Source organism: Bos javanicus, unplaced genomic scaffold (assembly GCF_032452875.1).
Source record: "Bos javanicus breed banteng unplaced genomic scaffold, ARS-OSU_banteng_1.0 tig00003446_1, whole genome shotgun sequence".
Classification (NCBI taxonomy): domain Eukaryota; kingdom Metazoa; phylum Chordata; class Mammalia; order Artiodactyla; family Bovidae; genus Bos; species Bos javanicus.
Window position 1 is genome coordinate 164,109 of NW_026893797.1, and position 72,089 is coordinate 236,197.

The window sequence follows — 72,089 nt, forward strand, 5'->3', positions numbered from 1 at the left end:
TCCATGCTCAGTCACGGTATCAGTGCATGATCAGCCACGTGATCAGTGCATGATCAGCCACGTGATCAGTTCATGATAGCCATGTGATCAGTGCATGATCAGTCACGTGATCAGTGCATGATCAGTCACGTGATCAGTGCATGATCAGCCACGTGATCAGTGCATGATCAGTCACCTGATGGGTGTATGATCAGTCACGTGACCTGTACATGGTAGCTACATGATCATTGCATGATCAGCCACGTGAGTAGTGCATGATAGCCACGTGATCAGTGCATGATCAGTCACGTGATCAGTGCATGATCAGTCATGTGATCAGTGCATGATCAGCCACGTGATCAGTGCATGATCAGCCACGTGATCAGTGCATGATAGCCACGTGATCAGTGCATGATCAGTCACGTGATCAGTGCATGATCAGTCACGTGATCAGTGCATGATCAGCCACGTGATCAGTGCATGATCAGTCACGTGATCAGTGCATGATCAGCCACGTGATCAGTGCATGATCAGCCACGTGATCAGTGCATGATCAATTACGTGATCAGTGCATGATCAGTCACGTGATCAGTACATGGTAGCTACGTGATCAGTGCATGATCAGCCACGTGATCAGTGCATGATAGCCACGTGATCAGTGCATGATCAGTCACGTGATCAGTGCATGATAGCTACGTGATCAGTGCATGATCAGCCACGTGATCAGTGCATGATAGCCACGTGATCAGTGCATGATAGCCACGTGATCAGTGCATGATAGCCACGTGATCAGTGCATGATCAGTCACGTGATCATGTGTGATCAGCCACGTGATCAGTGCATGATCAGCCACGTGATCAGTGCATGATCAATTACGTGATCAGTGCATGATCAGTCACGTGACCAGTACATGGTTGCTACGTGATCATTGCATGATCAGCCACGTGAGCAGTGCATGATAGCCACGTGATCAGTGCATGATCAGTCACGTGATCAGTGCATGATCAGTCACGTGATCAGTGCATGATCATTCACGTGATCAGTGCATGATCAGTCACGTGACCAGTATATGGTAGCTACGTGATCATTGCATGACAGCCACGTGATCAGTGCATGATAGCCACGTGATGTGCATGATCAGTCACGTGATCAGTGCATGATCAGCCACGTGATCAGTGCATGATCAGTCACGTGATCAGTGTATGATCAGCCACGTGATCAGTGCATGGTCAGACACGTGAACAGTGTATGATCAGCCACGTGATCAGTGCATGATATCCAAGTGATCAGTGCATGATCAATCACGTGATCAGTGTATGATCAGCCACGTGAACAGTGCATGCTCAGTCACGTGATCAGGGCCTGCTGAGCTGCGTGATTACTGTCTGCTCATCTGCTTGACAATTGCCAGCTGAGCTGCACGATTCCTGCCTGTCATCTGCTTGACAATTGCCAGCTGTGCTGCGTAATTCCTGCCTGCTCAGCTGCTTGATTATTGCCAGCTGAGCAGCATGATTCCTCACAGCTGAGTTCCATGATTATTGCCTGCTGACTGTTTGATTCGTGCCTACTCAGCTCTTTGTTTATTGCCTCCAGAGGCACATGATCAGTGTATGATAGCAAACATGATCAGCGCATGATCAGTCACATGATCAGCGCCATTAAGTCACGTGATCACTACATGATAGTCATGTGATCAGTCCATGCTCAGTCACGGTATCAGTGCATGATCAGCCACGTGATCAGTGCATGATCTGTCACATGATTAGTGTATGATCATCCACGTGATCAGTGCATGGGCAGTCATGTGATCAGTGCATGATATAGACGTGATCAGTGCATGATCAGTCACGTGATCAGTGCATGATAGCCACGTGATCAGTGCATGATCAGTCACCTGATGGGTGTATGATCATTCACGTGACCTGTACATGGTAGCTACATGATCATTGCATGATCAGCCACGTGAGTAGTGCATGATAGCCACGTGATCAGTGCATGATCAGTCACGTGATCAGTGCATGATCAGTCATGTGATCAGTGCATGATAGCCACGTGATCAGTGCATGATCAGCCACGTGATCAGTGCATGATCAGCCACGTGATCAGTGCATGATCAGACGTGATCAGTGCATGATCAGTCACGTGATCAGTGCATGATCAGCCACGTGATCAGTGCATGATCAGTCACGTGATCAGTGCATGATCAGTCACGTGATCAGTGCATGATAGCTACGTGATCAGTGCATGATCAGCCACGTGATCAGTGCATGATAGCCACGTGATCAGTGCATGATCAGTCACGTGATCAGTGCATGATCAGTCACGTGATCAGTGCATGATCAGCCACGTGATCAGTGCATGATCAGCCACGTGATCAGTGCATGATCAGCCACGTGATCAGTGCATGATAGCCACGTGATCAGTGCATGATCAGTCACGTGATCAGTGCATGATCAGTCACGTGATCAGTGCATGATCAGCCACGTGATCAGTGCATGATCAGTCACGTGATCAGTGCATGATCAGCCACGTGATCAGTGCATGATAGCCACGTGATCAGTGCATGATCAGTCACGTGATCAGTGCATGATCAGTCACGTGATCAGTGCATGATCAGTCACGTGATCAGTGCATGATCAGCCACGTGATCAGTGCATGATAGCCACGTGATCAGTGCATGATCAGTCACGTGATCAGTGCATGATCAGTCACGTGATCAGTGCATGATCAGCCACGTGATCAGTGCATGATCAGCCACGTGATCAGTGCATGATCAGCCACGTGATCAGTGCATGATCAGTCACGTGATCAGTGCATGATCAGTCACGTGATCAGTGCATGATCAGCCACGTGATCAGTGCATGATCAGTCACGTGATCAGTGCATGATCAGTCACGTGATCAGTGCATGATCAGTCACGTGATCAGTGCATGATCAGTCACGTGATCAGTGCATGATCAGTCACGTGATCAGTGCATGAAGCTACGTGATCAGTGCATGATCAGCCACGTGATCAGTGCATGATAGCCACGTGATCAGTGCATGATCAGTCACGTGATCAGTGCATGATCAGTCACGTGATCAGTGCATGATAGCTGTGTGATCATGCATGATCAGCCACGTGATCAGTGCATGATAGCCACGTGATCAGTGCATGATCAGTCACGTGATCAGTGCATGATCAGTCACGTGATCAGTGCATGATCAGCCACGTGATCAGTGCATGATCAGCCACGTGATCAGTGCATGATAGCCACGTGATCAGTGCATGATCAGTCACGTGATCAGTGCATGATCAGTCACGTGATCAGTGCATGATCAGCCACGTGATCAGTGCATGATCAGCCACGTGATCAGTGCATGATCAGCCACGTGATCAGTGCATGATCAGTCACGTGATCAGTGCATGATCATTCACGTGACCTGTACATGAAGCTACATGATCATTGCATGATCAGCCACGTGATAGTGCATGATAGCCACGTGATCAGTGCATGATCAGTCACGTGATCAGTGCATGATCAGTCATGTGACCAGTGCATGGTAGCTGCGTGATCATGCATGATCAGCCACGTGAGCAGTGCATGATAGCCACGTGATCAGTGCATGATCAGTCACGTGATCAGTGCATGATCAGTCACGTGATCAGTGCATGATCAGCCACGTGATCAGTGCATGATCAGCCACGTGATCAGTGCATGATCAGCCACGTGATCAGTGCATGATAGCCACGTGATCAGTGCATGATCAGTCACGTGATCAGTGCATGATCAGTCACGTGATAGTGTGTGATCAGCCACGTGAACAGTGCATGCTCAGTCACGTGATCAGGGCCTGCTGAGCTGCGTGATTACTGTCTGCTCATCTGCTTGACAATTGCCAGCTGAGCTGCACGATTCCTGCCTGTCATCTGCTTGACAATTGCCACCTGTGCTGCGTAATTCCTGCCTGCTCATCTACTTGATTATTGCCAGCTGAGCAGCATGATTTCTCAGAGCTGAGTTCCATGATTATAGCCTGCTGACTGATTCCTGCCTACTCAGCTCTATGTTCATTGCCTCCAGAGGCACATGATCAGTGTGTGACACCAAACATGATCAGCACATGATCAGTGCATGATAAGCCACGTGATCAGTGCATGATCAATTATGTGATCAGTGCATGATCAGTCATGTGATCAGTGCATGGTAGCTGCGTGATCAGTGCATGATCAGCCACGTGATCAGTGCATGATAGCCACGTGATCAGTGCATGATCAGTCACGTGATCAGTGCATGATCAGTCACGTGATCAGTGCATGATCAGTCACGTGATCAGTGCATGATCAATTACGTGATCAGTGCATGATCAGTCACGTGACAGTGCATGGTAGCTACGTGATCAGTGCATGATCAGCCACGTGATCAGTGCATGATAGCCACGTGATCAGTGCATGATAGCCACGTGATCAGTGCATGATCAGTCACGTGATCGTGTGTGATCAGCCACGTGATCAGTGCATGATATCCACGTGATCAGTGCATGATAGCCACGTGATCAGTGCATGATCAGTCACGTGATCAGTGCATGATCAGTCACGTGATCAGTGCATGATCAGCCACGTGATCAGTGCATGATCAGCCACGTGATCAGTGCATGATCAATTACGTGATCAGTGCATGATCAGTCACGTGATCAGTGCATGGTAGCTACGTGATCATTGCATGATCAGCCACGTGATCAGTGCATGATAGCCACGTGATCAGTGCATGATCAGCCACGTGATCAGTGCATGATCAGCCACGTGATCAGTGCATGATCAGTCACGTGATCATGTGTGATCAGCCACGTGATCAGTGCATGATCAGCCACGTGATCAGTGCATGATCAGTCACGTGATCAGTGCATGATCAGTCACGTGATCAGTGCATGATAGCTACGTGATCAGTGCATGATCAGCCACGTGATCAGTGCATGATAGCCACGTGATCAGTGCATGATCAGTCACGTGATCAGTGCATGATAGCCACGTGATCAGTGCATGATCAGTCACGTGATCAGTGCATGATCAGTCACGTGATCAGTGCATGATCATTCACGTGATCAGTGCATGATCAGTCACGTGACCAGTATATGGTAGCTACGTGATCATTGCATGACAGCCACGTGATCAGTGCATGATAGCCACGTGATCAGTGCATGATCAGTCACGTGATCAGTGTATGATCAGCCACGTGATCAGTGCATGAGTGCCACGTGATCAGTGCATGATAGTCACGTGACAGTGTGTGATCAGCCACGTGATCAGTGCATGATCAGCCACGTGATCAGTGCATGATAGCCACGTGATCAGTGCATGATCAGTCACGTGATCAGTGCATGATCAGCCACGTGATCAGTGCATGATCAGCCACGTGATCAGTGTATGATCAGCCACGTGATCAGTGCATGGTCAGACACGTGAACAGTGTATGATCAGCCACGTGATCAGTGCATGATATCCAAGTGATCAGTGCATGATCAATCACGTGATCAGTGTATGATCAGCCACGTGAACAGTGCATGCTCAGTCACGTGATCAGGGCCTGCTGAGCTGCGTGATTACTGTCTGCTCATCTGCTTGACAATTGCCAGCTGAGCTGCACGATTCCTGCCTGTCATCTGCTTGACAATTGCCAGCTGTGCTGCGTAATTCCTGCCTGCTCAGCTGCTTGATTATTGCCAGCTGAGCAGCATGATTCCTCACAGCTGAGTTCCATGATTATTGCCTGCTGACTGTTTGATTCGTGCCTACTCAGCTCTTTGTTTATTGCCTCCAGAGGCACATGATCAGTGTATGATAGCAAACATGATCAGCGCATGATCAGTCACATGATCAGCGCCATTAAGTCACGTGATCACTACATGATAGTCATGTGATCAGTCCATGCTCAGTCACGGTATCAGTGCATGATCAGCCACGTGATCAGTGCATGATCTGTCACATGATTAGTGTATGATCATCCACGTGATCAGTGCATGGGCAGTCATGTGATCAGTGCATGATATAGACGTGATCAGTGCATGATCAGTCACGTGATCAGTGCATGATAGCCACGTGATCAGTGCATGATCAGTCACCTGATGGGTGTATGATCATTCACGTGACCTGTACATGGTAGCTACATGATCATTGCATGATCAGCCACGTGAGTAGTGCATGATAGCCACGTGATCAGTGCATGATCAGTCACGTGATCAGTGCATGATCAGTCATGTGATCAGTGCATGATAGCCACGTGATCAGTGCATGATCAGCCACGTGATCAGTGCATGATCAGCCACGTGATCAGTGCATGATCAGACGTGATCAGTGCATGATCAGTCACGTGATCAGTGCATGATCAGCCACGTGATCAGTGCATGATCAGTCACGTGATCAGTGCATGATCAGTCACGTGATCAGTGCATGATAGCTGCGTGATCAGTGCATGATCAGCCACGTGATCAGTGCATGATAGCCACGTGATCAGTGCATGATCAGTCACGTGATCAGTGCATGATCAGTCACGTGATCAGTGCATGATCAGCCACGTGATCAGTGCATGATCAGCACGTGATCAGTGCATGATCAGCCACGTGATCAGTGCATGATAGCCACGTGATCAGTGCATGATCAGTCACGTGATCAGTGCATGATCAGTCACGTGATCAGTGCATGATCAGCCACGTGATCAGTGCATGATCAGTCACGTGATCAGTGCATGATCAGCCACGTGATCAGTGCATGATAGCCACGTGATCAGTGCATGATCAGTCACGTGATCAGTGCATGATCAGTCACGTGATCAGTGCATGATCAGCCACGTGATCAGTGCATGATCAGCCACGTGATCAGTGCATGATAGCCACGTGATCAGTGCATGATCAGTCACGTGATCAGTGCATGATCAGTCACGTGATCAGTGCATGATCAGCCACGTGATCAGTGCATGATCAGTCACGTGATCAGTGCATGATCAGTCACGTGATCAGTGCATGATCAGTCACGTGATCAGTGCATGATCAGTCACGTGATCAGTGCATGATCAGTCACGTGATCTGTACATGAAGCTACGTGATCATTGCATGATCAGCCACGTGATAGTGCATGATAGCCACGTGATCAGTGCATGATCAGTCACGTGATCAGTGCATGATCAGTCATGTGACCAGTGCATGGTAGCTGTGTGATCATGCATGATCAGCCACGTGATCAGTGCATGATAGCCACGTGATCAGTGCATGATCAGTCACGTGATCAGTGCATGATCAGTCACGTGATCAGTGCATGATCAGTACGTGATCAGTGCATGATCAGCCACGTGATCAGTGCATGATAGCCACGTGATCAGTGCATGATCAGTCACGTGATCAGTGCATGATCAGTCACGTGATCAGTGCATGATCAGCCACGTGATCAGTGCATGATCAGCCACGTGATCAGTGCATGATCAGCCACGTGATCAGTGCATGATCAGTCACGTGATCAGTGTATGATCATTCACGTGACCAGTACATGAAGCTACATGATCATTGCATGATCAGCCACGTGATAGTGCATGATAGCCACGTGATCAGTGCATGATCAGTCACGTGATCAGTGCATGATCAGTCATGTGACCAGTACATGGTAGCTGCGTGATCATGCATGATCAGCCACGTGATCAGTGCATGATAGCCACGTGATCAGTGCATGATCAGTCACGTGATCAGTGCATGATCAGTCACGTGATCAGTGCATGATCAGCCACGTGATCAGTGCATGATCAGCCACGTGATCAGTGCATGATCAGCCACGTGATCAGTGCATGATAGCCACGTGATCAGTGCATGATCAGTCACGTGATCAGTGCATGATCAGTCACGTGATCAGTGTGTGATCAGCCACGTGAACAGTGCATGCTCAGTCACGTGATCAGGGCCTGCTGAGCTGCGTGATTACTGTCTGCTCATCTGCTTGACAATTGCCAGCTGAGCTGCACGATTCCTGCCTGTCATCTGCTTGACAATTGCCACCTGTGCTGCGTAATTCCTGCCTGCTCATCTGCTTGATTATTGCCAGCTGAGCAGCATGATTTCTCAGAGCTGAGTTCCATGATTATAGCCTGCTGACTGATTCCTGCCTACTCAGCTCTATGTTCATTGCCTCCAGAGGCACATGATCAGTGTGTGACACCAAACATGATCAGCACATGATCAGTGCATGATAAGCCACGTGATCAGTGCATGATCAATCATGTGATCAGTGCATGATCAGTCATGTGATCAGTGCATGGTAGCTGCGTGATCAGTGCATGATCAGCCACGTGATCAGTGCATGATAGCCACGTGATCAGTGCATGATCAGTCACGTGATCAGTGCATGATCAGTCACGTGATCAGTGCATGATCAGTCACGTGATCAGTGCATGATCAATTACGTGATCAGTGCATGATCAGTCACGTGACAGTGCATGGTAGCTACGTGATCATTGCATGATCAGCCACGTGATCAGTGCATGATAGCCACGTGATCAGTGCATGATAGCCACGTGATCAGTGCATGATCAGTCACGTGATCGTGTGTGATCAGCCACGTGATCAGTGCATGATATCCACGTGATCAGTGCATGATAGCCACGTGATCAGTGCATGATCAGTCACGTGATCAGTGCATGATCAGTCACGTGATCAGTGCATGATCAGCCACGTGATCAGTGCATGATCAGCCACGTGATCAGTGCATGATCAATTACGTGATCAGTGCATGATCAGTCACGTGATCAGTGCATGGTAGCTACGTGATCATTGCATGATCAGCCACGTGATCAGTGCATGATAGCCACGTGATCAGTGCATGATCAGCCACGTGATCAGTGCATGATAGCCACGTGATCAGTGCATGATCAGTCACGTGATCATGTGTGATCAGCCACGTGATCAGTGCATGATGAGCCACGTGATCAGTGCATGATCAATTACGTGATCAGTGCATGATCAGTCACGTGATCAGTGCATGGTTGCTACGTGATCAGTGCATGATCAGCCACGTGATCAGTGCATGATAGCCACGTGATCAGTGCATGATCAGTCACGTGATCAGTGCATGATAGCCACGTGATCAGTGCATGATCAGTCACGTGATCAGTGCATGATCAGTCACGTGATCAGTGCATGATCATTTACGTGATCAGTGCATGATCAGTCACGTGACCAGTATATGGTAGCTACGTGATCATTCCATGACGAGCCACGTGAGCAGTGCATGATAGCCACGTGATGTGTGCATGATCAGTTACGTGAGCAGAGTATGATCAGCCACGTGATCAGTGCATGAGTGCCACGTGATCAGTGCATGATATGTCACGTGACAGTGTGTGATCAGCCACGTGAACAGTGCATGTTCAGCCACGTGATCAGTGCATGATAGCCACGTGATCAGTGCATGATCAGTTACGTGAGCAGTGTATGATCAGCCACGTGATCAGTGCATGGTCAGACACGTGAACAGTGTATGATCAGCCACGTGATCAGTGCATGATATCCAAGTGATCAGTGCATGATCATCACGTGATCAGTGTATGATCAGCCACGTGAACAGTGCATGCTCAGTCACGTGATCAGGGCCTGCTGAGCTGCGTGATTACTGTCTGCTCATCTGCTTGACAATTGCCAGCTGAGCTGCACGATTCCTGCCTGTCATCTGCTTGACAATTGCCAGCTGTGCTGCGTAATTCCTGCCTGCTCAGCTGCTTGATTATTGCCAGCTGAGCAGCATGATTCCTCACAGCTGAGTTCCATGATTATTGCCTGCTGACTGTTTGATTCGTGCCTACTCAGCTCTTTGTTTATTGCCTCCAGAGGCACATGATCAGTGTATGATAGCAAACATGATCAGCGCATGATCAGTCACATGATCAGCGCCATTAAGTCACGTGATCACTACATGATAGTCATGTGATCAGTCCATGCTCAGTCACGGTATCAGTGCATGATCAGCCACGTGATCAGTGCATGATCAGCCAGGTGATCAGTGCATGATAGCTATGTGATCAGTGCATGATCAGTCACGTGATCAGTGCATGATCAGGCAGGTGATCAGTGCATGATCAGCCACGTGATCAGTGCATGATCAGTCACCTGATGGGTGTATGATCAGTCACGTGACTGTACATGGTAGCTACATGATCATTGCATGATCAGCCACGTGAGTAGTGCATGATAGCCACGTGATCAGTGCATGATCAGTCACGTGATCAGTGCATGATCAGTCATGTGATCAGTGCATGATCAGGCACGTGATCAGTGCATGATCAGCCACGTGATCAGTGCATGATAGCCACGTGATCAGTGCATGATCAGTCACGTGATCAGTGCATGATCAGCCACGTGATCAGTGCATGATCAGCCACGTGATCAGTGCATGATCAGTCACGTGATCAGTGCATGATCAGTCACGTGACCAGTACATGGTAGCTACGTGATCAGTGCATGATCAGCCACGTGATCAGTGCATGATAGCCACGTGATCAGTGCATGATCAGTCACGTGATCAGTGCATGATCAGTCACGTGATCAGTACATGGTAGCTACGTGATCATGCATGATCAGCCACGTGATCAGTGCATGATAGCCACGTGATCAGTGCATGATCAGCCACGTGATCAGTGCATGATCAGTCACGTGATCAGTGCATGATCAGCCACGTGATCAGTGCATGATAGTCACGTGATCAGTGCATGTCAGCCACGTGATCAGTGCATGATAGCCACGTGATCAGTGCATGATCAGCCACGTGATCAGTGCATGATCAGTCACGTGATCAGTGCATGATCAGTCACGTGATCAGTGCATGATCAGCCACGTGATCAGTGCATGTCAGTCATGTGTCAGTGCATGATAGTGCACGTGATCAGTGCATGATCAGTCCCGTGATCAGTGCATGATCAGCCACGTGATCAGTGCATGATAGCCACGTGATCAGTGCATGATCAGTCACGTGATCAGTGCATGATCAGTCACGTGATCAGTGTATGATCAGCCACGTGAACAGTGCATGCTCAGTCACGTGATCAGGGCCTGCTGAGCTGCGTGATTACTGTCTGCTCATCTGCTTGACAATTGCCAGCTGAGCTGCATGATTCCTGCCTGTCATCTGCTTGACAATTGCCAGCTGTGCTGCGTAATTCCTGCCTGCTCAGCTGCTTGATTATTGCCAGCTGAGCAGCATGATTCCTCACAGCTGAGTTCCATGATTATTGCCTGCTGACTGTTTGATTCGTGCCTACTCAGCTCTTTGTTTATTGCCTCCAGAGGCACATGATCAGTGTATGATAGCAAACATGATCAGCGCATGATCAGTCACATGATCAGCGCCATTAAGTCACGTGATCACTACATGATAGTCATGTGATCAGTCCATGCTCAGTCACGGTATCAGTGCATGATCAGCCACGTGATCAGTGCATGATAGCCATGTGATCAGTGCATGATCAGTCACGTGATCAGTGCATGATCAGGCAGGTGATCAGTGCATGATCAGCCACGTGATCAGTGCATGATCAGTCACCTGATGGGTGTATGATCAGTCACGTGACCAGTACATGGTAGCTACATGATCATTGCATGATCAGCCACGTGAGTAGTGCATGATAGCCACGTGATCAGTGCATGATCAGTCACGTGATCAGTGCATGATCAGTCATGTGACCAGTACATGGTAGCTGCGTGATCATGCATGATCAGCCACGTGAGCAGTGCATGATAGCCACGTGATCAGTGCATGATCAGCCACGTGATCAGTGCATGATCAGTCACGTGATCAGTGCATGATCAGCCACGTGATCAGTGCATGATAGCCACGTGATCAGTGCATGATCAGCCACGTGATCAGTGCATGATCAGTCACGTGATCAGTGCATGATCAGTCACGTGATCAGTGCATGATCAGCCACGTGATCAGTGCATGATCAGTCATGTATCAGTGCATGATAGCCCGTGATCAGTGCATGATCAGTCCCGTGATCAGTGCATGATCAGCCACGTGATCAGTGCATGATAGCCACGTGATCAGTGCATGATCAGTCACGTGATCAGTGCATGATCAGTCACGTGATCAGTGCATGATAGCCACGTGATCAGTGCATGATCAGCCACGTGATCAGTGCATGATAGCCACGTGATCAGTGCATGATCAGTCACGTGATCAGTGTGTGATCAGCCACGTGATCAGTGCATGATAGCCACGTGATCAGTGCATGATAGCCACGTGATCAGTGCATGATCAGTCACGTGATCAGTGCATGATCAGTCACGTGATCAGTGCATGATCAGTCACGTGATCAGTGCATGATCAGCCACGTGATCAGTGCATGATAGCCACGTGATCAGTGCATGATCAGTCACGTGATCAGTGCATGATCAGTCACGTGATCAGTGCATGATCAGCCACGTGATCAGTGCATGATCAGCCACGTGATCAGTGCATGATCAATTACGTGATCAGTGCATGATCAGCCACGTGATCAGTGCATGATCTGTCACGTGATCAGTGCATGATCAGTCACGTGATCAGTGCATGATCATTTACGTGATCAGTGCATGATCAGTCACGTGACCAGTATATGGTAGCTACGTGATCATTCCATGACAGCCACGTGATCAGTGCATGATAGCCACGTGATAGTGCATGATCAGTTACGTGATCAGTGTATGATCAGCCACGTGATCAGTGCATGATAGTCATGTGACAGTGTGTGATCAGCCACGTGACAGTGCATGATCAGCCACGTGATCAGTGCATGATAGCCACGTGATCAGTGCATGATCAGTCACGTGATCAGTGCATGATCAGCCACGTGATCAGTGCATGATCAGACACGTGATCAGTGCATGATCAGCCACGTGATCAGTGCATGATAGCCAAGTGATCAGTGCATGATCAGTCACGTGATCAGTGCATGATAGCCACGTGATCAGTGCATGATCAGTCACGTGATGGGTGCATGATCATTCACGTGACCTGTACATGGTAGCTGCGTGATCATGCATGATCAGCCACGTGATCAGTGCATGATAGCCACGTGATCAGTGCATGATCAGCCACGTGATCAGTGCATGATCAGTCACGTGATCAGTGCATGATCAGCCACGTGATCAGTGCATGATCAGTCACGTGATCAGTGCATGATCAGCCACGTGATCAGTGCATGATAGCCACGTGATCAGTGCATGATCAGTCACGTGATCAGTGCATGATCAGTCACGTGATCAGTGCATGATCAGCCACGTGATCAGTGCATGATCAGTCACGTGATCAGTGCATGATCAGCCACGTGATCAGTGCATGATAGCCACGTGATCAGTGCATGATCAGCCACGTGATCAGTGCATGATCAGTCACGTGATCAGTGCATGATCAGCCACGTGATCAGTGCATGATCAGCCACGTGATCAGTGCATGATAGCCACGTGATCAGTGCATGATCAGCCACGTGATCAGTGCATGATCAGTCACGTGATCAGTGCATGATCAGCCACGTGATCAGTGCATGCTCAGTCACGTGATCTGGACTTGATCAGCCACGTGATCAGTGCCTGCAGAGTCACGTGATCAGGGCCTGCTGAGCTGCGTGATTCCTGCCGGCTCATCTGCATGACAATTGCCAGCTGAGCTGCGTGATTCCTGTCGGCTCATCTGCTTGACAATTGCCAGCTGAGCTGCGTGATTCCTGCCTGGTCACGTGCTTGATTATTGCCAGTTGAGCAGCATGATTCGTCACTGCTGAGCTCCATGCTTATTGCCTGCTGATTGCGTGGTTCGTGTCTGCTCAGCTCTTTGAGTATTGCCTCCTGAGGTCCCTGTTCGGTCGCCACCTGCCGGGACCAGCCCCAACTGATCCAGGGTATTCGAAGGAGAGATGGCCTAGGCGACTATTTATATGCTAATCAGAGATGTCAAGAATAATAGTATGAGGAGAGCTCAGTAGGAAAATTCGGTGGAGAAAAGAGACTGAGTAGCTTGGTTTACGCGGAAGACCAATCAAACTTCAAGACAAGAAGTTTGCACCACTTACGTAGGCCGCAGGCGCCCTCTCGAATAGCGAAAGGTGCCTCACCCTAGACACCTTCTCGAGTGGGTCTTAGCAGCCCAGGCATAATTAGTAAGCGTGGTGGGTTCCGCGCTCCAGATGGAGACTCAGCTGGAAGTTAAAGGGAAGAATGACAAGGAACTTTATGAATTGGAGCTGTAAGTTAACTCTTTGACAGAGAGAGCGAGATGGTGGTGGGGGACAGCCCCCAGTGAAATCAGAGGTGAGAGCACAAAGCAATACAGTAGGCAGACTCTGGTTTTTTGGGGGAGATGCTCGAGAATATCCGGGTGGACTCCTGAGGCTCGATCCCGCATTTGCGTATGCCGAGCCTCCTTCCTCATGACCTTTGTCCAGAGTGGAATGCCTCCCCGGCTCCCGGCACATGATCAGTGCATGCTCAGTCACGATATCAGTGCCTGCTCAGCCACGTGATCACTGACGGCACAGTCACGTGATCAGCGCCTCTCAGTCACGTGATCACCGTATGATAAACACGTGATCAGTGAACGACCAGCCACGTGATCACTGCATGCGCAGTCAGGTGGTCAGTTCCTGATCAGCCACCTGATCAGTGCGTGCACAGTCCCTGATCAGCGCCTGTCAGTCACTGATCACTGCCTGATAAACACGTGATCAGTGCCCGAACAGCCACGTCATCAGTGCATGCGCAGTCACGTGATCAGTGCATGATAGCCACGTGATCAGTGCGTGCACAGTCCCATGATCAGCGCCTGTCAGTCACTGATCATTGCCTGATAAACACGTGATCAGTGCATGATGAGCCATGTGATCAGTGCATGATCAGCCACGTGATCAGTGCATGCGCAGTCACGTGATCAGTGCATGATAGCCACGTGATCAGTGCATGATCAGTCACGTGATCAGGCTGATCAGCCACGTGATCAGTGCATGACAGTCATGATCAGTGCATGTCAGTCACGTGATCAGTGCATGATCACGTGATCAGTGCATGATAGCCACGTGATCAGTGCATGCTCAGTCACGTGATCTGTACTTGATCAGCCACGTGATCAGTGCCTGCAGAGTCACGTGATCAGGGCCTGCTGAGCTGCGTGATTCCTGCCGGCTCATCTGCATGACAATTGCCAGCTGAGCTGCGTGATTCCTGTCGGCTCATCTGCTTGACAATTGCCAGCTGAGCTGCGTGATTCCTGCCTGGTCACGTGCTTGATTATTGCCAGTTGAGCAGCATGATTCGTCACTGCTGAGCTCCATGCTTATTGCCTGCTGATTGCGTGGTTCGTGTCTGCTCAGCTCTTTGAGTATTGCCTCCTGAGGTCCCTGTTCGGTCGCCACCTGCCGGGGACCAGCCCCAACTGATCCAGGGTATTCGAAGGAGAGATGGCCTAGGCGACTATTTATATGCTAATCAGAGATGTCAAGAATAATAGTATGAGGAGAGCTCAGTAGGAAAATTCGGTGGAGAAAAGAGACTGAGTAGCTTGGTTTACGCGGAAGACCAATCAAACTTCAAGACAAGAAGTTTGCACCACTTACGTAGGCCGCAGGCGCCCTCTCGAATAGCGAAAGGTGCCTCACCCTAGACACCTTCTCGAGTGGGTCTTAGCAGCCCAGGCATAATTAGTAAGCGTGGTGGGTTCCGCGCTCCAGATGGAGACTCAGCTGGAAGTTAAAGGGAAGAATGACAAGGAACTTTATGAATTGGAGCTGTAAGTTAACTCTTTGACAGAGAGAGCGAGATGGTGGTGGGGGACAGCCCCCAGTGAAATCAGAGGTGAGAGCACAAAGCAATACAGTAGGCAGACTCTGGTTTTTTGGGGGAGAGATGCTCGAGAATATCCGGGTGGACTCCTGAGGCTCGATCCCGCATTTGCGTATGCCGAGCCTCCTTCCTCATGACCTTTGTCCAGAGTGGAATGCCTCCCCGGCTCCCGGCACATGATCAGTGCATGCTCAGTCACGATATCAGTGCCTGCTCAGCCACGTGATCACTGACGGCACAGTCACGTGATCAGCGCCTCTCAGTCACGTGATCACCGTATGATAAACACGTGATCAGTGAACGACCAGCCACGTGATCACTGCATGCGCGGTCAGGTGGTCAGTTCCTGATCAGCCACCTGATCAGTGCATGCACAGTCCCCTGATCAGCGCCTGTCAGTCACTGATCACTGCCTGATAAACACGTGATCAGTGCCCGAACAGCCACGTCATCAGTGCATGCGCAGTCACGTGATCAGTGCATGATAGCCACGTGATCAGTGCATGCACAGTCCCATGATCAGCGCCTGTCAGTCACTGATCATTGCCTGATAAACACGTGATCAGTGCATGATGAGCCATGTGATCAGTGCCTGATCAGCCACGTCATCAGTGCATGCGCAGTCACGTCATCAGTGCATGATAGCCACGTGATCAGTGCATGCTCAGTCACGTGATCTGGACTTGATCAGCCACGTGATCAGTGCCTGCAGAGTCACGTGATCAGGGCCTGCTGAGCTGCGTGATTCCTGCCGGCTCATCTGCATGACAATTGCCAGCTGAGCTGCGTGATTCCTGTCGGCTCATCTGCTTGACAATTGCCAGCTGAGCTGCGTGATTCCTGCCTGGTCACGTGCTTGATTATTGCCAGTTGAGCAGCATGATTCGTCACTGCTGAGCTCCATGCTTATTGCCTGCTGATTGCGTGGTTCGTGTCTGCTCAGCTCTTTGAGTATTGCCTCCTGAGGTCCCTGTTCGGTCGCCACCTGCCGGGGACCAGCCCCAACTGATCCAGGGTATTCGAAGGAGAGATGGCCTAGGCGACTATTTATATGCTAATCAGAGATGTCAAGAATAATAGTATGAGGAGAGCTCAGTAGGAAAATTCGGTGGAGAAAAGAGACTGAGTAGCTTGGTTTACGCGGAAGACCAATCAAACTTCAAGACAAGAAGTTTGCACCACTTACGTAGGCCGCAGGCGCCCTCTCGAATAGCGAAAGGTGCCTCACCCTAGACACCTTCTCGAGTGGGTCTTAGCAGCCCAGGCATAATTAGTAAGCGTGGTGGGTTCCGCGCTCCAGATGGAGACTCAGCTGGAAGTTAAAGGGAAGAATGACAAGGAACTTTATGAATTGGAGCTGTAAGTTAACTCTTTGACAGAGAGAGCGAGATGGTGGTGGGGGACAGCCCCCAGTGAAATCAGAGGTGAGAGCACAAAGCAATACAGTAGGCAGACTCTGGTTTTTTTGGGGGAGATGCTCGAGAATATCCGGGTGGACTCCTGAGGCTCGATCCCGCATTTGCGTATGCCGAGCCTCCTTCCTCATGACCTTTGTCCAGAGTGGAATGCCTCCCCGGCTCCCGGCACATGATCAGTGCATGCTCAGTCACGATATCAGTGCCTGCTCAGCCACGTGATCACTGACGGCACAGGCACGTGATCAGCGCCTCTCAGTCATGTGATCACCGTATGATAAACACGTGATCAGTGAACGACCAGCCACGTGATCACTGCATGCGCAGTCAGGTGGTCAGTTCCTGATCAGCCACCTGATCAGTGCGTGCACAGTCCCCTGATCAGCGCCTGTCAGTCACTGATCACTGCCTGATAAACACGTGATCAGTGCATGATCAGCCACGTCATCAGTGCATGCGCAGTCACGTGATCAGTGCATGATAGCCACGTGATCAGTGCATGCTCAGTCACGTGATCTGTACTTGATCAGCCAGGTGATCAGTGCCTGCAGAATCACGTGATCAGGGCCTGCTGAGCTGCGTGATTCCTGCCGGCTCATCTGCATGACAATTGCCAGCTGAGCTGCGTGATTCCTGACTGGTCACGTGCTTGATTATTGCCAGTTGAGCAGCATGATTCGTCACTGCTGAGCTCCATGCTTATTGCCTGCTGATTGCGTGGTTCGTGTCTGCTCAGCTCTTTGAGTATCGCCTCCTGAGGTCCCTGTTCGGTCGCCACCTGCCGGGGACCAGCCCCAACTGATCCAGGGTATTCGAAGGAGAGATGGCCTAGGCGACTATTTATATGCTAATCAGAGATGTCAAGAATAATAGTATGAGGAGAGCTCAGTAGGAAAATTCGGTGGAGAAAAGAGACTGAGTAGCTTGGTTTACGCGGAAGACCAATCAAACTTCAAGACAAGAAGTTTGCACCACTTACGTAGGCCCCAGGCGCCCTCTCGAATAGCGAAAGGTGCCTCACCCTAGACACCTTCTCGAGTGGGTCTTAGCAGCCCAGGCATAATTAGTGAGCGTGGTGGGTTCCGCGCTCCAGATGGAGACTCAGCTGGAAGTTAAAGGGAAGAATGACAAGGAACTTTATGAATTGGAGCTGTAAGTTAACTCTTTGACAGAGAGAGCGAGATGGTGGTGGGGGACAGCCCCCAGTGAAATCAGAGGTGAGAGCACAAAGCAATACAGTAGGCAGACTCTGGTTTTTTTGGGGGAGATGCTCGAGAATATCCGGGTGGACTCCTGAGGCTCGATCCCGCATTTGCGTATGCCGAGCCTCCTTCCTCATGACCTTTGTCCAGAGTGGAATGCCTCCCCGGCTCCCGGCACATGATCAGTGCATGCTCAGTCACGATATCAGTGCCTGCTCAGCCACGTGATCACTGACGGCACAGTCACGTGATCAGCGCCTCTCAGTCACGTGATCACCGTATGATAAACACGTGATCAGTGAACGACCAGCCACGTGATCACTGCATGCGCAGTCAGGTGGTCAGTTCCTGATCAGCCACCTGATCAGTGCGTGCACAGTCCCCTGATCAGCGCCTGTCAGTCACTGATCACTGCCTGATAAACACGTGATCAGTGCAAGAACAGCCACGTCATCAGTGCATGAGCAGACACGTCATCAGTGCATGATAGCCACGTGATCAGTGCATGCTCAGTCACGTGATCTGGACTTGATCAGCCACGTGATCAGTGCCTGCAGAGTCACGTGATCAGGGCCTGCTGAGCTGCGTGATTCCTGCCGGCTCATCTGCATGACAATTGCCAGCTGAGCTGCGTGATTCCTGTCGGCTCATCTGCTTGACAATTGCCAGCTGAGCTGCGTGATTCCTGCCTGGTCACGTGCTTGATTATTGCCAGTTGAGCAGCATGATTCGTCACTGCTGAGCTCCATGCTTATTGCCTGCTGATTGCGTGGTTCGTGTCTGCTCAGCTCTTTGAGTATTGCCTCCTGAGGTCCCTGTTCGGTCGCCACCTGCCGGGGACCAGCCCCAACTGATCCAGGGTATTCGAAGGAGAGATGGCCTAGGCGACTATTTATATGCTAATCAGAGATGTCAAGAATAATAGTATGAGGAGAGCTCAGTAGGAAAATTCGGTGGAGAAAAGAGACTGAGTAGCTTGGTTTACGCGGAAGACCAATCAAACTTCAAGACAAGAAGTTTGCACCACTTACGTAGGCCGCAGGCGCCCTCTCGAATAGCGAAAGGTGCCTCACCCTAGACACCTTCTCGAGTGGGTCTTAGCAGCCCAGGCATAATTAGTAAGCGTGGTGGGTTCCGCGCTCCAGATGGAGACTCAGCTGGAAGTTAAAGGGAAGAATGACAAGGAACTTTATGAATTGGAGCTGTAAGTTAACTCTTTGACAGAGAGAGCGAGATGGTGGTGGGGGACAGCCCCCAGTGAAATCAGAGGTGAGAGCACAAAGCAATACAGTAGGCAGACTCTGGTTTTTTTGGGGCGAGATGCTCGAGAATATCCGGGTGGACTCCTGAGGCTCGATCCCGCATTTGCGTATGCCGAGCCTCCTTCCTCATGACCTTCGTCCAGAGTGGAATGCCTCCCCGGCTCCCGGCACATGATCAGTGCATGCTCAGTCACGATATCAGTGCCTGCTCAGCCACGTGATCACTGACGGCACAGTCACGTGATCAGCGCCTCTCAGTCACGTGATCACCGTATGATAAACACGTGATCAGTGAACGACCAGCCACGTGATCACTGCATGCGCAGTCAGGTGGTCAGTTCCTGATCAGCCACCTGATCAGTGCGTGCACAGTCCCCTGATCAGCGCCTGTCAGTCACTGATCACTGCCTGATAAACACGTGATCAGTGCATGATCAGCCACGTCATCAGTGCATGAGCAGTCACGTGATCAGTGCATGATAGCCACGTGATCAGTGCATGCTCAGTCACGTGATCTGGACTTGATCAGCCACGTGATCAGTGCCTGCAGAGTCACGTGATCAGGGCCTGCTGAGCTGCGTGATTCCTGCTGGCTCATCTGCATGACAATTGCCAGCTGAGCTGCGTGATTCCTGTCGGCTCATCTGCTTGACAATTGCCAGCGGAGCTGCGTGATTCCTGCCTGGTCACGTGCTTGATTATTGCCAGTTGAGCAGCATGATTCGTCACTGCTGAGCTCCATGCTTATTGCCTGCTGATTGCGTGGTTCGTGTCTGCTCAGCTCTTTGAGTATTGCCTCCTGAGGTCCCTGTTCGGTCGCCACCTGCCGGGGACCAGCCCCAACTGATCCAGGGTATTCGAAGGAGAGATGGCCTAGGCGACTATTTATATGCTAATCAGAGATGTCAAGAATAATAGTATGAGGAGAGCTCAGTAGGAAAATTCGGTGGAGAAAAGAGACTGAGTAGCTTGGTTTACGCGGAAGACCAATCAAACTTCAAGACAAGAAGTTTGCACCACTTACGTAGGCCGCAGGCGCCCTCTCGAATAGCGAAAGGTGCCTCACCCTAGACACCTTCTCGAGTGGGTCTTAGCAGCCCAGGCATAATTAGTAAGCGTGGTGGGTTCCGCGCTCCAGATGGAGACTCAGCTGGAAGTTAAAGGGAAGAATGACAAGGAACTTTATGAATTGGAGCTGTAAGTTAACTCTTTGACAGAGAGAGCGAGATGGTGGTGGGGGACAGCCCCCAGTGAAATCAGAGGTGAGAGCACAAAGCAATACAGTAGGCAGACTCTGGTTTTTTTGGGGGAGATGCTCGAGAATATCCGGGTGGACTCCTGAGGCTCGATCCCGCATTTGCGTATGCCGAGCCTCCTTCCTCATGACCTTTGTCCAGAGTGGAATGCCTCCCCGGCTCCCGGCACATGATCAGTGCATGCTCAGTCACGATATCAGTGCCTGCTCAGCCACGTGATCACTGACGGCACAGTCACGTGATCAGCGCCTCTCAGTCACGTGATCACCGTATGATAAACACGTGATCAGTGAACGACCAGCCACGTGATCACTGCATGCGCAGTCAGGTGGTCAGTTCCTGATCAGCCACCTGATCAGTGCGTGCACAGTCCCCTGATCAGCGCCTGTCAGTCACTGATCACTGCCTGATAAACACGTGATCAGTGCCCGAACAGCCACGTCATCAGTGCATGCGCAGTCACGTGATCAGTGCATGATAGCCACGTGATCAGTGCGTGCACAGTCCCATGATCAGCGCCTGTCAGTCACTGATCATTGCCTGATAAACACGTGATCAGTGCATGATCAGCCACGTGATCAGTGCATGCGCAGTCACGTCATCAGTGCATGATAGCCACGTGATCAGTGCATGCTCAGTCACGTGATCTGGACTTGATCAGCCACGTGATCAGTGCCTGCAGAGTCACGTGATCAGGGCCTGCTGAGCTGCGTGATTCCTGCCGGCTCATCTGCATGACAATTGCCAGCTGAGCTGCGTGATTCCTGTCGGCTCATCTGCTTGACAATTGCCAGCTGAGCTGCGTGATTCCTGCCTGGTCACGTGCTTGATTATTGCCAGTTGAGCAGCATGATTCGTCACTGCTGAGCTCCATGCTTATTGCCTGCTGATTGCGTGGTTCGTGTCTGCTCAGCTCTTTGAGTATTGCCTCCTGAGGTCCCTGTTCGGTCGCCACCTGCCGGGGACCAGCCCCAACTGATCCAGGGTATTCGAAGGAGAGATGGCCTAGGCGACTATTTATATGCTAATCAGAGATGTCAAGAATAATAGTATGAGGAGAGCTCAGTAGGAAAATTCGGTGGAGAAAACAGACTGAGTAGCTTGGTTTACGCGGAAGACCAATCAAACTTCAAGACAAGAAGTTTGCACCACTTACGTAGGCCGCAGGCGCCCTCTCGAATAGCGAAAGGTGCCTCACCCTAGACACCTTCTCGAGTGGGTCTTAGCAGCCCAGGCATAATTAGTAAGCGTGGTGGGTTCCGCGCTCCAGATGGAGACTCAGCTGGAAGTTAAAGGGAAGAATGACAAGGAACTTTATGAATTGGAGCTGTAAGTTAACTCTTTGACAGAGAGAGCGAGATGGTGGTGGGGGACAGCCCCCAGTGAAATCAGAGGTGAGAGCACAAAGCAATACAGTAGGCAGACTCTGGTTTTTTTGGGGAGAGATGCTCGAGAATATCCGGGTGGACTCCTGAGGCTCGATCCCGCATTTGCGTATGCCGAGCCTCCTTCCTCATGACCTTTGTCCAGAGTGGAATGCCTCCCCGGCTCCCGGCACATGATCAGTGCATGCTCAGTCACGATATCAGTGCCTGCTCAGCCACGTGATCACTGACGGCACAGTCACGTGATCAGCGCCTCTCAGTCACGTGATCACCGTATGATAAACACGTGATCAGTGAACGACCAGCCACGTGATCACTGCATGCGCAGTCAGGTGGTCAGTTCCTGATCAGCCACCTGATCAGTGCGTGCACAGTCCCCTGATCAGCGCCTGTCAGTCACTGATCACTGCCTGATAAACACGTGATCAGTGCATGATCAGCCACGTCATCAGTGCATGCGCAGTCACGTGATCAGTGCATGATAGCCACGTGATCAGTGCATGATCAGTCACGTGATCAGTGCATGATCAGCCACGTGATCAGTGCATGATCAGACACGTGATCAGTGCATGATCAGCCACGTGATCAGTGCATGATCAGCCACGTGATCAGTGCATGATCAGTCACGTGATCAGTGCATGATAGCCACGTGATCAGTGCATGATCAGCCACGTGATCAGTGCATGATAGCCACGTGATCAGTGCATGATCAGTCACGTGATCGTGTGTGATCAGCCACGTGATCAGTGCATGATATCCATGTGATCAGTGATGATAGCCACGTGATCAGTGCATGATAGCCACGTGATCAGTGCATGATCAGTCACGTGATCGTGTGTGATCAGCCACGTGATCAGTGCATGATGAGTCACGTGATCAGTGCATGATCAATTACGTGATCAGTGCATGATCAGTCACGTGACCAGTACATGATTGCTACGTGATCATTGCATGATCAGCCACGTGATCAGTGCATGATCAGTCACGTGATCAGTGCATGATCAGTCACTGATCAGTGCATGATCATTTACGTGATCAGTGCATGATCAGTCACGTGACCAGTATATGGTAGCTACGTGATCATTGCATGATCAGCCACGTGAGAAGTGCATGATAGCCACGTGATCAGTGCATGATTATTTACGTGAGCAGAGTATGATCACCCACGTGATCAGTGCATGAGTGCCACGTGATCAGTGCATGATCAGCCACGTGATCAGTGCATGATCAGTCACGTGATCAGTGCATGATCAGCCACGTGATCAGTGCATGATCAGTCACGTGATCAGTGCATGATCAGCCACGTGATCAGTGCATGATCAGGCACGTGATCAGTATGATCAGCCACGTGATCAGTGCATGATAGCCACGTGATCAGTGCATGATCAGTCACGTGATCAGTGCATGATCAGTCACGTGATCAGTGCATGATCAGCCACGTGATCAGTGCATGATCAGCCACGTGATCAGTGCATGATCAATCACGTGATCAGTGCATGATCAGTCACGTGATCAGTGCATGGTAGCTACGTGATCAGTGCATGATCAGCCACGTGATCAGTGCATGACAGCCACGTGATCAGTGCATGATCAGCCACGTGATCAGTGCATGATCAGTCACGTGATCAGTGCATGATCAGTCACGTGATCAGTGCATGATCATCCACGTGATCAGTGCATGTCAGTCATGTGTCAGTGCATGATAGTGTCGTGATCAGTGCATGATCAGTCCCGTGATCAGTGCATGATCAGCCACGTGATCAGTGCATGATAGCCACGTGATCAGTGCATGATCAGTCACGTGATCAGTGCATGATCAGCCACGTGATCAGTGCATGATAGCCACGTGATCAGTGCATGACAATTCGTGATCAGTGCATGCGCAGTCACGTGATCAGTGCATGATAGCCACGTGATCAGTGCATGATCAGTCACGTGATCAGTGTGTGATCAGCCACGTGATCAGTGCATGCTCAGTCACGTGATCAGGGCCTGCTGAGCTGCGTGATTACTGTCTGCTCATCTGCTTGACAATTGCCAGCTGAGCTACGATTCCTGTCTGTCATCTGCTTGACAATTGCCAGCTGTGCTGCATAATTCCTGCCTGCTCATCTGCTTGATTATTGCCAGCTGAGCAGCATGATTTCTCAGAGCTGAGTTCCATGATTATTGCCTGCTGACTGATTCGTGCCTACTCAGCTCTTTGTTCATTGCCTCCAGAGGCACATGATCAGTGTATGACACCAAACATGATCAGCACATGATCAGTCACATGATCAATGCATGATAAGCCACGTGATCAGTGCATGATCAATTACGTGATCAGTGCATGATCAGTCATGTGACCAGTACATGGTAGCTGCGTGATCAGTGCATGATCAGCCACGTGATCAGTGCATGATAGCCACGTGATCAGTGCATGATCAGTCACGTGATCAGTGCATGATCAGTCACGTGATCAGTGCATGATCAGCCACGTGATCAGTGCATGATCAGCCACGTGATCAGTGCATGATCAGCTACGTGAGCAGTGTATGATCAGCCACGTGATCAGTGCATGGTCAGACACGTGATCAGTGCATGATCAGCCACGTGATCAGTGCATGATATCCAAGTGATCAGTGCATGATCATCACGTGATCAGTGTATGATCAGCCACGTGAACAGTGCATGCTCAGTCACGTGATCAGGGCCTGCTGAGCTGCGTGATTACTGTCTGCTCATCTGCTTGACAATTGCCAGCTGAGCTGCATGATTCCTGCCTGTCATCTGCTTGACAATTGCCAGCTGTGCTGTGTAATTCCTGCCTGCTCAGCTGCTTGATTATTGCCAGCTGAGCAGCATGATTCCTCACAGCTGAGTTCCATGATTATTGCCTGCTGACTGTTTGATTCGTGCCTACTCAGCTCTTTGTTTATTGCCTCCAGAGGCACATGATCAGTGTATGATAGCAAACATGATCAGCGCATGATCAGTCACATGATCAGCGCCATTAAGTCACGTGATCACTACATGATAGTCATGTGATCAGTCCATGCTCAGTCACGGTATCAGTGCATGATCAGCCACGTGATCAGTGCATGATAGCCACGTGATCAGTGCATGATAGCCACGTGATCAGTGCATGATCAGCCACGTGATCAGTGCATGATCACCACGTGATCAGTGCATGATCAGTCACGTGATCAGTGCATGATCAGGCACGTGATCAGTGCATGATCAGCCACGTGATCAGTGCATGATAGCCACGTGATCAGTGCATGATCAGTCACGTGATCAGTGCATGATCAGTCACGTGACCAGTACATGGTAGCTACGTGATCATTGCATGATCAGCCACGTGATAGTGCATGATAGCCACGTGATCAGTGCATGATCAGTCACGTGATCAGTGCATGATCAGTCACGTGATCAGTGCATGATCAGCCACGTGATCAGTGCATGATCAGCCACGTGATCAGTGCATGATCAGTCACGTGATCAGTGCATGATCAGTCACGTGATCAGTGCATGATCAGTCACGTGATCAGTGCATGATCAGTCACGTGATCAGTGCATGATAGCTACGTGATCAGTGCATGATCAGCCACGTGATCAGTGCATGATAGCCACGTGATCAGTGCATGATCAGTCACGTGATCAGTGCATGATCAGCCACGTGATCAGTGCATGATCAGCCACGTGATCAGTGCATGATCAATTACGTGATCAGTGCATGATCAGTCACGTGATCAGTGCATGGTAGCTACGTGATCAGTGCATGATCAGCCACGTGATCAGTGCATGATAGCCACGTGATCAGTGCATGATAGTCACGTGATCAGTGCATGATCAGTCACGTGATCAGTGCATGATCAGTCACTGATCAGTGCATGATCAGTCACGTGATCAGTGCATGATCAGTCACGTGACCAGTGCATGGTAGCTACGTGATCAGTGCATGATAGCCACGTGATCAGTGCATGATAGCCACGTGATCAGTGCATGATCAGTCACGTGATCAGTGCATGATCAGCCACGTGATCAGTGCATGATCAGCCACGTGATCAGTGCATGATCAGTCACGTGATCAGTGCATGATCAGCCACGTGATCAGTGCATGATCAGTCACGTGATCAGTGCATGATCAGTCACGTGATCAGTGCATGATCAGCCACGTGATCAGTGCATGTGAGTCATGTGATCAGTGCATGATAGCCCGTGATCAGTGCATGATCAGTCCCGTGATCAGTGCATGATCAGCCACGTGATCAGTGCATGATAGCCACGTGATCAGTGCATGATCAGCCACGTGATCAGTGCATGATAGCCACGTGATCAGTGCATGATCAGTCACGTGATCAGTGCATGATCAGCCACGTGATCAGTGCATGACAGCCACGTGATCAGTATGATCAGCCACGTGATCAGTGCATGATAGCCACGTGATCAGTGCATGATCAGTCACGTGATCAGTGCATGATCAGTCACGTGATCAGTGCATGATCAGCCACGTGATCAGTGCATGATCAGCCACGTGATCAGTGCATGATCAATCACGTGATCAGTGCATGATCAGTCACGTGATCAGTACATGATAGCTACGTGATCAGTGCATGATCAGCCACGTGATCAGTGCATGATAGCCACGTGATCAGTGCATGATCAGCCACGTGATCAGTGCATGATCAGTCACGTGATCAGTGCATGATCAGTCACGTGATCAGTGCATGATCAGCCACGTGATCAGTGCATGTCAGTCATGTGTCAGTGCATGATAGCCCGTGATCAGTGCATGATCAGTCCCGTGATCAGTGCATGATCAGCCACGTGATCAGTGCATGATAGCCACGTGATCAGTGCATGATCAGTCACGTGATCAGTGCATGATCAGCCACGTGATCAGTGCATGATCAGCCACGTGATCAGTGCATGACAGCCACGTGATCAGTGCATGATCAGTCACGTGATCAGTGCATGATAGCCACGTGATCAGTGCATGATCAGTCACGTGATCAGTGTATGATCAGCCACGTGAACAGTGCATGCTCAGTCACGTGATCAGGGCCTGCTGAGCTGCGTGATTACTGTCTGCTCATCTGCTTGACAATTGCCAGCTGAGCTGCACGATTCCTGCCTGTCATCTGCTTGACAATTGCCAGCTGTGCTGCGTAATTCCTGCCTGCTCAGCTGCTTGATTATTGCCAGCTGAGCAGCATGATTCCTCACAGCTGAGTTCCATGATTATTGCCTGCTGACTGTTTGATTCGTGCCTACTCAGCTCTTTGTTTATTGCCTCCAGAGGCACATGATCAGTGTATGATAGCAAACATGATCAGCGCATGATCAGTCACATGATCAGCGCCATTAAGTCACGTGATCACTACATGATAGTCATGTGATCAGTCCATGCTCAGTCACGGTATCAGTGCATGATCAGCCACGTGATCAGTGCATGATACCACGTGATCAGTGCATGATAGCCACGTGATCAGTGCATGATCAGCCACGTGATCAGTGCATGATAGCTACGTGATCAGTGCATGATCAGTCACGTGATCAGTGCATGATCAGGCACGTGATCAGTGCATGATCAGCCACGTGATCAGTGCATGATAGCCACGTGATCAGTGCATGATCAGTCACGTGATCAGTGCATGATCAGTCACGTGACCAGTACATGGTAGCTACATGATCAGTGCATGATCAGCCACGTGATAGTGCATGATAGCCACGTGATCAGTGCATGATCAGTCACGTGATCAGTGCATGATCAGTCACGTGATCAGTGCATGATCAGGCACGTGATCAGTGCATGATCAGCCACGTGATCAGTGCATGATAGCCACGTGATCAGTGCATGATCAGTCACGTGATCAGTGCATGATCAGTCACGTGATCAGTGCATGATAGCCACGTGATCAGTGCATGATCAGTCACGTGATCAGTGCATGATCAGCCACGTGATCAGTGCATGATAGCCACGTGATCAGTGCATGATCAGCCACGTGATCAGTGCATGATAGCCACGTGATCAGTGCATGATCAGTCACGTGATCAGTGCATGATCAGCCACGTGATCAGTGCATGATCAGTCACGTGATCAGTGCATGATCAATTACGTGATCAGTGCATGATCAGTCACGTGATCAGTGCATGGTAGCTACGTGATCATTGCATGATCAGCCACGTGATCAGTGCATGATAGCCACGTGATCAGTGCATGATCAGTCACGTGATCAGTGTATGATCAGCCACGTGATCAGTGCATGATCAGTCACGTGATCAGTGCATGATCAGCCACGTGATCAGTGCATGATCAGCCACGTGATCAGTGCATGATAGCCACGTGATCAGTGCATGATCAGTCACGTGATCAGTGCATGATCAGTCACGTGATCAGTGCATGATCAGCCACGTGATCAGTGCATGATAGCCACGTGATCAGTGCATGATCAGTCACGTGATCAGTGCATGATCAGTCACGTGATCAGTGCATGATCAGCCACGTGATCAGTGCATGATCAATCACGTGATCAGTGCATGATCAGTCACGTGACCAGTACATGGTAGCTACGTGATCATTGCATGATCAGCCACGTGATCAGTGCATGATAGCCACGTGATCAGTGCATGATCAGTCACGTGATCAGTGCATGATCAGTCACGTGATCAGTGCATGATCAGTTACGTGATCAGTGCATGATCAGTCACGTGATCAGTGCATGTAAGCTACGTGATCAGTGCATGATCAGCCACGTGATCAGTGCATGATAGCCACGTGATCAGTGCATGATCAGCTACGTGATCAGTGCATGATCAGCCACGTGATCAGTGCATGATCAGTCACGTGATCAGTGCATGATCAGCCACGTGATCAGTGCATGATCAGTCACGTGATCAGTGCATGATCAGCCACGTGATCAGTGCATGATCAGTCACGTGATCAGTGCATGATCAGTCACGTGATCAGTGCATGATAGCCACGTGATCAGTGCATGATAGCCACGTGATCAGTGCATGATCAGTCACGTGATCAGTGCATGATCAGCACGTGATCAGTGCATGATCAGCCACGTGATCAGTGCATGATAGCCACGTGATCAGTGCATGATCAGTCACGTGATCAGTGCATGATCAGTCACGTGATCAGTGCATGATCAGCCACGTGATCAGTGCATGATCAATTACGTGATCAGTGCATGATCAGTCACGTGATCAGTGCATGGTTGCTACGTGATCAGTGCATGATCAGCCACGTGATCAGTGCATGATCAGCCACGTGATCAGTGCATGATCAGTCACGTGATCAGTGCATGATCAGCCACGTGATCAGTGCATGATAGCCACGTGATCAGTGCATGATCAGTCACGTGATCAGTGCATGATCAGTCACGTGATCAGTGCATGATCAGCACGTGATCAGTGCATGATCAGTCATGTGTCAGTGCATGATAGGCCGTGATCAGTGCATGATCAGTCCCGTGATCAGTGCATGATCAGCCACGTGATCAGTGCATGACAGCCACGTGATCAGTGCATGATCAGTCACGTGATCAGTGCATGATCAGCCACGTGATCAGTGCATGATAGCCACGTGATCAGTGCATGACAATTACGTGATCAGTGCATGATCAGTCACGTGATCAGTGCATGATAGCCACGTGATCAGTGCATGATCAGTCACGTGATCAGTGTATGATCAGCCACGTGAACAGTGCATGCTCAGTCACGTGATCAGGGCCTGCTGAGCTGCGTGATTACTGTCTGCTCATCTGCTTGACAATTGCCAGCTGAGCTGCACGATTCCTGCCTGTCATCTGCTTGACAATTGCCAGCTGTGCTGCGTAATTCCTGCCTGCTCATCTGCTTGATTATTGCCAGCTGAGCAGCATGATTTCTCAGAGCTGAGTTCCATGATTATTGCCTGACTGATTCGTGCCTACTCAGCTCTTTGTTCATTGCCTCCAGAGGCACATGATCAGTGTATGACACCAAACATGATCAGCACATGATCAGTCACATGATCAATGCATGATAAGCCAGGTGATCAGTGCATGATCAATCACGTGATCAGTGCATGATCAGTCATGTGACCAGTACATGGTAGCTGCGTGATCAGTGCATGATCAGCCACGTGATCAGTGCATGATCAGTCACGTGATCAGTGCATGATCAGCCACGTGATCAGTGCATGATCAGTCACGTGATCAGTGCATGATAGCTACGTGATCAGTGCATGATCAGCCACGTGATCAGTGCATGATAGCCACGTGATCAGTGCATGATCAGTCACGTGATACGTGTGTGATCAGCCACGTGATCAGTGCATGATATCCACGTGATCAGTGCATGATAGCCACGTGATCAGTGCATGATTAGTCACGTGATCAGTGCATGATCAGTCACGTGATACGTGTGTGATCAGCCACGTGATCAGTGCATGATGAGCCACGTGATCAGTGCAGGATCAATTACGTGATCAGTGCATGATCAGTCACGTGACCAGTACATGGTTGCTACGTGATCGTTGCATGATCAGCCACGTGAGCAGTGCATGATAGCCACGTGATCAGTGCATGATCAGTCACGTGATCAGTACATGATCAGTCACGTGAACAGTGCATGATCATTTACGTGATCAGTGCATGATCAGTCACGTGACCAGTATATGGTAGCTACGTGATCATTCCATGACGAGCCACGTGAGCAGTGCATGATAGCCACGTGATGTGTGCATGATCAGTTACGTGAGCAGAGTATGATCAGCCACGTGATCAGTGCATGAGTGCCACGTGATCAGTGCATGATATGTCACGTGACAGTGTGTGATCAGCCACGTGAACAGTGCATGTTCAGCCACGTGATCAGTGCATGATAGCCACGTGATCAGTGCATGATCAGTTACGTGAGCAGTGTATGATCAGCCACGTGATCAGTGCATGGTCAGACACGTGAACAGTGTATGATCAGCCACGTGATCAGTGCATGATATCCAAGTGATCAGTGCATGATCAATCACGTGATCAGTGTATGATCAGCCACGTGAACAGTGCATGCTCAGTCACGTGATCAGGGCCTGCTGAGCTGCGTGATTACTGTCTGCTCATCTGCTTGACAATTGCCAGCTGAGCTGCACGATTCCTGCCTGTCATCTGCTTGACAATTGCCAGCTGTGCTGCGTAATTCCTGCCTGCTCAGCTGCTTGATTATTGCCAGCTGAGCAGCATGATTCCTCACAGCTGAGTTCCATGATTATTGCCTGCTGACTGTTTGATTCGTGCCTACTCAGCTCTTTGTTTATTGCCTCCAGAGGCACATGATCAGTGTATGATAGCAAACATGATCAGCGCATGATCAGTCACATGATCAGCGCCATTAAGTCACGTGATCACTACATGATAGTCATGTGATCAGTCCATGCTCAGTCACGGTATCAGTGCATGATCAGCCACGTGATCAGTGCATGATAGCCACGTGATCAGTGCATGATCAGCCACGTGATCAGTGCATGATCAGTCACGTGATCAGTGCATGATCAGCCACGTGATCAGTGCATGATCAGCCACGTGATCAGTGCATGATAGTCACGTGATCAGTGCATGATCAGTCACGTGATCAGTGCATGATCAGCCACGTGATCAGTGCATGATAGCCACGTGATCAGTGCATGATCAGCCACGTGATCAGTGCATGATCAGTCACGTGATCAGTGCATGATCAGCCACGTGATCAGTGCATGATGTCACGTGATCAGTGCATGATAGCCACGTGATCAGTGCATGATCAGTCACGTGATCAGTGCATGATCAGTCACGTGATCAGTGCATGATCAGCCACGTGATCAGTGCATGATCAGTCACGTGATCAGTGCATGATCAGTCACGTGATCAGTGCATGATAGCCACGTGATCAGTGCATGATCAGCCACGTGATCAGTGCATGATAGCCACGTGATCAGTGCATGATCAGCCACGTGATCAGTGCATGATCAGCCACGTGATCAGTGCATGATCAGCCACGTGATCAGTGCATGATCAGCCACGTGATCAGTGCATGATACCACGTGATCAGTGCATGATCAGTCACGTGATCAGTGCATGATCAGCCACGTGATCAGTGCATGATAGCCACGTGATCAGTGCATGATAGCCACGTGATCAGTGCATGATCAGTCACGTGATCAGTGCATGATCAGTCACGTGATCAGTGCATGATCAGCCACGTGATCAGTGCATGATAGCCACGTGATCAGTGCATGATCAGTCACGTGATCAGTGCATGATCAGTCACGTGATCAGTGCATGATCAGTCACGTGATCAGTGCATGATCAGCCACGTGATCAGTGCATGATCAGTCACGTGATCAGTGCATGATCAGCCACGTGATCAGTGCATGATCAGCCACGTGATCAGTGCATGATCAGTCACGTGATCAGTGCATGATAGCCACGTGATCAGTGCATGATCAGCCACGTGATCAGTGCATGATCAGCCACGTGATCAGTGCATGATCAGCCACGTGATCAGTGCATGATAGCCACGTGATCAGTGCATGATCAGTCACGTGATCAGTGCATGATCAGGCACGTGATCAGTGCATGATCAGCCACGTGATCAGTGCATGATAGCCACGTGATCAGTGCATGATCAGTCACTGATCAGTGCATGATCAGTCACGTGACAGTGCATGGTAGCTACGTGATCAGTGCATGATCAGCCACGTGATAGTGCATGATAGCCACGTGATCAGTGCATGATCAGTCACGTGATCAGTGCATGATCAGTCACGTGATCAGTGCATGATCAGGCACGTGATCAGTGCATGATCAGCCACGTGATCAGTGCATGATAGCCACGTGATCAGTGCATGATCAGTCACGTGATCAGTGCATGATAGCTGCGTGATCAGTGCATGATCAGCCACGTGATCAGTGCATGATAGCCACGTGATCAGTGCATGATCAGCCACGTGATCAGTGCATGATCAGCCACGTGATCAGTGCATGATCAGGCACGTGATCAGTGCATGATCAGCCACGTGATCAGTGCATGATAGCCACGTGATCAGTGCATGATCAGTCACGTGATCAGTGCATGATCAGTCACGTGATCAGTGCATGATCAGCCACGTGATCAGTGCATGATCAGCCACGTGATCAGTGCATGATCAGTCACGTGATCAGTGCATGATCAGTCACGTGATCAGTGCATGTCAGCTACGTGATCAGTGCATGATCAGCCACGTGATCAGTGCATGATAGCCACGTGATCAGTGCATGATCAGTCACGTGATCAGTGCATGATCAGTCACGTGATCAGTGCATGATCAGTCACGTGATCAGTGCATGATCAGTCACGTGATCAGTGCATGATAGCCACGTGATCAGTGCATGATCAGCCACGTGATCAGTGCATGATCAGCCACGTGATCAGTGCATGATCAGTCACGTGATCAGTGCATGATCAGTCACGTGATCAGTGCATGATCAGTCACGTGATCAGTGCATGATCAGACGTGATCAGTGCATGATCAGTCACGTGATCAGTGCATGATCAGCCACGTGATCAGTGCATGATAGCCACGTGATCAGTGCATGATAGCCACGTGATCAGTGCATGATCAGTCACGTGATCAGTGCATGATCAGCCACGTGATCAGTGCATGATAGCCACGTGATCAGTGCATGATCAGTCACGTGATCAGTGCATGATCAGTCACGTGATCAGTGCATGATCAGCCACGTGATCAGTGCATGATCAGTCACGTGATCAGTGCATGATCAGCCACGTGATCAGTGCATGATCAGCCACGTGATCAGTGCATGATCAGCCACGTGATCAGTGCATGATAGCCACGTGATCAGTGCATGATCAGTCACGTGATCAGTGCATGATATGTCACGTGACAGTGTGTGATCAGCCACGTGATCAGTGCATGTTCAGCCACGTGATCAGTGCATGATAGCCACGTGATCAGTGCATGATCAGTTACGTGAGCAGTGTATGATCAGCCACGTGATCAGTGCATGGTCAGACACGTGAACAGTGTATGATCAGCCACGTGATCAGTGCATGATATCCAAGTGATCAGTGCATGATCAATCACGTGATCAGTGTATGATCAGCCACGTGAACAGTGCATGCTCAGTCACGTGATCAGGGCCTGCTGAGCTGCGTGATTACTGTCTGCTCATCTGCTTGACAATTGCCAGCTGAGCTGCACGATTCCTGCCTGTCATCTGCTTGACAATTGCCAGCTGTGCTGCGTAATTCCTGCCTGCTCAGCTGCTTGATTATTGCCAGCTGAGCAGCATGATTCCTCACAGCTGAGTTCCATGATTATTGCCTGCTGACTGTTTGATTCGTGCCTACTCAGCTCTTTGTTTATTGCCTCCAGAGGCACATGATCAGTGTATGATAGCAAACATGATCAGCGCATGATCAGTCACATGATCAGCGCCATTAAGTCACGTGATCACTACATGATAGTCATGTGATCAGTCCATGCTCAGTCACGGTATCAGTGCATGATCAGCCACGTGATCAGTGCATGATCTGTCACATGATTAGTGTATGATCATCCACGTGATCAGTGCATGGGCAGTCATGTGATCAGTGCATGATATAGACGTGATCAGTGCATGATCAGTCTCGTGATCAGTGCATGATAGCCACGTGATCAGTGCATGATCAGTCACCTGATGGGTGTATGATCATTCACGTGACCTGTACATGGTAGCTACATGATCATTGCATGATCAGCCACGTGAGTAGTGCATGATAGCCACGTGATCAGTGCATGATCAGTCACGTGATCAGTGCATGATCAGCCACGTGATCAGTGCATGATAGCCACGTGATCAGTGCATGATCAGTCACGTGATCAGTGCATGATCAGCCACGTGATCAGTGCATGATCAGTCACGTGATCAGTGCATGATCAGCCACGTGATCAGTGCATGATAGCCACGTGATCAGTGCATGATCAGTCACGTGATCAGTGCATGATCAGTCACGTGATCAGTGCATGATCAGCCACGTGATCAGTGCATGATCAGCCACGTGATCAGTGCATGATCAGTCACGTGATCAGTGCATGATAGCTACGTGATCAGTGCATGATCAGCCACGTGATCAGTGCATGATAGCCACGTGATCAGTGCATGATCAGCACGTGATCAGTGCATGATCAGCCACGTGATCAGTGCATGATCAGCCACGTGATCAGTGCATGATCAGCCACGTGATCAGTGCATGATAGCCACGTGATCAGTGCATGATCAGTCACGTGATCAGTGCATGATCAGCCACGTGATCAGTGCATGATAGCCACGTGATCAGTGCATGATAGCCACGTGATCAGTGCATGATCAGTCACGTGATCAGTGCATGATCAGTCACGTGATCAGTGCATGATCAGCCACGTGATCAGTGCATGATAGCCACGTGATCAGTGCATGATCAGTCACGTGATCAGTGCATGATCAGTCACGTGATCAGTGCATGATCAGTCACGTGATCAGTGCATGATCAGCCACGTGATCAGTGCATGATCAGTCACGTGATCAGTGCATGATCAGTCACGTGATCAGTGCATGATCAGCCACGTGATCAGTGCATGATCAGTCACGTGATCAGTGCATGATAGCCACGTGATCAGTGCATGATCAGCCACGTGATCAGTGCATGATCAGCCACGTGATCAGTGCATGATCAGCCACGTGATCAGTGCATGATAGCCACGTGATCAGTGCATGATCAGTCACGTGATCAGTGCATGATCAGGCACGTGATCAGTGCATGATCAGCCACGTGATCAGTGCATGATAGCCACGTGATCAGTGCATGATCAGTCACTGATCAGTGCATGATCAGTCACGTGACAGTGCATGGTAGCTACGTGATCAGTGCATGATCAGCCACGTGATAGTGCATGATAGCCACGTGATCAGTGCATGATCAGTCACGTGATCAGTGCATGATCAGTCACGTGATCAGTGCATGATCAGGCACGTGATCAGTGCATGATCAGCCACGTGATCAGTGCATGATAGCCACGTGATCAGTGCATGATCAGTCACGTGATCAGTGCATGATAGCTGCGTGATCAGTGCATGATCAGCCACGTGATCAGTGCATGATAGCCACGTGATCAGTGCATGATCAGCCACGTGATCAGTGCATGATCAGCCACGTGATCAGTGCATGATCAGTCACGTGATCAGTGCATGATCAGCCACGTGATCAGTGCATGATAGCCACGTGATCAGTGCATGATCAGTCACGTGATCAGTGCATGATCAGTCACGTGATCAGTGCATGATCAGCCACGTGATCAGTGCATGATCAGCCACGTGATCAGTGCATGATCAGTCACGTGATCAGTGCATGATCAGTCACGTGATCAGTGCATGTCAGCTACGTGATCAGTGCATGATCAGCCACGTGATCAGTGCATGATAGCCACGTGATCAGTGCATGATCAGTCACGTGATCAGTGCATGATCAGTCACGTGATCAGTGCATGATCAGTCACGTGATCAGTGCATGATCAGTCACGTGATCAGTGCATGATAGCCACGTGATCAGTGCATGATCAGCCACGTGATCAGTGCATGATCAGCCACGTGATCAGTGCATGATCAGTCACGTGATCAGTGCATGATCAGTCACGTGATCAGTGCATGATCAGTCACGTGATCAGTGCATGATCAGACGTGATCAGTGCATGATCAGTCACGTGATCAGTGCATGATCAGCCACGTGATCAGTGCATGATAGCCACGTGATCAGTGCATGATAGCCACGTGATCAGTGCATGATCAGTCACGTGATCAGTGCATGATCAGCCACGTGATCAGTGCATGATAGCCACGTGATCAGTGCATGATCAGTCACGTGATCAGTGCATGATCAGTCACGTGATCAGTGCATGATCAGCCACGTGATCAGTGCATGATCAGTCACGTGATCAGTGCATGATCAGCCACGTGATCAGTGCATGATCAGCCACGTGATCAGTGCATGATCAGCCACGTGATCAGTGCATGATAGCCACGTGATCAGTGCATGATCAGTCACGTGATCAGTGCATGATATGTCACGTGACAGTGTGTGATCAGCCACGTGATCAGTGCATGATCAGCCACGTGATCAGTGCATGATAGCCACGTGATCAGTGCATGATCAGTTACGTGATCAGTGTATGATCAGCCACGTGATCAGTGCATGGTCAGACACGTGAACAGTGTATGATCAGCCACGTGATCAGTGCATGATATCCAAGTGATCAGTGCATGATCAATCACGTGATCAGTGTATGATCAGCCACGTGAACAGTGCATGCTCAGTCACGTGATCAGGGCCTGCTGAGCTGCGTGATTACTGTCTGCTCATCTGCTTGACAATTGCCAGCTGAGCTGCACGATTCCTGCCTGTCATCTGCTTGACAATTGCCAGCTGTGCTGCGTAATTCCTGCCTGCTCAGCTGCTTGATTATTGCCAGCTGAGCAGCATGATTCCTCACAGCTGAGTTCCATGATTATTGCCTGCTGACTGTTTGATTCGTGCCTACTCAGCTCTTTGTTTATTGCCTCCAGAGGCACATGATCAGTGTATGATAGCAAACATGATCAGCGCATGATCAGTCACATGATCAGCGCCATTAAGTCACGTGATCACTACATGATAGTCATGTGATCAGTCCATGCTCAGTCACGGTATCAGTGCATGATCAGCCACGTGATCAGTGCATGATCTGTCACATGATTAGTGTATGATCATCCACGTGATCAGTGCATGGGCAGTCATGTGATCAGTGCATGATATAGACGTGATCAGTGCATGATCAGTCTCGTGATCAGTGCATGATAGCCACGTGATCAGTGCATGATCAGTCACCTGATGGGTGTATGATCATTCACGTGACCTGTACATGGTAGCTACATGATCATTGCATGATCAGCCACGTGAGTAGTGCATGATAGCCACGTGATCAGTGCATGATCAGTCACGTGATCAGTGCATGATCAGCCACGTGATCAGTGCATGATCAGCCACGTGATCAGTGCATGATCAGTCACGTGATCAGTGCATGATCAGCCACGTGATCAGTGCATGATCAGCCACGTGATCAGTGCATGATCAGCCACGTGATCAGTGCATGATAGCCACGTGATCAGTGCATGATCAGTCACGTGATCAGTGCATGATCAGTCACGTGATCAGTGTATGATCAGCCACGTGATCAGTGCATGCTCAGTCACGTGATCAGGGCCTGCTGAGCTGCGTGATTACTGCCTGCTCATCTGCTTGACAATTGCCAGCTGAGCTGCACGATTCCTGCCTGTCATCTGCTTGACAATTGCCACCTGTGCTGCGTAATTCCTGCCTGCTCATCTACTTGATTATTGCCAGCTGAGCAGCATGATTTCTCAGAGCTGAGTTCCATGATTATAGCCTGCTGACTGATTCGTGCCTACTCAGCTCTATGTTCATTGCCTCCAGAGGCACATGATCAGTGTATGACACCAAACATGATCAGCACATGATCAGTCACATGATCAGTGCATGATAAGCCCGTGATCAGTGCATGATCAATTACGTGATCAGTGCATGATCAGTCATGTGATCAGTACATGATAGCTGCGTGATCAGTGCATGATCAGCCACGTGATCAGTGCATGATAGCCACGTGATCAGTGCATGATAGCCACGTGATCAGTGCATGATCAGTCACGTGATCAGTGCATGATCAGTCACGTGATACGTGTGTGATCAGCCACGTGATCAGTGCATGATGAGCCACGTGATCAGTGCATGATCAATTACGTGATCAGTGCATGATCAGTCACGTGATCAGTACATGGTTGCTACGTGATCAGTGCATGATCAGCCACGTGATCAGTGCATGATAGCCACGTGATCAGTGCATGATAGCCACGTGATCAGTGCATGATCAGTCACGTGATCAGTGCATGATCAGTCACGTGATCAGTGCATGATCATTTACGTGATCAGTGCATGATCAGTCACGTGACCAGTATATGGTAGCTACGTGATCATTCCATGACGAGCCACGTGAGCAGTGCATGATAGCCACGTGATGTGTGCATGATCAGTTACGTGAGCAGAGTATGATCAGCCACGTGATCAGTGCATGAGTGCCACGTGATCAGTGCATGATATGTCACGTGACAGGTGTGTGATCAGCCACGTGAACAGTGCATGTTCAGCCACGTGATCAGTGCATGATAGCCACGTGATCAGTGCATGATCAGTTACGTGAGCAGTGTATGATCAGCCACGTGATCAGTGCATGGTCAGACACGTGAACAGTGTATGATCAGCCACGTGATCAGTGCATGATATCCAAGTGATCAGTGCATGATCATCACGTGATCAGTGTATGATCAGCCACGTGAACAGTGCATGCTCAGTCACGTGATCAGGGCCTGCTGAGCTGCGTGATTACTGTCTGCTCATCTGCTTGACAATTGCCAGCTGAGCTGCACGATTCCTGCCTGTCATCTGCTTGACAATTGCCAGCTGTGCTGCGTAATTCCTGCCTGCTCAGCTGCTTGATTATTGCCAGCTGAGCAGCATGATTCCTCACACCTGAGTTCCATGATTATTGCCTGCTGACTGTTTGATTCGTGCCTACTCAGCTCTTTGTTTATTGCCTCCAGAGGCACATGATCAGTGTATGATAGCAAACATGATCAGCGCATGATCAGTCACATGATCAGCGCCATTAAGTCACGTGATCACTACATGATAGTCATGTGATCAGTCCATGCTCAGTCACGGTATCAGTGCATGATCAGCCACGTGATCAGTGCATGATCAGCCAGGTGATCAGTTCATGATAGCCATGTGATCAGTGCATGATTTATCACGTGATCAGTGCATGATCAGTCACGTGATCAGTGCATGATCAGCCACGTGATCAGTGCATGATCAGTCACCTGATGGGTGTATGATCAGTCACGTGACCAGTACATGGTAGCTACATGATCATTGCATGATCAGCCACGTGAGTAGTGCATGATAGCCACGTGATCAGTGCATGATCAGTCACGTGATCAGTGCATGATCAGTCATGTGATCAGTGCATGATCAGGCACGTGATCAGTGCATGATCAGCCACGTGATCAGTGCATGATAGCCACGTGATCAGTGCATGATCAGTCACGTGATCAGTGCATGATCAGTCACGTGATCAGTGCATGATCAGCCACGTGATCAGTGCATGATCAGCCACGTGATCAGTGCATGATCAATTACGTGATCAGTGCATGATCAGTCACGTGACCAGTGCATGGTAGCTACGTGATCAGTGCATGATCAGCCACGTGATCAGTGCATGATAGCCACGTGATCAGTGCATGATCAGTCACGTGATCAGTGCATGATCAGCCACGTGATCAGTGCATGATCAGTCACGTGATCAGTGCATGATAGACGTGATCAGTGCATGATCAGTCACGTGATCAGTGCATGATCAGCCACGTGATCAGTGCATGATAGCCACGTGATCAGTGCATGACAGTTACGTGATCAGTGCATGATCAGTCACGTGATCAGTGCATGATAGCCACGTGATCAGTGCATGATCAGTCACGTGATCAGTGTGTGATCAGCCACGTGAACAGTGCATGCTCAGTCACGTGATCAGGGCCTGCTGAGCTGCGTGATTACTGTCTGCTCATCTGCTTGACAATTGCCAGCTGAGCTGCACGATTCCTGCCTGTCATCTGCTTGACAATTGCCATCTGTGCTGCATAATTCCTGCCTGCTCATCTGCTTGATTATTGCCAGCTGAGCAGCATGATTTCTCAGAGCTGAGTTCCATGATTATTGCCTACTGATTCCTGCCTACTCAGCTCTTTGTTCATTGCCTCCAGAGGCACATGATCAGTGTATGACATCAAACATGATCAGCACATGATCAGTCACATGATCAGTGCATGATAAGCCACGTGATCAGTGCATGATCAATCACGTGATCAGTGCATGATCAGTCATGTGACCAGTACATGTAGCTGCGTGATCAGTGCATGATCAGCCACGTGATCAGTGCATGATCAGCCACGTGATCAGTGCATGATAGCCACGTGATCAGTGCATGATCAGTCACGTGATCAGTGCATGATCAGCCACGTGATCAGTGCATGATAGCCACGTGATCAGTGCATGATAGCCACGTGATCAGTGCATGATCAGTCACGTGATCAGTGCATGATCAGTCACGTGATACGTGTGTGATCAGCCACGTGATCAGTGCATGATATCCACGTGATCAGTGCATGATAGCCACGTGATCAGTGCATGATTAGTCACGTGATCAGTGCATGATCAGTCACGTGATACGTGTGTGATCAGCCACGTGATCAGTGCATGATGAGCCACGTGATCAGTGCATGATCAATTACGTGATCAGTGCATGATCAGTCACGTGACCAGTACATGGTTGCTACGTGATCGTGCATGATCAGCCACGTGATCAGTGCATGATAGCCACGTGATCAGTGCATGATCAGTCACGTGATCAGTGCATGATCATTTACGTGATCAGTGCATGATCAGTCACGTGACCAGTATATGGTAGCTACGTGATCATTCCATGACGAGCCACGTGAGCAGTGCATGATAGCCACGTGATGTGTGCATGATCAGTTACGTGAGCAGAGTATGATCAGCCACGTGATCAGTGCATGAGTGCCACGTGATCAGTGCATGATATGTCACGTGACAGGTGTGTGATCAGCCACGTGAACAGTGCATGTTCAGCCACGTGATCAGTGCATGATAGCCACGTGATCAGTGCATGATCAGTTACGTGAGCAGTGTATGATCAGCCACGTGATCAGTGCATGGTCAGACACGTGAACAGTGTATGATCAGCCACGTGATCAGTGCATGATATCCAAGTGATCAGTGCATGATCATCACGTGATCAGTGTATGATCAGCCACGTGAACAGTGCATGCTCAGTCACGTGATCAGGGCCTGCTGAGCTGCGTGATTACTGTCTGCTCATCTGCTTGACAATTGCCAGCTGAGCTGCACGATTCCTGCCTGTCATCTGCTTGACAATTGCCAGCTGTGCTGCGTAATTCCTGCCTGCTCAGCTGCTTGATTATTGCCAGCTGAGCAGCATGATTCCTCACAGCTGAGTTCCATGATTATTGCCTGCTGACTGTTTGATTCGTGCCTACTCAGCTCTTTGTTTATTGCCTCCAGAGGCACATGATCAGTGTATGATAGCAAACATGATCAGCGCATGATCAGTCACATGATCAGCGCCATTAAGTCACGTGATCACTACATGATAGTCATGTGATCAGTCCATGCTCAGTCACGGTATCAGTGCATGATCAGCCACGTGATCAGTGCATGATCAGCCACGTGATCAGTGCATGATAGCCATGTGATCAGTGCATGATTTATCACGTGATCAGTGCATGATCAGTCACGTGATCAGTGCATGATCAGCCACGTGATCAGTGCATGATCAGTCACCTGATGGGTGTATGATCAGTCACGTGACCAGTACATGGTAGCTACATGATCATTGCATGATCAGCCACGTGAGTAGTGCATGATAGCCACGTGATCAGTGCATGATCAGTCACGTGATCAGTGCATGATCAGTCATGTGATCAGTACATGATCAGGCACGTGATCAGTGCATGATCAGCCACGTGATCAGTGCATGATAGCCACGTGATCAGTGCATGATCAGTCACGTGATCAGTGCATGATCAGACGTGATCAGTGCATGATCAGTCACGTGATCAGTGCATGATCAGCCACGTGATCAGTGCATGATAGCCACGTGATCAGTGCATGATCAGCCAGTGATCAGTGCATGATAGTCACGTGATCAGTGCATGATCAGCCACGTGATCAGTGCATGATAGCCACGTGATCAGTGCATGATCAGTCACGTGATCAGTGCATGATCAGTCACGTGATCAGTGCATGATCAGTCACGTGATCAGTGCATGATCAGCCACGTGATCAGTGCATGATCAGTCACGTGATCAGTGCATGATCAGCCACGTGATCAGTGCATGATCAGTCACGTGATCAGTGCATGATCAGCCACGTGATCAGTGCATGATAGCCACGTGATCAGTGCATGATCAGTCACGTGATCAGTGCATGATATGTCACGTGACAGTGTGTGATCAGCCACGTGATCAGTGCATGTTCAGCCACGTGATCAGTGCATGATAGCCACGTGATCAGTGCATGATCAGTTACGTGAGCAGTGTATGATCAGCCACGTGATCAGTGCATGGTCAGACACGTGAACAGTGTATGATCAGCCACGTGATCAGTGCATGATATCCAAGTGATCAGTGCATGATCAATCACGTGATCAGTGTATGATCAGCCACGTGAACAGTGCATGCTCAGTCACGTGATCAGGGCCTGCTGAGCTGCGTGATTACTGTCTGCTCATCTGCTTGACAATTGCCAGCTGAGCTGCACGATTCCTGCCTGTCATCTGCTTGACAATTGCCAGCTGTGCTGCGTAATTCCTGCCTGCTCAGCTGCTTGATTATTGCCAGCTGAGCAGCATGATTCCTCACACCTGAGTTCCATGATTATTGCCTGCTGACTGTTTGATTCGTGCCTACTCAGCTCTTTGTTTATTGCCTCCAGAGGCACATGATCAGTGTATGATAGCAAACATGATCAGCGCATGATCAGTCACATGATCAGCGCCATTAAGTCACGTGATCACTACATGATAGTCATGTGATCAGTCCATGCTCAGTCACGGTATCAGTGCATGATCAGCCACGTGATCAGTGCATGATCTGTCACATGATTAGTGTATGATCATCCACGTGATCAGTGCATGGGCAGTCATGTGATCAGTGCATGATATAGACGTGATCAGTGCATGATCAGTCTCGTGATCAGTGCATGATAGCCACGTGATCAGTGCATGATCAGTCACCTGATGGGTGTATGATCATTCACGTGACCTGTACATGGTAGCTACATGATCATTGCATGATCAGCCACGTGAGTAGTGCATGATAGCCACGTGATCAGTGCATGATCAGTCACGTGATCAGTGCATGATCAGTCATGTGACCAGTACATGGTAGCTGCGTGATCATGCATGATCAGCCACGTGAGCAGTGCATGATAGCCACGTGATCAGTGCATGATCAGTCACGTGATCAGTGCATGATCAGTCACGTGATCAGTGCATGATCAGCCACGTGATCAGTGCATGATCAGTCACGTGATCAGGGCCTGCTGAGCTGCGTGATTCTGTCTGCTCATCTGCTTGACAATTGCCAGCTGAGCTGCACGATTCCTGCCTGTCATCTGCTTGATCATTGCCACCTGTGCTGCGTAATTCCTGCCTGCTCATCTACTTGATTATTGCCAGCTGAGCAGCATGATTTCTCAGAGGTGAGTTCCATGATTATAGCCTGCTGACTGATTCGTGCCTACTCAGCTCTATGTTCATTGCCTCCAGAGGCACATGATCAGTGTATGACACCAAACATGATCAGTGCATGATCAGTCACATGATCAGTGCATGATAAGCCACGTGATCAGTGCATGATCAGTCACGTGATCAGTGCATGATCAGTCACGTGATCAGTGCATGATAGCCACGTGATCAGTGCATGATCAGCCACGTGATCAGTGCATGATAGCCACGTGATCAGTGCATGATCAGCCACGTGATCAGTGCATGATCAGTCACGTGATCAGTGCATGATCAGCCACGTGATCAGTGCATGATAGCCACGTGATCAGTGCATGATCAGTCACGTGATCAGTGCATGATCAGTCACGTGATCAGTGCATGATCAGCCACGTGATCAGTGCATGATCAGCCACGTGATCAGTGCATGATCAGTTACGTGATCAGTGCATGATCAGTCACGTGATCAGTGCATGATTGCTACGTGATCAGTGCATGATCAGCCACGTGATCAGTGCATGATAGCCACGTGATCAGTGCATGATCAGTCACGTGATCAGTGTGATCAGCCACGTGATCAGTGCATGATCAGCCACGTGATCAGTGCATGATCAGTCACGTGATCAGTGCATGGTTGCTACGTGATCAGTGCATGATCAGCCACGTGATCAGTGCATGATAGCCACGTGATCAGTGCATGATCAGTCACGTGATCAGTGCATGATCAGTCACGTGATCAGTGCATGATCATCACGTGATCAGTGCATGATCAGTCACGTGATCAGTGCATGGTAGCTACGTGATCATTGCATGACAGCCACGTGATCAGTGCATGATAGCCACGTGATCAGTGCATGATCAGTCACGTGATCAGTGCATGATCAGCCACGTGATCAGTGCATGAGTGCCACGTGATCAGTGCATGATAGTCACGTGATCAGTGTGTGATCAGCCACGTGATCAGTGCATGATCAGCCACGTGATCAGTGCATGATAGCCACGTGATCAGTGCATGATCAGTCACGTGATCAGTGTATGATCAGTCACGTGATCAGTACATGTAGCTACGTGATCAGTGCATGATCAGCCACGTGATCAGTGCATGATAGCCACGTGATCAGTGCATGATCAGTCACGTGATCAGTGCATGATCAGTCACGTGATCAGTGCATGGTAGCTGCGTGATCATGCATGATCAGCCACGTGATCAGTGCATGATAGCCACGTGATCAGTGCATGATCAGTCACGTGATCAGTGCATGATCAGTCACGTGATCAGTGCATGATCAGCCACGTGATCAGTGCATGATCAGCCACGTGATCAGTGCATGATCAGCCACGTGATCAGTGCATGATAGCCACGTGATCAGTGCATGATCAGTCACGTGATCAGTGCATGATCAGTCACGTGATCAGTGCATGATCAGCCACGTGATCAGTGCATGATCAGTCACGTGATCATGTGTGATCAGCCACGTGATCAGTGCATGATCAGCCACGTGATCAGTGCATGATCATCACGTGATCAGTGCATGATCAGTCACGTGATCAGTGCATGATCAGCTACGTGATCAGTGCATGATCAGCCACGTGATCAGTGCATGATAGCCACGTGATCAGTGCATGATAGCCACGTGATCAGTGCATGATCAGTCACGTGATCAGTGCATGATCAGCCACGTGATCAGTGCATGATCAGCCACGTGATCAGTGCATGATCAGTCACGTGATCAGTGCATGATCAGCCACGTGATCAGTGCATGATCAGTCACGTGATCAGTGCATGATAGCCACGTGATCAGTGCATGATCAGCCACGTGATCAGTGCATGATAGCCACGTGATCAGTGCATGATCAGTCACGTGATACATGTGTGATCAGCCACGTGATCAGTGCATGATATCCACGTGATCAGTGCATGACAGCCACGTGATCAGTGCATGAGAGCCACGTGATCAGTGCATGATCAGTCACGTGATACATGTGTGATCAGCCACGTGATCAGTGCATGATGAGCCACGTGATCAGTGCAGGATCAATTACGTGATCAGTGCATGATCAGTCACGTGACCAGTACATGGTTGCTACGTGATCGTTGCATGATCAGCCACGTGAGCAGTGCATGATAGCCACGTGATCAGTGCATGATCAGTCACGTGATCAGTACATGATCAGTCACGTGAACAGTGCATGATCATTTACGTGATCTGTGCATGATCAGTCACGTGACCAGTATATGGTAGCTACGTGATCATTCCATGACGAGCCACGTGAGCAGTGCATGATAGCCACGTGATGTGTGCATGAGTTACGTGAGCAGAGTATGATCAGCCACGTGATCAGTGCATGAGTGCCACGTGATCAGTGCATGATATGTCACGTGACAGGTGTGTGATCAGCCACGTGAACAGTGCATGTTCAGCCACGTGATCAGTGCATGATAGCCACGTGATCAGTGCATGATCAGTTACGTGAGCAGTGTATGATCAGCCACGTGATCAGTGCATGGTCAGACACGTGAACAGTGTATGATCAGCCACGTGATCAGTGCATGATATCCAAGTGATCAGTGCATGATCATCACGTGATCAGTGTATGATCAGCCACGTGAACAGTGCATGCTCAGTCACGTGATCAGGGCCTGCTGAGCTGCGTGATTACTGTCTGCTCATCTGCTTGACAATTGCCAGCTGAGCTGCACGATTCCTGCCTGTCATCTGCTTGACAATTGCCAGCTGTGCTGCGTAATTCCTGCCTGCTCAGCTGCTTGATTATTGCCAGCTGAGCAGCATGATTCCTCACAGCTGAGTTCCATGATTATTGCCTGCTGACTGTTTGATTCGTGCCTACTCAGCTCTTTGTTTATTGCCTCCAGAGGCACATGATCAGTGTATGATAGCAAACATGATCAGCGCATGATCAGTCACATGATCAGCGCCATTAAGTCACGTGATCACTACATGATAGTCATGTGATCAGTCCATGCTCAGTCACGGTATCAGTGCATGATCAGTCACGTGATCAGTGCATGATCATCCACGTGATCAGTGCATGGGCAGTCATGTGATCAGTGCATGATATAGACGTGATCAGTGCATGATCAGTCTCGTGATCAGTGCATGATCAGCCACGTGATCAGTGCATGATCAGTCACGTGATCAGTGCATGATCAGTCACGTGATCAGTGCATGATCAGTCACGTGACCAGTACATGATAGCTACGTGATCATGCATGATCAGCCACGTGATCAGTGCATGATAGCCACGTGATCAGTGCATGATCAGTCACGTGATCAGTGCATGATCAGTCACGTGATCAGTGCATGATCAGCCACGTGATCAGTGCATGATCAGCCACGTGATCAGTGCATGATCAGTCACGTGATCAGTGCATGATCAGCCACGTGATCAGTGCATGATCAGTCACGTGATCAGTGCATGATCAGCCACGTGATCAGTGCATGATCAGTCACGTGATCAGTGCATGATAGACGTGATCAGTGCATGATCAGTCACGTGATCAGTGCATGATAGCCACGTGATCAGTGCATGATCAGTCACGTGATCAGTGCATGATCAGTCACGTGACCAGTACATGGTAGCTACGTGATCATTGCATGATCAGCCACGTGATCAGTGCATGATAGCCACGTGATCAGTGCATGATCAGTCACGTGATCAGTGCATGATCAGTCACGTGATCAGTGCATGATAGCTGCGTGATCATGCATGATCAGCCACGTGATCAGTGCATGATAGCCACGTGATCAGTGCATGATCAGTCACGTGATCAGTGCATGATCAGTCACGTGATCAGTGCATGATCAGCCACGTGATCAGTGCATGATCAGCCACGTGATCAGTGCATGATCAGCCACGTGATCAGTGCATGATAGCCACGTGATCAGTGCATGATCAGTCACGTGATCAGTGCATGATCAGTCACGTGATCAGTGCATGATCAGCCACGTGATCAGTGCATGATCAGCCACGTGATCAGTGCATGATCAATTACGTGATCAGTGCATGATCAGTCACGTGACCAGTGCATGGTAGCTACGTGATCATTGCATGATCAGCCACGTGATCAGTGCATGATAGCCACGTGATCAGTGCATGATAGCCACGTGATCAGTGCATGATCAGTCACGTGATCGTGTGTGATCAGCCACGTGATCAGTGCATGATATCCACGTGATCAGTGCATGATCAGCCACGTGATCAGTGCATGATAGCCACGTGATCAGTGCATGATCAGTCACGTGATCATGTGTGATCAGCCACGTGATCAGTGCATGATCAGCCACGTGATCAGTGCATGATCAATTACGTGATCAGTGCATGATCAGTCACGTGATCAGTACATGGTAGCTACGTGATCAGTGCATGATCAGCCACGTGATCAGTGCATGATAGCCACGTGATCAGTGCATGATCAGTCACGTGATCAGTGCATGATCAGTCACGTGATCAGTGCATGATCAGTCACGTGATCAGTGCATGGTAGCTGCGTGATCATGCATGATCAGCCACGTGATCAGTGCATGATAGCCACGTGATCAGTGCATGATCAGTCACGTGATCAGTGCATGATCAGTCACGTGATCAGTGCATGATCAGCCACGTGATCAGTGCATGATCAGTCACGTGATCAGTGCATGATCAGCCACGTGATCAGTGCATGATAGCCACGTGATCAGTGCATGATCAGTCACGTGATCAGTGCATGATCAGCCACGTGATCAGTGCATGATCAGTCACGTGATCAGTGCATGATCAGCCACGTGATCAGTGCATGATAGCCACGTGATCAGTGCATGATCAGTCACGTGATCAGTGCATGATCAGTCACGTGATCAGTGCATGATCAGCCACGTGATCAGTGCATGATCAGCCACGTGATCAGTGCATGATCAGTTACGTGATCAGTGCATGATCAGTCACGTGATCAGTGCATGGTAGCTACGTGATCAGTGCATGATCAGCCACGTGATCAGTGCATGATAGCCACGTGATCAGTGCATGATCAGTCACGTGATCAGTGCATGATCAGCCACGTGATCAGTGCATGATAGCCACGTGATCAGTGCATGATCAGCCACGTGATCAGTGCATGATCAGCCACGTGATCAGTGCATGATCAGTCACGTGATCAGTGCATGATCAGCCACGTGATCAGTGCATGATCAGCCACGTGATCAGTGCATGATCAGTCACGTGATCAGGGCCTGCTGAGCTGCGTGATTACTGTCTGCTCATCTGCTTGACAATTGCCAGCTGAGCTGCACGATTCCTGCCTGTCATCTGCTTGACAATTGCCAGCTGTGCTGCGTAATTCCTGCCTGCTCAGCTACTTGATTATTGCCAGCTGAGCAGCATGATTTCTCAGAGCTGAGTTCCATGATTATAGCCTGCTGACTGATTCGTGCCTACTCAGCTCTTTGTTCATTGCCTCCAGAGGCACATGATCAGTGTATGACACCAAACATGATCAGCACATGATCAGTCACATGATCAGTGCATGATAAGCCACGTGATCAGTGCATGATCAGTCATGTGATCAGTGCATGATCAGTCATGTGATCAGTGCATGGTAGCTGCGTGATCAGTGCATGATCAGCCACGTGATCAGTGCATGATAGCCACGTGATCAGTGCATGATCAGCCACGTGATCAGTGCATGATCAGTCACGTGATCAGTGCATGATCAGCCACGTGATCAGTGCATGATCAGCCACGTGATCAGTGCATGATCAGTCACGTGATCAGTGCATGATCAGTCACGTGATCAGTGCATGATCAGCCACGTGATCAGTGCATGATCAGCCACGTGATCAGTGCATGATCAGTCACGTGATCAGTGCATGATCAGTCACGTGATCAGTGCATGGTAGCTACGTGATCAGTGCATGATCAGCCACGTGATCAGTGCATGATAGCCACGTGATCAGTGCATGATCAGCCACGTGATCAGTGCATGATCAGCCACGTGATCAGTGCATGATCAGTCACGTGATCAGTGCATGATCAGCCACGTGATCAGTGCATGATCAGCACGTGATCAGTGCATGATCAGCCACGTGATCAGTGCATGATCAGTCACGTGATCAGTGCATGATCAGTCACGTGATCAGTGTATGATCAGCCACGTGAACAGTGCATGCTCAGTCACGTGATCAGGGCCTGCTGAGCTGCGTGATTACTGTCTGCTCATCTGCTTGACAATTGCCAGCTGAGCTGCACGATTCCTGCCTGTCATCTGCTTGACAATTGCCACCTGTGCTGCGTAATTCCTGCCTGCTCAGCTGCTTGATTATTGCCAGCTGAGCAGCATGATTTCTCACAGCTGAGTTCCATGATTATAGCCTGCTGACTGATTCGTGCCTACTCAGCTCTTTGTTCATTGCCTCCAGAGGCACATGATCAGTGTATGACACCAAACATGATCAGCACATGATCAGTCACATGATCAGTGCATGATAAGCCCGTGATCAGTGCATGATCAATTACGTGATCAGTGCATGATCAGTCACGTGATCAGTGCATGATAGCTTCGTGATCAGTGCATGATCAGCCACGTGATCAGTGCATGATAGCCACGTGATCAGTGCATGATCAGCCACGTGATCAGTGCATGATAGCCACGTGATCAGTGCATGATCAGTCACGTGATCATGTGTGATCAGCCACGTGATCAGTGCATGATCAGCCACGTGATCAGTGCATGATCAATTACGTGATCAGTGCATGATCAGTCACGTGACCAGTACATGGTAGCTACGTGATCATTGCATGATCAGCCACGTGAGCAGTGCATGATAGCCACGTGATCAGTGCATGATCAGTCACGTGATCAGTGCATGATCAGTCACGTGATCAGTGCATGATCATTTACGTGATCAGTGCATGATCAGTCACGTGATCAGTATATGGTAGCTACGTGATCATTGCATGACAGCCACGTGATCAGTGCATGATAGCCACGTGATCAGTGCATGATCAGTTACGTGATCAGTGTATGATCAGCCACGTGATCAGTGCATGAGTGCCACGTGATCAGTGCATGATAGTCACGTGATCAGTGCATGATCAGCCACGTGATCAGTGCATGATCAGCCACGTGATCAGTGCATGATAGCCACGTGATCAGTGCATGATCAGTCACGTGATCAGTGCATGATCAGCCACGTGATCAGTGCATGATCAGACACGTGATCAGTGCATGATCAGCCACGTGATCAGTGCATGATATCCACGTGATCAGTGCATGATCATCACGTGATCAGTGCATGATCAGCCACGTGATCAGTGCATGATCAGTCACGTGATCAGTGCATGATCAGCCACGTGATCAGTGCATGATCAGCCACGTGATCAGTGCATGATCAATTACGTGATCAGTGCATGATCAGTCACGTGACCAGTACATGGTAGCTACGTGATCATTGCATGATCAGCCACGTGAGCAGTGCATGATAGCCACGTGATCAGTGCATGATCAGTCACGTGATCAGTGTATGATCAGCCACGTGATCAGTGCATGATCAGTCACGTGATCAGTGCATGATAGACGTGATCAGTGCATGATCAGTCACGTGATCAGTGCATGATCAGCCACGTGATCAGTGCATGATCAGCCACGTGATCAGTGCATGACAGTTACGTGATCAGTGCATGATCAGTCACGTGATCAGTGCATGATAGCCACGTGATCAGTGCATGATCAGTCACGTGATCAGTGTGTGATCAGCCACGTGAACAGTGCATGCTCAGTCACGTGATCAGGGCCTGCTGAGCTGCGTGATTACTGTCTGCTCATCTGCTTGACAATTGCCAGCTGAGCTGCACGATTCCTGCCTGTCATCTGCTTGACAATTGCCATCTGTGCTGCATAATTCCTGCCTGCTCATCTGCTTGATTATTGCCAGCTGAGCAGCATGATTTCTCAGAGCTGAGTTCCATGATTATTGCCTACTGATTCCTGCCTACTCAGCTCTTTGTTCATTGCCTCCAGAGGCACATGATCAGTGTATGACAGCAAACATGATCAGTGCATGATCAGTCACATGATCAGTGCATGATAAGCCACGTGATCAGTGCATGATCAGTCACGTGATCAGTGCATGATCAGTCACGTGATCAGTGCATGTAGCTGCGTGATCAGTGCATGATCAGCCACGTGATCAGTGCATGATCAGCCACGTGATCAGTGCATGATATCACGTGATCAGTGCATGATATCCACGTGATCAGTGCATGATCAGTCACGTGATCAGTGCATGATCAGCCACGTGATCAGTGCATGATAGCCACGTGATCAGTGCATGATAGCCACGTGATCAGTGCATGATCAGTCACGTGATCAGTGCATGATCAGTCACGTGATCAGTGTGTGATCAGCCACGTGATCAGTGCATGATCAGCCACGTGATCAGTGCATGATCAATTACGTGATCAGTGCATGATCAGTCACGTGACCAGTACATGGTTGCTACGTGATCAGTGCATGATCAGCCACGTGATCAGTGCATGATAGCCACGTGATCAGTGCATGATCAGTCACGTGATCAGTGCATGATCAGTCACGTGATCAGTGCATGATCAGTCACGTGATCAGTATATGGTAGCGTGATCATTGCATGACAGCCAGTGATCAGTGCATGATAGCCACGTGATCAGTGCATGATCAGTCACGTGATCAGTGTATGATCAGCCACGTGATCAGTGCATGAGTCCACGTGATCAGTGCATGATAGTCACGTGATCAGTGCATGATCAGCCACGTGATCAGTGCATGATCAGCCACGTGATCAGTGCATGATAGCCACGTGATCAGTGCATGATCAGTCACGTGATCAGTGCATGATCAGCCACGTGATCAGTGCATGATCAGTCACGTGATCAGTGCATGATCAGCCACGTGATCAGTGCATGATAGCCACGTGATCAGTGCATGATCATCACGTGATCAGTGCATGATCAGCCACGTGATCAGTGCATGATCAGTCACGTGATCAGTGCATGATCAGACGTGATCAGTGCATGATCAGTCACGTGATCAGTGCATGATCAGCCACGTGATCAGTGCATGATAGCCACGTGATCAGTGCATGATAGCCAGTGATCAGTGCATGATAGTCACGTGATCAGTGCATGATCAGCCACGTGATCAGTGCATGATAGCCACTGATCAGTGCATGATCAGTCACGTGATCAGTGCATGATCAGTCACGTGATCAGTGCATGATCAGCCACGTGATCAGTGCATGATAGCCACGTGATCAGTGCATGATCAGTCACGTGATCAGTGCATGATCAGCCACGTGATCAGTGCATGATCAGCCACGTGATCAGTGCATGATCAGCCACGTGATCAGTGCATGATCAGTCACGTGATCAGTGCATGATCAGTCACGTGAACAGTGCATGATCATTTACGTGATCTGTGCATGATCAGTCACGTGACCAGTATATGGTAGCTACGTGATCATTCCATGACGAGCCACGTGAGCAGTGCATGATAGCCACGTGATGTGTGCATGATCAGTTACGTGAGCAGAGTATGATCAGCCACGTGATCAGTGCATGAGTGCCACGTGATCAGTGCATGATATGTCACGTGACAGGTGTGTGATCAGCCACGTGAACAGTGCATGTTCAGCCACGTGATCAGTGCATGATAGCCACGTGATCAGTGCATGATCAGTTACGTGAGCAGTGTATGATCAGCCACGTGATCAGTGCATGGTCAGACACGTGAACAGTGTATGATCAGCCACGTGATCAGTGCATGATATCCAAGTGATCAGTGCATGATCATCACGTGATCAGTGTATGATCAGCCACGTGAACAGTGCATGCTCAGTCACGTGATCAGGGCCTGCTGAGCTGCGTGATTACTGTCTGCTCATCTGCTTGACAATTGCCAGCTGAGCTGCACGATTCCTGCCTGTCATCTGCTTGACAATTGCCAGCTGTGCTGCGTAATTCCTGCCTGCTCAGCTGCTTGATTATTGCCAGCTGAGCAGCATGATTCCTCACACCTGAGTTCCATGATTATTGCCTGCTGACTGTTTGATTCGTGCCTACTCAGCTCTTTGTTTATTGCCTCCAGAGGCACATGATCAGTGTATGATAGCAAACATGATCAGCGCATGATCAGTCACATGATCAGCGCCATTAAGTCACGTGATCACTACATGATAGTCATGTGATCAGTCCATGCTCAGTCACGGTATCAGTGCATGATCAGCCACGTGATCAGTGCATGATCAGCCAGGTGATCAGTTCATGATAGCCATGTGATCAGTGCATGATTTATCACGTGATCAGTGCATGATCAGTCACGTGATCAGTGCATGATCAGCCACGTGATCAGTGCATGATCAGTCACCTGATGGGTGTATGATCAGTCACGTGACCAGTACATGGTAGCTACATGATCATTGCATGATCAGCCACGTGAGTAGTGCATGATAGCCACGTGATCAGTGCATGATCAGTCACGTGATCAGTGCATGATCAGTCATGTGATCAGTACATGATCAGGCACGTGATCAGTGCATGATCAGCCACGTGATCAGTGCATGATAGCCACGTGATCAGTGCATGATCAGTCACGTGATCAGTGCATGATCAGTCACGTGATCAGTGCATGATCAGCCACGTGATCAGTGCATGATCAGCCACGTGATCAGTGCATGATCAATTACGTGATCAGTGCATGATCAGTCACGTGACCAGTGCATGGTAGCTACGTGATCAGTGCATGATCAGCCACGTGATCAGTGCATGATAGCCACGTGATCAGTGCATGATCAGTCACGTGATCAGTGCATGATCAGCCACGTGATCAGTGCATGATCAGTCACGTGATCAGTGCATGATAGACGTGATCAGTGCATGATCAGCCACGTGATCAGTGCATGATAGCCACGTGATCAGTGCATGACAGTTACGTGATCAGTGCATGATCAGTCACGTGATCAGTGCATGATAGCCACGTGATCAGTGCATGATCAGTCACGTGATCAGTGTGTGATCAGCCACGTGAACAGTGCATGCTCAGTCACGTGATCAGGGCCTGCTGAGCTGCGTGATTACTGTCTGCTCATCTGCTTGACAATTGCCAGCTGAGCTGCACGATTCCTGCCTGTCATCTGCTTGACAATTGCCAGCTGTGCTGCATAATTCCTGCCTGCTCATCTGCTTGATTATTGCCAGCTGAGCAGCATGATTTCTCAGAGCTGAGTTCCATGATTATTGCCTACTGACTTTCCTGCCTACTCAGCTCTTTGTTCATTGCCTCCAGAGGCACATGATCAGTGTATGACAGCAAACATGATCAGCACATGATCAGTCACATGATCAGTGCATGATAAGCCACGTGATCAGTGCATGATCAGTCACGTGATCAGTGCATGATCAGTCATGTGATCAGTGCATGTAGCTGCGTGATCAGTGCATGATCAGCCACGTGATCAGTGCATGATCAGCCACGTGATCAGTGCATGATCAGCCACGTGATCAGTGCATGATAGCCACGTGATCAGTGCATGATCAGTCACGTGATCAGTGCATGATCAGCCACGTGATCAGTGCATGATCAGTCACGTGATCAGTGCATGATCAGCCACGTGATCAGTGCATGATAGCCACGTGATCAGTGCATGATCATCACGTGATCAGTGCATGATCAGCCACGTGATCAGTGCATGATCAGTCACGTGATCAGTGCATGATCAGACGTGATCAGTGCATGATCAGTCACGTGATCAGTGCATGATCAGCCACGTGATCAGTGCATGATAGCCACGTGATCAGTGCATGATAGCCAGTGATCAGTGCATGATAGTCACGTGATCAGTGCATGATCAGCCACGTGATCAGTGCATGATAGCCACGTGATCAGTGCATGATCAGTCACGTGATCAGTGCATGATCAGTCACGTGATCAGTGCATGATCAGTCACGTGATCAGTGCATGATCAGCCACGTGATCAGTGCATGATCAGTCACGTGATCAGTGCATGATCAGCCACGTGATCAGTGCATGATCAGTCACGTGATCAGTGCATGATCAGCCACGTGATCAGTGCATGATAGCCACGTGATCAGTGCATGATCAGTCACGTGATCAGTGCATGATATGTCACGTGACAGGTGTGTGATCAGCCACGTGAACAGTGCATGTTCAGCCACGTGATCAGTGCATGATAGCCACGTGATCAGTGCATGATCAGTTACGTGAGCAGTGTATGATCAGCCACGTGATCAGTGCATGGTCAGACACGTGAACAGTGTATGATCAGCCACGTGATCAGTGCATGATATCCAAGTGATCAGTGCATGATCAATCACGTGATCAGTGTATGATCAGCCACGTGAACAGTGCATGCTCAGTCACGTGATCAGGGCCTGCTGAGCTGCGTGATTACTGTCTGCTCATCTGCTTGACAATTGCCAGCTGAGCTGCACGATTCCTGCCTGTCATCTGCTTGACAATTGCCAGCTGTGCTGCGTAATTCCTGCCTGCTCAGCTGCTTGATTATTGCCAGCTGAGCAGCATGATTCCTCACACCTGAGTTCCATGATTATTGCCTGCTGACTGTTTGATTCGTGCCTACTCAGCTCTTTGTTTATTGCCTCCAGAGGCACATGATCAGTGTATGATAGCAAACATGATCAGCGCATGATCAGTCACATGATCAGCGCCATTAAGTCACGTGATCACTACATGATAGTCATGTGATCAGTCCATGCTCAGTCACGGTATCAGTGCATGATCAGCCACGTGATCAGTGCATGATCTGTCACATGATTAGTGTATGATCATCCACGTGATCAGTGCATGGGCAGTCATGTGATCAGTGCATGATATAGACGTGATCAGTGCATGATCAGTCTCGTGATCAGTGCATGATAGCCACGTGATCAGTGCATGATCAGTCACCTGATGGGTGTATGATCATTCACGTGACCTGTACATGGTAGCTACATGATCATTGCATGATCAGCCACGTGAGTAGTGCATGATAGCCACGTGATCACTGCATGATCAGTCACGTGATCAGTGCATGATCAGTCATGTGACCAGTACATGGTAGCTGCGTGATCATGCATGATCAGCCACGTGAGCAGTGCATGATAGCCACGTGATCAGTGCATGATCAGCCACGTGATCAGTGCATGATCAGTCACGTGATCAGTGCATGATCAGTCACGTGATCAGTGCATGATCAGCCACGTGATCAGTGCATGATAGCCACGTGATCAGTGCATGATCAGTCACGTGATCAGTGCATGATCAGTCACGTGATCGTGTGTGATCAGCCACGTGATCAGTGCATGATCAGCCACGTGATCAGTGCATGATCAATTACGTGATCAGTGCATGATCAGTCACGTGACCAGTACATGGTTGCTACGTGATCATTGCATGATCAGCCACGTGATCAGTGCATGATAGCCACGTGATCAGTGCATGATAGCCACGTGATCAGTGCATGATAGCCACGTGATCAGTGCATGATCAGTCACGTGATCATGTGTGATCAGCCACGTGATCAGTGCATGATCAGCCACGTGATCAGTGCATGATCAGTCACGTGACCAGTACATGGTTGCTACGTGATCATTGCATGATCAGCCACGTGAGCAGAGCATGATAGCCACGTGATCAGTGCATGATCAGTCACGTGATCAGTGCATGATCAGTCACGTGAACAGTGCATGATCATTTACGTGATCAGTGCATGATCAGTCACGTGACCAGTATATGGTAGCTACGTGATCATTCCATGACAGCCACGTGAGCAGTGCATGATAGCCACGTGATGTGTGCATGATCAGTTACGTGAGCAGAGTATGATCAGCCACGTGATCAGTGCATGAGTGCCACGTGATCAGTGCATGATATGTCACGTGACAGGTGTGTGATCAGCCACGTGAACAGTGCATGTTCAGCCACGTGATCAGTGCATGATAGCCACGTGATCAGTGCATGATCAGTTACGTGAGCAGTGTATGATCAGCCACGTGATCAGTGCATGATATCCAAGTGATCAGTGCATGATCATCACGTGATCAGTGTATGATCAGCCACGTGAACAGTGCATGCTCAGTCACGTGATCAGGGCCTGCTGAGCTGCGTGATTACTGTCTGCTCATCTGCTTGACAATTGCCAGCTGAGCTGCATGATTCCTGCCTGTCATCTGCTTGACAATTGCCAGCTGTGCTGCGTAATTCCTGCCTGCTCAGCTGCTTGATTATTGCCAGCTGAGCAGCATGATTCCTCACACCTGAGTTCCATGATTATTGCCTGCTGACTGTTTGATTCGTGCCTACTCAGCTCTTTGTTTATTGCCTCCAGAGGCACATGATCAGTGTATGATAGCAAACATGATCAGCGCATGATCAGTCACATGATCAGCGCCATTAAGTCACGTGATCACTACATGATAGTCATGTGATCAGTCCATGCTCAGTCACGGTATCAGTGCATGATCAGCCACGTGATCAGTGCATGATCAGCCACGTGATCAGTTCATGATAGCTATGTGATCAGTGCATGATTTATCACGTGATCAGTGCATGATCAGTCACGTGATCAGTGCATGATCAGCCACGTGATCAGTGCATGATCAGTCACCTGATGGGTGTATGATCAGTCACGTGACCAGTACATGGTAGCTACATGATCATTGCATGATCAGCCACGTGAGTAGTGCATGATAGCCACGTGATCAGTGCATGATCAGTCACGTGATCAGTGCATGATCAGTCATGTGATCAGTGCATGATCAGGCACGTGATCAGTGCATGATCAGCCACGTGATCAGTGCATGATAGCCACGTGATCAGTGCATGATCAGTCACGTGATCAGTGCATGATCAGTCACGTGATCAGTGCATGATCAGCCACGTGATCAGTGCATGATCAGCCACGTGATCAGTGCATGATCAATTACGTGATCAGTGCATGATCAGTCACGTGACCAGTGCATGGTAGCTACGTGATCATTGCATGATCAGCCACGTGATCAGTGCATGATAGCCACGTGATCAGTGCATGATCAGTCACGTGATCAGTGCATGATCATCCACGTGATCAGTGCATGATCAGTCATGTGATCAGTGCATGTTATAGACGTGATCAGTGCATGATCAGTCACGTGATCAGTGCATGATCAGCCACGTGATCAGTGCATGATCAGCCACGTGATCAGTGCATGACAACGTGATCAGTGCATGATCAGCCACGTGATCAGTGCATGATAGCCACGTGATCAGTGCATGATCAGTCACGTGATCAGTGTGTGATCAGCCACGTGAACAGTGCATGCTCAGTCACGTGATCAGGGCCTGCTGAGCTGCGTGATTACTGTCTGCTCATCTGCTTGACAATTGCCAGCTGAGCTGCACGATTCCTGCCTGTCATCTGCTTGACAATTGCCAGCTGTGCTGCGTAATTCCTGCCTGCTCAGCTGCTTGATTATTGCCAGCTGAGCAGCATGATTTCTCACAGCTGAGTTCCATGATTATTGCCTGACTGATTCGTGCCTACTCAGCTCTTTGTTCATTGCCTCCAGAGGCACATGATCAGTGTATGACAGCAAACATGATCAGCACATGATCAGTCACATGATCAGTGCATGATAAGCCACGTGATCAGTGCATGATCAGTCACGTGATCAGTGCATGATCAGTCACGTGATCAGTGCATGTAGCTGCGTGATCAGTGCATGATCAGCCACGTGATCAGTGCATGATCAGCCACGTGATCAGTGCATGATCAGCCACGTGATCAGTGCATGATAGCCACGTGATCAGTGCATGATCAGTCACGTGATCAGTGCATGATCAGCCACGTGATCAGTGCATGATCAGTCACGTGATCAGTGCATGATCAGCCACGTGATCAGTGCATGATAGCCACGTGATCAGTGCATGATCATCACGTGATCAGTGCATGATCAGCCACGTGATCAGTGCATGATCAGTCACGTGATCAGTGCATGATCAGACGTGATCAGTGCATGATCAGTCACGTGATCAGTGCATGATCAGCCACGTGATCAGTGCATGATAGCCACGTGATCAGTGCATGATAGCCAGTGATCAGTGCATGATAGTCACGTGATCAGTGCATGATCAGCCACGTGATCAGTGCATGATAGCCACTGATCAGTGCATGATCAGTCACGTGATCAGTGCATGATCAGTCACGTGATCAGTGCATGATCAGTCACGTGATCAGTGCATGATCAGCCACGTGATCAGTGCATGATCAGTCACGTGATCAGTGCATGATCAGCCACGTGATCAGTGCATGATCAGCACGTGATCAGTGCATGATCAGCCACGTGATCAGTGCATGATAGCCACGTGATCAGTGCATGATCAGTCACGTGATCAGTGCATGATATGTCACGTGACAGGTGTGTGATCAGCCACGTGAACAGTGCATGATCAGCCACGTGATCAGTGCATGATAGCCACGTGATCAGTGCATGATCAGTTACGTGAGCAGTGTATGATCAGCCACGTGATCAGTGCATGGTCAGACACGTGAACAGTGTATGATCAGCCACGTGATCAGTGCATGATATCCAAGTGATCAGTGCATGATCAATCACGTGATCAGTGTATGATCAGCCACGTGAACAGTGCATGCTCAGTCACGTGATCAGGGCCTGCTGAGCTGCGTGATTACTGTCTGCTCATCTGCTTGACAATTGCCAGCTGAGCTGCACGATTCCTGCCTGTCATCTGCTTGACAATTGCCAGCTGTGCTGCGTAATTCCTGCCTGCTCAGCTGCTTGATTATTGCCAGCTGAGCAGCATGATTCCTCACACCTGAGTTCCATGATTATTGCCTGCTGACTGTTTGATTCGTGCCTACTCAGCTCTTTGTTTATTGCCTCCAGAGGCACATGATCAGTGTATGATAGCAAACATGATCAGCGCATGATCAGTCACATGATCAGCGCCATTAAGTCACGTGATCACTACATGATAGTCATGTGATCAGTCCATGCTCAGTCACGGTATCAGTGCATGATCAGCCACGTGATCAGTGCATGATCTGTCACATGATTAGTGTATGATCATCCACGTGATCAGTGCATGGGCAGTCATGTGATCAGTGCATGATATAGACGTGATCAGTGCATGATCAGTCTCGTGATCAGTGCATGATAGCCACGTGATCAGTGCATGATCAGTCACCTGATGGGTGTATGATCATTCACGTGACCTGTACATGGTAGCTACATGATCATTGCATGATCAGCCACGTGAGTAGTGCATGATAGCCACGTGATCACTGCATGATCAGTCACGTGATCAGTGCATGATCAGTCATGTGACCAGTACATGGTAGCTGCGTGATCATGCATGATCAGCCACGTGAGCAGTGCATGATAGCCACGTGATCAGTGCATGATCAGCCACGTGATCAGTGCATGATCAGTCACGTGATCAGTGCATGATCAGTCACGTGATCGTATGTGATCAGCCACGTGATCAGTGCATGATAGCCACGTGATCAGTGCATGATCAGTCACGTGATCAGTGCATGATCAGTCACGTGATAGTGTGTGATCAGCCACGTGATCAGTGCATGATCAGCCACGTGATCAGTGCATGATCAATTACGTGATCAGTGCATGATCAGTCACGTGACCAGTACATGGTTGCTACGTGATCATTGCATGATCAGCCACGTGATCAGTGCATGATAGCCACGTGATCAGTGCATGATCAGCCACGTGATCAGTGCATGATCAGCCACGTGATCAGTGCATGATCAGTCACGTGATCATGTGTGATCAGCCACGTGATCAGTGCATGATCAGCCACGTGATCAGTGCATGATCAGTCACGTGATCAGTGCATGATTGCTACGTGATCAGTGCATGATCAGCCACGTGATCAGTGCATGATAGCCACGTGATCAGTGCATGATCAGTCACGTGATCAGTGCATGATCAGTCACGTGATCAGTGCATGATCAGCCACGTGATCAGTGCATGATCAGCACGTGATCAGTGTATGATCAGCCACGTGATCAGTGCATGATCAGTCACGTGATCAGTGCATGATCAGTCACGTGATCAGTGTATGATCAGCCACGTGAACAGTGCATGCTCAGTCACGTGATCAGGGCCTGCTGAGCTGCGTGATTACTGTCTGCTCATCTGCTTGACAATTGCCAGCTGAGCTGCACGATTCCTGCCTGTCATCTGCTTGACAATTGCCAGCTGTGCTGCGTAATTCCTGCCTGCTCAGCTGCTTGATTATTGCCAGCTGAGCAGCATGATTTCTCACAGCTGAGTTCCATGATTATTGCCTGCTGACTGATTCCTGCCTACTCAGCTCTTTGTTCATTGCCTCCAGAGGCACATGATCAGTGTATGATAGCAAACATGATCAGCACATGATCAGTCACATGATCAGTGCATGATAAGCCACGTGATCAGTGCATGATCAGTCACGTGATCAGTGCATGATCAGTCATGTGACCAGTACATGGTAGCTGCGTGATCAGTGCATGATCAGCCACGTGATCAGTGCATGATAGCCACGTGATCAGTGCATGATCAGTCACGTGATCAGTGCATGATCAGTCACGTGATCAGTGCATGATCAGTCACGTGATCAGTGCATGATAGCTACGTGATCAGTGCATGATCAGCCACGTGATCAGTGCATGATAGCCACGTGATCAGTGCATGATAGCCACGTGATCAGTGCATGATCAGTCACGTGATAGTGTGTGATCAGCCACGTGATCAGTGCATGATAGCCACGTGATCAGTGCATGATAGCCACGTGATCAGTGCATGATATTCACGTGATCAGTGCATGATCAGTCACGTGATCGTGTGTGATCAGCCACGTGATCAGTGCATGATCAGCCACGTGATCAGTGCATGATCAATTACGTGATCAGTGCATGATCAGTCACGTGATCAGTACATGGTAGCTACGTGATCAGTGCATGATCAGCCACGTGATCAGTGCATGATAGCCACGTGATCAGTGCATGATAGCCACGTGATCAGTGCATGAGAGCCACGTGATCAGTGCATGATCAGTCACGTGATACATGTGTGATCAGCCACGTGATCAGTGCATGATGAGCCACGTGATCAGTGCAGGATCAATTACGTGATCAGTGCATGATCAGTCACGTGACCAGTACATGGTTGCTACGTGATCATTGCATGATCAGCCACGTGAGCAGAGCATGATAGCCACGTGATCAGTGCATGATCAGTCACGTGATCAGTACATGATCAGTCACGTGAACAGTGCATGATCATTTACGTGATCTGTGCATGATCAGTCACGTGACCAGTATATGGTAGCTACGTGATCATTCCATGATGAGCCACGTGAGCAGTGCATGATAGCCACGTGATGTGTGCATGATGAGTTACGTGAGCAGTGTATGATCAGCCACGTGATCAGTGCATGAGTGCCACGTGATCAGTGCATGATATGTCACGTGACAGGTGTGTGATCAGCCACGTGAACAGTGCATGTTCAGCCACGTGATCAGTGCATGATAGCCACGTGATCAGTGCATGATCAGTTACGTGAGCAGTGTATGATCAGCCACGTGATCAGTGCATGGTCAGACACGTGAACAGTGTATGATCAGCCACGTGATCAGTGCATGATATCCAAGTGATCAGTGCATGATCATCACGTGATCAGTGTATGATCAGCCACGTGAACAGTGCATGCTCAGTCACGTGATCAGGGCCTGCTGAGCTGCGTGATTACTGTCTGCTCATCTGCTTGACAATTGCCAGCTGAGCTGCACGATTCCTGCCTGTCATCTGCTTGACAATTGCCAGCTGTGCTGCGTAATTCCTGCCTGCTCAGCTGCTTGATTATTGCCAGCTGAGCAGCATGATTCCTCACAGCTGAGTTCCATGATTATTGCCTGCTGACTGTTTGATTCGTGCCTACTCAGCTCTTTGTTTATTGCCTCCAGAGGCACATGATCAGTGTATGATAGCAAACATGATCAGCGCATGATCAGTCACATGATCAGCGCCATTAAGTCACGTGATCACTACATGATAGTCATGTGATCAGTCCATGCTCAGTCACGGTATCAGTGCATGATCAGCCACGTGATCAGTGCATGATCTGTCACATGATTAGTGTATGATCATCCACGTGATCAGTGCATGGGCAGTCATGTGATCAGTGCATGATATAGACGTGATCAGTGCATGATCAGTCACGTGATGTGTATGATCATTCACGTGACCTGTACATGGTAGCTACATGATCATTGCATGATCAGCCACGTGAGTAGTGCATGATAGCCACGTGATCAGTGCATGATCAGTCACGTGATCAGTGCATGATCAGTCATGTGACCAGTACATGGTAGCTGCGTGATCATGCATGATCAGCCACGTGAGCAGTGCATGATAGCCACGTGATCAGTGCATGATCAGACACGTGATCAGTGCATGATCAGTCACGTGATCAGTGCATGATCAGCCACGTGATCAGTGCATGATCAGGCACGTGATCAGTGTATGATCAGCCACGTGATCAGTGCATGATCAGTCACGTGATCAGTGCATGATCAGTCACGTGATCAGTGTGTGATCAGCCACGTGATCAGTGCATGATCAGTCACGTGATCAGGGCCTGCTGAGCTGCGTGATTACTGTCTGCTCATCTGCTTGACAATTGCCAGCTGAGCTGCACGATTCCTGCCTGTCATCTGCTTGACAATTGCCACCTGTGCTGCGTAATTCCTGCCTGCTCATCTACTTGATTATTGCCAGCTGAGCAGCATGATTTCTCAGAGGTGAGTTCCATGATTATAGCCTGCTGACTGATTCCTGCCTACTCAGCTCTATGTTCATTGCCTCCAGAGGCACATGATCAGTGTGTGACACCAAACATGATCAGCACATGATCAGTCACATGATCAGTGCATGATAAGCCACGTGATCAGTGCATGATCAATTACGTGATCAGTGCATGATCAGTCACGTGACCAGTACATGGTAGCTGCGTGATCATTGCATGATCAGCCACGTGAGCAGTGCATGATAGCCACGTGATCAGTGCATGATCAGTCACGTGATCAGTGCATGATCAGTCACGTGATCAGTGCATGATCAGTCACGTGATCAGTGCATGATCAGTCACGTGATCAGTGCATGATCAGTCACGTGACCAGTGCATGATAGCTACGTGATCAGTGCATGATCAGCCACGTGATCAGTGCATGATAGCCACGTGATCAGTGCATGATAGCCACGTGATCAGTGCATGATCAGTCACGTGATCGTGTGTGATCAGCCACGTGATCAGTGCATGATATCCACGTGATCAGTGCATGATAGCCACGTGATCAGTGCATGATATTCACGTGATCAGTGCATGATCAGTCACGTGATCGTGTGTGATCAGCCACGTGATCAGTGCATGATGAGCCACGTGATCAGTGCATGATCAATTACGTGATCAGTGCATGATCAGTCACGTGACCAGTACATGGTAGCTACGTGATCATTGCATGATCAGCCACGTGATCAGTGCATGATAGCCACGTGATCAGTGCATGATAGCCACGTGATCAGTGCATGAGAGCCACGTGATCAGTGCATGATCAGTCACGTGATACATGTGTGATCAGCCACGTGATCAGTGCATGATGAGCCACGTGATCAGTGCATGATCAATTACGTGATCAGTGCATGATCAGTCACGTGTCCAGTACATGGTTGCTACGTGATCATTGCATGATCAGCCACGTGAGCAGTGCATGATAGCCACGTGATCAGTGCATGATCAGTCACGTGATCAGTACATGATCAGTCACGTGAACAGTGCATGATCATTTATGTGATCTGTGCATGATCAGACACGTGACCAGTATATGGTAGCTACGTGATCATTCCATGATGAGCCACGTGAGCAGTGCATGATAGCCACGTGATGTGTGCTTGATGAGTTACGTGAGCAGTGTATGATCAGCCACGTGATCAGTGCATGAGTGCCACGTGATCAGTGCATGATATGTCACGTGACAGGTGTGTGATCAGCCACGTGAACAGTGCATGTTCAGCCACGTGATCAGTGCATGATAGCCACGTGATCAGTGCATGATCAGTTACGTGAGCAGTGTATGATCAGCCACGTGATCAGTGCATGGTCAGACACATGAACAGTGTATGATCAGCCATGTGATCAGTGCATGATATCCAAGTGATCAGTGCATGATCATCACGTGATCAGTGTATGATCAGCCACGTGAACAGTGCATGCTCAGTCTCGTGATCAGGGCCTGCTGAGCTGCGTGATTACTGTCTGCTCATCTGCTTGACAATTGCCAGCTGAGCTGCACGATTCCTGCCTGTCATCTGCTTGACAATTGCCAGCTGTGCTGCGTAATTCCTGCCTGCTCAGCTGCTTGATTATTGCCAGCTGAGCAGCATGATTCCTCACAGCTGAGTTCCATGATTATTGCCTGCTGACTGTTTGATTCGTGCCTACTCAGCTCTTTGTTTATTGCCTCCAGAGGCACATGATCAGTGTATGATAGCAAACATGATCAGCGCATGATCAGTCACATGATCAGCGCCATTAAGTCACGTGATCACTACATGATAGTCATGTGATCAGTCCATGCTCAGTCACGGTATCAGTGCATGATCAGCCACGTGATCAGTGCATGATCTGTCACATGATTAGTGTATGATCATCCACGTGATCAGTGCATGGGCAGTCATGTGATCAGTGCATGATATAGACGTGATCAGTGCATGATCAGTCACGTGATCAGTGTATGATCATTCACGTGACCTGTACATGGTAGCTACATGATCATTGCATGATCAGCCACGTGAGTAGTGCATGATAGCCACGTGATCAGTGCATGATCAGTCACGTGATCAGTGCATGATCAGTCATGTGACCAGTACATGGTAGCTGCGTGATCATGCATGATCAGCCACGTGATCAGTGCATGATAGCCACGTGATCAGTGCATGATCAGACACGTGATCAGTGCATGATCAGTCACGTGATCAGTGCATGATCAGCCACGTGATCAGTGCATGATCAGCACGTGATCAGTGTATGATCAGCCACGTGATCAGTGCATGATCAGTCACGTGATCAGTGCATGATCAGTCACGTGATCAGTGTGTGATCAGCCACGTGATCAGTGCATGCTCAGTCACGTGATCAGGGCCTGCTGAGCTGCGTGATTACTGTCTGCTCATCTGCTTGACAATTGCCAGCTGAGCTGCACGATTCCTGCCTGTCATCTCCTTGACAATTGCCACCTGTGCTGCGTAATTCCTGCCTGCTCATCTACTTGATTATTGCCAGCTGAGCAGCATGATTTCTCAGAGGTGAGTTCCATGATTATAGCCTGCTGACTGATTCCTGCCTACTCAGCTCTATGTTCATTGCCTCCAGAGGCACATGATCAGTGTATGACACCAAACATGATCAGCACATGATCAGTCACATGATCAGTGCATGATAAGCCACGTGATCAGTGCATGATCAATCACGTGATCAGTGCATGATCAGTCATGTGACCAGTACATGGTAGCTGCGTGATCATTGCATGATCAGCCACGTGATCAGTGCATGATAGCCACGTGATCAGTGCATGATCAGTCACGTGATCAGTGCATGATCAGTCACTGATCAGTGCATGATCAGTCACGTGATCAGTGCATGATCAGTTACGTGATCAGTGCATGATCAGTCACGTGACCAGTGCATGATAGCTACGTGATCAGTGCATGATCAGCCACGTGATCAGTGCATGATAGCCACGTGATCAGTGCATGATAGCCACGTGATCAGTGCATGATCAGTCACGTGATCGTGTGTGATCAGCCACGTGATCAGTGCATGATCCACGTGATCAGTGCATGATAGCCACGTGATCAGTGCATGATATTCACGTGATCAGTGCATGATCAGTCACGTGATCAGTGTGATCAGCCACGTGATCAGTGCATGATCAGCCACGTGATCAGTGCATGATCAATTACGTGATCAGTGCATGATCAGTCACGTGACCAGTGCATGGTAGCTACGTGATCATTGCATGATCAGCCACGTGATCAGTGCATGATAGCCACGTGATCAGTGCATGATAGCCACGTGATCAGTGCATGAGAGCCACGTGATCAGTGCATGATCAGTCACGTGATACATGTGTGATCAGCCACGTGATCAGTGCATGATGAGCCACGTGATCAGTGCAGGATCAATTACGTGATCAGTGCATGATCAGTCACGTGACCAGTACATGGTTGCTACGTGATCATTGCATGATCAGCCACGTGAGCAGTGCATGATAGCCACGTGATCAGTGCATGATCAGTCACGTGATCAGTACATGATCAGTCACGTGAACAGTGCATGATCATTTACGTGATCTGTGCATGATCAGTCACGTGACCAGTATATGGTAGCTACGTGATCATTCCATGATGAGCCACGTGAGCAGTGCATGATAGCCACGTGATGTGTGCATGATGAGTTACGTGAGCAGTGTATGATCAGCCACGTGATCAGTGCATGAGTGCCACGTGATCAGTGCATGATATGTCACGTGACAGGTGTGTGATCAGCCACGTGAACAGTGCATGTTCAGCCACGTGATCAGTGCATGATAGCCACGTGATCAGTGCATGATCAGTTACGTGAGCAGTGTATGATCAGCCACGTGATCAGTGCATGGTCAGACACGTGAACAGTGTATGATCAGCCACGTGATCAGTGCATGATATCCAAGTGATCAGTGCATGATCATCACGTGATCAGTGTATGATCAGCCACGTGAACAGTGCATGCTCAGTCACGTGATCAGGGCCTGCTGAGCTGCGTGATTACTGTCTGCTCATCTGCTTGACAATTGCCAGCTGAGCTGCACGATTCCTGCCTGTCATCTGCTTGACAATTGCCAGCTGTGCTGCGTAATTCCTGCCTGCTCAGCTGCTTGATTATTGCCAGCTGAGCAGCATGATTCCTCACAGCTGAGTTCCATGATTATTGCCTGCTGACTGTTTGATTCGTGCCTACTCAGCTCTTTGTTTATTGCCTCCAGAGGCACATGATCAGTGTATGATAGCAAACATGATCAGCGCATGATCAGTCACATGATCAGCGCCATTAAGTCACGTGATCACTACATGATAGTCATGTGATCAGTCCATGCTCAGTCACGGTATCAGTGCATGATCAGCCACGTGATCAGTGCATGATCTGTCACATGATTAGTGTATGATCATCCACGTGATCAGTGCATGGGCAGTCATGTGATCAGTGCATGATATAGACGTGATCAGTGCATGATCAGTCACGTGATGGGTGTATGATCATTCACGTGACCTGTACATGGTAGCTACATGATCATTGCATGATCAGCCACGTGAGTAGTGCATGATAGCCACGTGATCAGTGCATGATCAGTCACGTGATCAGTGCATGATCAGTCATGTGACCAGTACATGGTAGCTGCGTGATCATGCATGATCAGCCACGTGAGCAGTGCATGATAGCCACGTGATCAGTGCATGATCAGTCACGTGATCAGTGCATGATCAGTCACGTGATCAGTGCATGATCAGCCACGTGATCAGTGCATGATCAGCACGTGATCAGTGTATGATCAGCCACGTGATCAGTGCATGATCAGTCACGTGATCAGTGCATGATCAGTCACGTGATCAGTGTGTGATCAGCCACGTGATCAGTGCATGCTCAGTCACGTGATCAGGGCCTGCTGAGCTGCGTGATTACTGTCTGCTCATCTGCTTGACAATTGCCAGCTGAGCTGCACGATTCCTGCCTGTCATCTCCTTGACAATTGCCACCTGTGCTGCGTAATTCCTGCCTGCTCATCTACTTGATTATTGCCAGCTGAGCAGCATGATTTCTCAGAGGTGAGTTCCATGATTATAGCCTGCTGACTGATTCCTGCCTACTCAGCTCTATGTTCATTGCCTCCAGAGGCACATGATCAGTGTGTGACACCAAACATGATCAGCACATGATCAGTCACATGATCAGTGCATGATAAGCCACGTGATCAGTGCATGATCAATTACGTGATCAGTGCATGATCAGTCATGTGACCAGTACATGGTAGCTGCGTGATCATTGCATGATCAGCCACGTGATCAGTGCATGATAGCCACGTGATCAGTGCATGATCAGTCACGTGATCAGTGCATGATCAGTCACGTGATCAGTGCATGATCAGTCACGTGATCAGTGCATGATCAGTCACGTGATCAGTGCATGATCAGTCACGTGATCAGTGCATGATAGCTACGTGATCAGTGCATGATCAGCCACGTGATCAGTGCATGATAGCCACGTGATCAGTGCATGATAGCCACGTGATCAGTGCATGATCAGTCACGTGATCGTGTGTGATCAGCCACGTGATCAGTGCATGATATCCACGTGATCAGTGCATGATAGCCACGTGATCAGTGCATGATAGTCACGTGATCAGTGCATGATCAGTCACGTGATCAGTGTGATCAGCCACGTGATCAGTGCATGATCAGCCACGTGATCAGTGCATGATCAATTACGTGATCAGTGCATGATCAGTCACGTGATCAGTGCATGATAGCTACGTGATCAGTGCATGATCAGCCACGTGATCAGTGCATGATAGCCACGTGATCAGTGCATGATAGCCACGTGATCAGTGCATGATAGCCACGTGATCAGTGCATGATCAGTCACGTGATACATGTGTGATCAGCCACGTGATCAGTGCATGATGAGCCACGTGATCAGTGCATGATCAATTACGTGATCAGTGCATGATCAGTCACGTGACCAGTACATGGTTGCTACGTGATCATTGCATGATCAGCCACGTGAGCAGTGCATGATAGCCACGTGATCAGTGCATGATCAGTCACGTGATCAGTACATGATCAGTCACGTGAACAGTGCATGATCATTTACGTGATCTGTGCATGATCAGTCACGTGACCAGTATATGGTAGCTACGTGATCATTCCATGATGAGCCACGTGAGCAGTGCATGATAGCCACGTGATGTGTGCATGATGAGTTACGTGAGCAGTGTATGATCAGCCACGTGATCAGTGCATGAGTGCCACGTGATCAGTGCATGATATGTCACGTGACAGGTGTGTGATCAGCCACGTGAACAGTGCATGTTCAGCCACGTGATCAGTGCATGATAGCCACGTGATCAGTGCATGATCAGTTACGTGAGCAGTGTATGATCAGCCACGTGATCAGTGCATGGTCAGACA